General features: G+C 29.9%; 4 protein-coding genes across 5 annotated transcripts; 3 read left to right on the top strand and 1 right to left on the bottom strand.

Moving 5' to 3' along the window:
* The first annotated feature begins 25,587 nt into the window (after window positions 1-25,587).
* Window positions 25,588-29,964, top strand: LOC114191737 (Double Clp-N motif-containing P-loop nucleoside triphosphate hydrolases superfamily protein). Its single transcript, XM_028081104.2, has 3 exons — window positions 25,588-27,238; window positions 27,977-28,217; window positions 28,604-29,964. The coding sequence occupies exons 1-3, from the start codon at window positions 26,043-26,045 to the stop codon at window positions 29,759-29,761; spliced, it is 2,595 nt and encodes an 864-aa protein (XP_027936905.1). The 5' UTR covers window positions 25,588-26,042; the 3' UTR covers window positions 29,762-29,964.
* A 4,211-nt stretch (window positions 29,965-34,175) lies between these two features.
* On the bottom strand, window positions 34,176-48,875 carry LOC114192591 (protein TRANSPARENT TESTA 9-like). Its single transcript, XM_028082362.2, has 21 exons — window positions 48,247-48,875; window positions 47,984-48,035; window positions 47,828-47,904; window positions 47,611-47,744; window positions 47,311-47,407; window positions 46,114-46,171; window positions 45,612-45,720; window positions 45,397-45,517; window positions 45,103-45,292; window positions 43,832-44,166; window positions 43,092-43,180; window positions 42,939-42,994; window positions 42,208-42,267; window positions 41,932-42,072; window positions 40,090-40,195; window positions 39,685-39,759; window positions 39,526-39,575; window positions 37,232-37,388; window positions 36,980-37,146; window positions 36,558-36,825; window positions 34,176-34,475 (listed from the first exon to the last, which is right to left on the bottom strand). The coding sequence occupies exons 1-20, from the start codon at window positions 48,297-48,299 to the stop codon at window positions 36,559-36,561; spliced, it is 2,394 nt and encodes a 797-aa protein (XP_027938163.2). The 5' UTR covers window positions 48,300-48,875; the 3' UTR covers window positions 34,176-34,475; window position 36,558.
* Window positions 48,876-49,653: 778 nt separating this feature from the next.
* LOC114189921 (putative aspartyl protease At4g16563) lies at window positions 49,654-51,297 on the top strand. Its single transcript, XM_028078648.2, has one exon. The coding sequence runs from the start codon at window positions 49,776-49,778 to the stop codon at window positions 51,156-51,158; it is 1,383 nt and encodes a 460-aa protein (XP_027934449.1). The 5' UTR covers window positions 49,654-49,775; the 3' UTR covers window positions 51,159-51,297.
* A 16,878-nt stretch (window positions 51,298-68,175) lies between these two features.
* On the top strand, window positions 68,176-71,754 carry LOC114190686 (cytokinin riboside 5'-monophosphate phosphoribohydrolase LOG7-like). 2 transcript variants are annotated; one of them, XM_028079664.2, is made up of 7 exons: window positions 68,176-68,375; window positions 69,396-69,493; window positions 70,171-70,201; window positions 70,337-70,436; window positions 70,596-70,666; window positions 71,176-71,319; window positions 71,418-71,754. In XM_028079664.2, the coding sequence occupies exons 1-7, from the start codon at window positions 68,268-68,270 to the stop codon at window positions 71,505-71,507; spliced, it is 642 nt and encodes a 213-aa protein (XP_027935465.1). In that variant the 5' UTR covers window positions 68,176-68,267; the 3' UTR covers window positions 71,508-71,754. The 2 variants fall into 2 exon arrangements, with proteins under 2 accessions (XP_027935465.1, XP_027935466.1); XM_028079665.2 differs by lacking the exon at window positions 68,176-68,375 and adding an exon at window positions 68,486-69,183.
* Window positions 71,755-72,089: the final 335 nt, after the last annotated feature.

Genomic DNA, 72,089 nt, shown 5'->3' with positions numbered 1-72,089 from the left:
ATGCTTTACCCAAAAAAAAAAAAAAAAAAAAACTGAAGTTGGTGATTGATGATAATGACCCATAACAGTATCTCAAAGTTCTGCTTTTGGAGCATGCTCTGTGGTGAATCCTGGTGACCAATTATTCTATGCTTTGCTAAACATTTATGAAAAAGAAAAACAATTAACAGAGGTTCACTATTTTTCATAACTATGTTTTCTCTTTAATGATGATGAATACTCACTAAAAAAACTGCATACTTCTACAATTTTAAATTTGTCTGAATAAATATTTTTACAAGAATGTTGGAAGTCCATTAATAATTTTATAATATATAATTGAGGTACGAATTTAGACTTAACGAACTTTAAAAAAAAAAAAATAAAAGACACCGTGGATTATTCTCCACCAAATAGATTAGACATTAAATGAGTATAAAATGGTCTATTTGTCATATTTCCCATAAGAAAAGAAAGAAGGACGATTTGGTAAGAAAGTTAGTGGCTCAATATTCCCTATTTTTTTTTCCTTTGTTTAAAAATTATTAGGAAGTTTGTATAACTTAGTCATTTTGTTTCTATTTTTATTTTTTATTTTGTGTATCTTGTATCAGTGCTATTCACTGTAGTTATTAAACGTTCAAGAATACATAAATCATTTAGTTTTATCTCCCTTCTCTTTCTCTAATGTGTTCTGATTGGGTGAGTGTAAGAAAATTATGTGTGTTATTATGGCTACCTAATATTAAATTGATATCAATGCTATTGTCAGCCTAAGAAAGAATGTGTAGGAATAACAAAACAGAAAGAAATAAATATAATAAGTGAGGAACAAGATAATTATTATAGCTATATAAGAGTAAGACGTTGGGAAGAGTTGATAACTATCTATTTAAAATACTATATAGTATAATATAGAAGAGTTTCTTTAAGTTTTAAAGATATGATTTTTTATGGTAGATTATATTTCAATGTGAATGTGAGTAATGTAATTTATGTCGCACTTAAACTTGAATCTAATTTTTTTTTATTTACATTAGATAATAACGAATCGTGTGTAATATATGTAAAAGAAGGGAAAAACACATGCAAAATTTACAGTCATATAAATTGACATTATCACCAGTGCAGGAAGGACTTTTGGCCTCGGTTATTTTTGTCATTTTGCCTCGGTTTTAGACCCGAGGCATATTGAGATGAGACCAAAAGGAGGAACCTTTGGTCGGTTGCAAAGGACCAGAGCTATAGAGGGACTTTTTTGCTTCGGGTATATGAGAACCGAAGCCATCTTCACACATCAACTACGCCACCAGCCACCGCGCCACCAACCTGAAACAACGCACAGAACAACAGCGTCACCGGCGCGTAGTCCACCATGGAGAGTCTCAATGCCATCAGCGGAGGTCGCAGCGGGGGCACCCGCGGCTGAGAAGGCTTTACCCTCGATTTGGTGAGTGGCGGCGGAGGCTTCGTCAGATGAGAGAGTGTCGTAGCGTTTGGAGAGTATGGAGGGGAACCGGCAGCGACACATCCTTCTCTTCCTTCTTCGCCGCTTTCTCCTCCGTGTCAAAAGTTCCAAGCCAAACCCTAGCTCTGTTCTTCTTCGGATCCCTTATCTCCGTCGCGAACTTCCCCCATGGCCTGCGCCTCACACCTCGGTAATGCTTCCACGCCGGTGGTTGGTGGACATGACGCGCCACCGCAGCAGTTGCGTCCTCACTACGGAAAACAATGTTCTCGAGGAAGAGAAAGAGCACCCACACGTGAACCAGATGAGAAAAATTTGGGTTGGCAACAACAGAGAGAGAGAGGAAAGAGTTGCAGAGGCGCGAAGAAGAATAAGGGGGTTCGCGAAATTGAAACCCTAAATAAACCCTATGGCTTCGGTTCCTTTAACAACCGAAGCCATATACCCCTTTTTGGCTTCGGGTCTTCTTGGACCGAGGCATATAATTCTCTTTGGCACCAGTTTTGGGCGAACCAAGGCCTATAACTCTCTTTGGCTTCGAGTGTTAGCTGAACCGAGGCATAAAACTTGGCTGGAATTGCAAAAATGCCACCGCGCCGTTATATGCTTTGGTTCCTGGCCAACCGAGGCATATAAGGCGAGGTAAAAAGAAAAGTATGCACTAGTGTATGTTCGACTTGGTCAGATAAGTGATCGAGGTCTCCGAAATCAACTGCGATATCAATTTGAAAAATAAAAATGAAAATTTAGAGTACTCACCTCAATAAAGACCATTAACACACAATGCAACTGGATAGAGATGTCAACCACACCAAACTACTTAGAGATAGAAGAAAAACTCACTTTGGGTCACTGATGTATTCAGGAATGCACTAGTCGCAACCATCGTTGAAGAAGAGAACAAAAAATGTCAATATTTTTTAGAATAAGTAAGAAAGAAGAACATTTTTTAGTAGAGATACAAGAAGATCTACATCAAACACCGAATGATCTTACATAAATTTCAAAATTTACATCGGATGGCATTATTCTCTCTGATGCAAAATTTGAAATTTGGATCCCATGTAGAAAATATGTTCATGAGTTACTTGTTGTAAATATTCTTAATAACATGTGTTCGACTTGCTAATCGGGAAACAAACACAAAGACTAATTTTCTATAGAAAATATTTCATTATCTTTATTGATGATTTTGGTAGAAAATCATAGATGTATTTCTTATAGTAGAAAATCATAAGTTTGTGATGCCTTTCAAATATTCAAAGTGTTTGCCGAAAAATAAAGTGGTTATAAAATTACGACTTCAATAATAGATAGATGACAATAATACATAAGTTCTACAAACTTCTTTGAGCAACATGAAATCTATCATCATTTAACAATTAGATATACTCCTCCACAAAATGGGTTAGAAAAAAAAAAATCAAACAACCATGGACATGGTGAGATGTATCTTGAAAGTTAAATAAATGTTAGATAATTCTGGATATAAGTTGTTGCTACTATTTTGTATATACATTGAAAATGTGTCCAACTAAAGTGTTCAAGATAAGATGCTTGAAGAATCTTCGAGTGAAAGGAGACCATCAGTTCGACATCTCAAAGCTTTTGGGTGCATATCTTATGCCTATTTTCCAAATTTACTGAAAAAAAAACTTGGTGAAGGAGATGAGTATATGTTCATTGGATCATACAAAAGTTTCAAAAGAGACTACTAGCCATAGCCAAAGTGGAGGATTAGTGGTGTTATTCAATTTCTTGCTCATTCAATTTTTCATAAGTTATATACACTGATTTTTCAATAAACTACTTTATGCTTCTTTTCCTTTCCTTTTAAATCTTTTTGGAATTTTTGACAGTATGCTTCATGTATGAGTTTATATCTCTTTTTCTGATCTATGTAGAGCTATGAATGTGTGACAAAGGTTATGACCTAACAACCAAAAACTTAATATTATTAACACCATTACAACAAAATTAAATAAGTTCAATCCCAATCACCATTGTGAGAGAGGAAAAAACACCACACACCAACGTGAAAGTGACAACAATGACAACAACAGGAAATGAAAGAAGACATACCAAAGTCAATAATACGATGAGAAGAAGAAAGTTTTGTTCGCAAAATTACTAGTTTCGCGAGGATAGAAAGTTTAAAGGAATTATACGTTTATTGTACTATATATTTAATGTAGAAAATAAAAATATTTGTCGATTTTAATGTGAAATGACATTCATAACTTTTAAAAAGTTAAAAGTTATTATTATCTTTATTTCTATATTAGCTTTCAAACCGACAATGAAGATTATGTCAAATTTTTTTTTTGATAAGGTTAACTTTCTCATTTTCATAGATCACAAAAAATAAACTAGTTTAATGAGTCAAAATTTTATTTATTGTAAATAATGCTTTTAATATAAATGTCTCTCGTACTTGAAAGGACCTAATCACATTGATAATATCCTCTTTATCAAATAAAGTAAAATACTATTGCAAGTAATAATAATTTTGTTCTCTCTAAGATATATTGAAAAAAAAAAATTAATTAAAAGATAAAATGATAATAATGGTAACTAAATTAAACAATGTTTATATTTGCCCCTTTGATTCATTTTATTCTTTGTAGTTATTTTTGACTTGTTTGAGTCCTAATATTTATTCGAGTCAATATTATCTTTTTCATTGTTTAGGTTTTTATGTTTATTTATCTTCACGACATAGTAAAATTGTGTCACCGAAGAAGAAGAAGTTGAAGATGAAAAAGAGAGTTTGAAATCGTGTAATAAACTCTTAACAATATTAACATTGATTTCATCAAAAGATCCATTAAGTTTAAAGAATATAAAAACTTAATTATGCTAAAAATGTTACAGAAACAAAAATGAAAAGTTAAATATAAAGAGTAAATTATTAATTAAACATTTTATTACAGATGTAATATTTTTCAAATAATGTTAATATCAATTTGATGAAAATATCATCTTAATTTTATTTAATATTGATAATTGAATAAAAACTACATAAATACCAAAACAAATAAAAAATCTAAATATAAAAATTAAATTACTAATTAAACCTAAAAAAATAATAACAGTAAGATAAAAATTTCAGATAAAAGTTATTAGGAAACATCTGAATTGAATCACTCAAACCGTACCGTGGACAAATAAAATCTCAACAACACTAGTAGAAATAGGCTATACATGTTCTTTCCCAAAACATAGTAAGAATGGTTAGAAAATGATTACTTAAATAATACTAATAATAATATAAATATGAAATAATATAATAATATAATAATAATTATTAAATCAATAATAATACTAAGACAATATATAAAATAATTAATATTAATCAGAGATCAACAATTATAATAACAATAATAAATAAAAGATAAATGTAAGGAGTAGAAATATTTTGGGTTGAGACACGCATAGCGCTATCCTTAGAGAGAAAACGCTCCTATTGCACAGGGCTAAACAAATACACACTCATATGTGTTTCAAATCATATTCGTTTCTCTCCCAAGATACAACAACCCGTCAGATCGATCGAGTGTAGCGAAGGATCTTCGAACCTTATGAACACCATTGTCTTAAAGATAATATAGAGAAGAAAAGAAAAACATTTCAGAGAAAAACTCTAGTGTTTGTTGTCTTTGTTATTGTTGTTGTGTTGTGTCTTTCCTCATGCACCTAGGTGGTATTTATAGATAGAAAATGGAGACAAAGAAGTAAATAGTAATAAGAATATAGTCGTTAGCCATAAAAACCATTAACCCATAAATTAAAGGTCTATAAAAACATGAGTCGGTCCTAACCTAAATTTGGCCAAATTCAGTCGAGTTGGTCATGACCAAAATTTGGTCGAGTTAGCACTAGTCCAAATTTAGCCGTATTCGGTCAAGTAAGTCCCGAATGAAATTTGACTATATTCAACTTAGTCGGCTGTGATCAAAAATTGGTCATGTTCAGTCAAGTCAGTCCCGACCGACGAATTTAGTGGAGTCAACCTGACTGATCAGGCCCTGGCCCAAATGTGGCCATATTTGGCCAAGTCGACTCTGGCCAAAATTAGGTCGTATTAGGCAAAATCGGTCCTGGCCGAAATTCATTCGAATCCAGTCAAGTCGATCTCGACTGAAATTTTGTCGAGTCGACCTTAGCCCAAATTTGGTCACGTCGTCCCCGACCGAAATTTGTTCGAAAGTCATCCAAGTTCATCTCATGTTGAAATTTGGCCTCAACAAAAAATCTGCCAAATTTTATGGTGTTATCCTTATCAAAAATCTAATCCACATCCATTTTGGATCCAAATAATGGATGTGGATCCAAATTTATGTCCATAGGGTTGATACCAAAGAATTTGACAGATTTGTCCGAATACTTCCAAATTTTGTCCAGGACTAACTGGGTCAAATCTCGATCGGGATCGACTTGACATAATTTGGCATAATTCGGCCAAATTTTGTATAGGGTCACGCCAACTCAATCAAATACGACTAAATTTGGGCTAGTCCGTCTCAACCTTTAGCCTAACCTAACAAAAAATATAAAGTGAAAATTTGGAATGGATATTTTGGATTATCCATTTTGAAAATCTAGATTTCGAGAATGAATATCCAATCCATAAAATGTAGACTAGATTGATATTTAGATCCAATAAAATTGATTTTAAATGAACTGTATTTTTAATAGAATGGATATTAAATGGATTGGATCATAGGAAAAATGGATTGGATCATACAAATTAGATTTTTTGCCCATCCTTTGTACCACCTACAAGAACAAATAATATCTAACCTAAATAGGAAAATGATTTTTAACAATTAAATTTGAACACTTTTTTTATAACCTAATGTCACATTTTTTAAGTGGTTTCCAATTTTTTATTTTTTTATTTTTTATATTCTAAAATTATTTAAAAAATAATCGCTCATATTGAAAAAAAATGTTGTTAAAATTTAATTATCAAAATAAAATTGCCCATATAAATATTACCTTCCAAGATGTTAAATCCAGTCACGTAACAATTAGAAAGAAAAGATCTTTCAAGTTATATAATTTAAAGTAAAAAAAAAATCCAAATTGTACAATTTAGAAGTAAAAAAAGTTCCCAGATCACACAATTTGAACATTCGTTTTTTTCATGCACAAAACAAAGTGATAACTTTTATATTTATGGAAATACAAAAAAAAAAATTACAAAAATGCAAAAATAAATTCACCTAAAAATACCAAAATATTGAAAACACCCAATTTCTATTTTTTCTTAATTAATTTTGGGCCAGGAACTGTAAGTAATGTTGTATGGGCTGTTTCTTCCTAAATCCTGTCTAAGGGAATTTCCTCCAACACCTCCTTCTGCACCTCCAAATTTTTTTAAAACCCAAATATACCCTTTAGCCATTTGAGAAAGAAAAAAGAACACAAATCATACACCAAATTTACTAGCGTAAGTCGACTTTTCATAAAAGTTGTTTTCGAAAGTCGATATGTGATAAAGAATTTGGACTCAAAAAATATATAATGGAAGTTAACTTCCAAAAAAGTAAAACATTTATATATATATATATATATATATATATATATATATATATAATTTTTTTTATTTTTTTAAATTGAAATTTATTTTTTTAATTATGTTTAATTTTTACTTTTATTAAGTTTTTAAAAAATTATATTATAGTAAATTTAAATTTAAAAATATATAATAAAAAAATAAAGAAAATATAATTAAAACTAAAAATTTAAATTTTAAATATAATTAAAAAAATAAAATAAAATAAAAAATAATATATATACATATATTAATTATATAAATAAAATAATTATAAAAATACTTATAAAATAAATAAAATTAAAAAATAATTTAAATTAAAATAATAACTTTAAATTTAAAAAAAAGTATATATATATATATATATATATATATATATTTTTTTTTTTTTTTTCATTTCTTTGAAATTTAAAATTTGCTTTTTTTTAATTATATTTAATTTTTATTTTTATTAATTTTTTAAAAGATTTTATTAAAATAAACTTGAATTTAAAAATATAAGAAATATATATTAATAAAGAAAATATAATTAAAATTAAATATTTAAATTTCAAAAAAAATTAAAAAATTCAAGTAAAGTAAAAAATAATATACACATTAATTATATAAATAAAATAATTATAAAAATATTTACAAAATAAATCAAATTAAAAATTAAATTCAAAAATAATTTAAATTAAAATTATAAAACTTTAAATTAAGAAAATGAATATATATATATATATATATATATATATATATATATATATATATATATCGTTTTACAATGTTTGCGTGGTAGATTTTTTATATTTGTACAGTTAAAGAATTATTTTCATATACCGAAACTTCTATGCTGTTAACTAAGGAAAATTATTTTCATAAGTTAGTTTAAAAGCAGTTATTATAAAAATTATTAATTTTTCATATATGAATGATTACATAATATTGTAAAAACATTATTACTCATTTAATACTTTAATCAGATTCCAATTACCCATGCAAAACTATGGCTTTTAAGTGACCATTTAGCAATCATTTTTCTATGGACTTCGGGAATCTCGTGTGATGGAGCTTGAATAAAAATAAGTTTAGTTAATTAAATTTCTCATTGTTTTTAAATTGTAAACATATTATAGGCCAGAATATTTAGAACATTTCTATTACATATTGCATATTATCCTATCTTTATTTTTCTTTTCAGATTCTACCATCACCTCATTTTTAAGATTTTTTACAGTTTATACTCGAATGCAAAAGTTTTATCAAACTCACACTTTGCTAATGTTTTACTTTATTATTGTAAAATTATATATATATTTAAGACAGAAAAATATTTTTTCTTATTTTTATGATCCAGAATTTTATATTTTATACATCTTTAAATTTTTCTATATCTTTCTAACATCTAATAAAATATATTTTTTTTTGTTGATTCATCTCAGAATTTTTTATTTTAAAATAAAAATACCTTTTATTAGTATTGAATGGGTGTAAACTAAAAAACATAATGTTTGTTTATCATCACTATGTTTTATACTATATATGTCAACATATTTCAACTTGAAGGTTTTAAAGCAATCACAATTAAGGCACGATCTCGAGGGGAAATGAATGTGGACACAACTTTGGAACCTTTTGTGAATTTCAAACCAAAGCATGGCATGGCAGAGCATAACTATATTCTGTTCAAAGTTAATTTCGTCAATTATTATTTACGTTAGAGAGTTGAATAACACAGGATGTTCCAAAACATGTTACGAGGGAAATGTTTTTTCTCCGTCCTCAACACACAACACACACATATGCGATAGCTTTTAGACAGTGACCTAACGACACACATCAAAAGCCGAATTATTCGTCCGTTTGAGATCTATTCCTCAGACACACACAAAAACATTCTTGGTTTAAGAATCGCGTGTGCTAGTTCCACCATCACATGCATTCTCTTTTGACCAACTCTTTCAGAGGCCACTTGCACACACCCACCATACCCAGCCACCAAAAGCTATATATATGCATGCATGAATGGTGGTACCTCCATGATCTTCATCATCATCATCATCATCACTGACACTGTTAACCAAGTTTCTGAAATAGCAGCACATGAAAGTGCCTTGGATCCCTCAATCTCATCACTTTCAAATGATAAGTCCATGAAAAGCATATCCCAAAGAAGACAAAGGCGCAGAATATGTGCGTTACTAGGAAAATCTACACATCCATATATAGATTTTTTTTCTTTTTTTTGTGAGGGAATTTTGGATCCACGACTTTCCCTTACTTTCATGCATCAAGTCATGCACCCGCAAAGACAAAAAGGAAAGAGAGGAAAAAAAAAAAAGTAAAGAGAGGACGGTGTAATGAATTGGTTTGGATAGTGACCTCAGGCAAAAGAACCAAATGTTTATCCCCCTTTCTTAAAGTCTGCGAAAGCCTCGAATGTGTGTGGAAACTTTGTCTCCATCCTAAATCCTTGTCTTTTGTAGATGCCAATACCCTTTTCTTTTGGTGGGACTTAAGCAACACTGTCTTTAGAGGGGCCTCTTTTCTTCAAAACCAACAACATTTGGTATACGATGCCCTCTCTTCTTCGATTCACGTCGTATCATTCATTCTTCTTTCTTCAATCAAAAACATTCTAATTACTACTGTCTTATACCTTAATTAGCGTTGCTCATCAAGAGGCTTTCACTCCACCCACATACACCAAACACAAAATTTTTACCTGTTTTTGAATTTGTCATAATATTTCTAGATTTGGGTCTGAATCGTGTGTTACAAGAAAAAACCAAGCCCTACACGTTAATTTTTTCGAAACACATATATACTGAGTTTTCTAATTCCTAGGATAGGTTTATGAGATGTTTACGTAAGTGTCACCCTTCATAAAAAGCATCTATCCTTATAAATATTGCAGTCGATAGATCGATCAACCGAAGTTCGGCTCCACTTTTTCATGATATACGAATAAAGTTCACCTTGTTGGAAGTCCACGTCAATTAAAAATAAGACAATTTTATAATATATTTACCTTATAAGACAATTTTATAATATATTTACCTTACAAGCCGGTTTATGGGGCTTGAGTTAGGTTTAAATCCCGTCCTTTAATATATTAGAATACTTAAACTCTAGTATATATGTGTGGTTGCAAATCTCACCTTTTAAACCGGTTTTTTAGACTTAAAACCCACTTCTACCACACCTATTTATCTTCCAACTCCGACAAGATACCCGTAGAAAAACATTAACATGATTTATATATAAAACATGCAGTCGGGTTTTGAAGGTTATTATTATTATTAATTAGAATCTTTGTACATATTGTGGTATGGTTTACTTGGGTGAACTGTAACAAAACTGTATTTTATTATGATATGTTTAAGCTGTAACTTGGTTCTGTCATTGTTAACTGATATGCTAGAGTACCAATTAAAAGTTTGCTCATAATAAAAAAACATCATATTGGAAGCTGTTTGTTAATCAGATTAGCAACGTTAGAGCATGGTCAAATCCAATCAATCTTAATCACCTGCTGCCACTTAATAAAGTTATATATGCCTATATGTCAGAAAGATCAAAAAGAATATTTAAGGGAACTTTATGATAAATAAGTGGCAGCAGAAGATGGAGAATTTGAAGAGGCAGCCACCATTATTTGAACAAGAAAAAAAGCCAGTTAGATAAAACCCATATTTCCAAAAAGTGGTTTAGGTATTTGAATTTATGGTGGTTAGAAAGAAAGGTTTGGAAAGTAAAGTGAAGAGCAAGATAGGTCTTAAAGGTAGAGAAAGAAAAGAGATAAAGAAGGGAGTGATTGGGTGGAACAAAGTTTGGAGGGTTCTTGCTTACCCTAATGAGTGTGTCTCATAAACCAAGAAGGGTTATGTTATGTTTGAAGGTCTTAAAGATATGGATTTTAGACATATTCATATATAGAATGCCAGATTAAACATAAATGGATGATACAACAACGGTTCAATAACAGATGGAAAATAATAAATTTAACAAACAACAAATTTTATGATAGATGATGACATAATAGACTTCATAAATAATAAATTTTTTTATAATAAATTTTAATACGTAATTCTATTATGATGTTAAAAAGTAAACTTTAAGTCTAACTCGACTTTAACCTTGGTGACGCATCCCTTTTCTTTCTTAGCATCCTCCGTTAAGACAATTTTGGGTTGTGTAGTTGTCCTCATGCGAGAAGCAAGTTGGTAGGGCTCCACCATGAAATGAATTTAGTGGAACCATTGGGATCCATTAACCCTTTTTAAAACCCACCTCTCTCTTTGCATCACCAACATGCCCTACAAACACACAAACATTTCTACTGTCCATGTCTCAAATCAGACCCACACACATTAAAGAACCAACGAGTTTTCCCGTGATTTTCTTTTTTTGATTCTTCTTTCTTTTAGGCTAAGCCAAACCTTCTACTGTTCATATATTGACAAATCTCAGATAAAGAGAAGAAGGACGTCACTTTACCCAAAAACCACTTTATTAGTTATCTCATTATCTAATCTTCAAATAATTACCATCCCTTCCTTTTTCTAATAAATATTGTAAATGAATAACGCTGAAAACAGGGCCCACTTATGAAAAATATGGGTCGATTTCGTTCAAGCCCAAATACCTTTCGCTGCCTCTCACGTGGATTTCTATGTCGTCTATGTCACGTCTCTTAATTTTGATTCTCCCTTTCTCAATTTTTAACAAAAATACATAGAATTGATCAATAAAAAATTAAGATTATTTAACTATTAAAATATTTAATTTGTATTATAAAATTAAATCATAACTTATGTGAAAATAATTAATATAATCGATTGTGGGTACCTAAGTTTGATTTATTGTGCTCTAACCCTTTTTTTTTATTTACTTTTCTTTACCATCACATAATGAAGCCTATATACAATAGTAATAAACAGCTGAATTCGAATTTTATAGATAAAAGTAAGAGATAAAGAACCAAGTTTTCTGACAAGCATTATTATTTAAATATAACAAGCAAATCCTCCATATCAATGACATAATATAAAACCGTAGTAAAACCTACTATGAGTTTTTCTCACTCGGAAGTTAAGAAGTATAATAAAAGACAGTTACAAAAATTCAAATATATATATATATATATATATATATATATATATATATTTTATAATATAAAACTCATTATTAAACAAAGTAGTTTAACTCATTCAATAAGTCTACAAAGTTATACATAACAAGAACTATATAGTTGAAACTTATTTAAAAATATAAATAATTGTGAATCTTACAACTTATTTAATGAATGTCTCTCTCTTTTAATTTTATAATTTTAAATAAATTTGAACAAATAATACAATACATGTGAGTAAGAATATGTTTCTATAACTCCTCCAAGTTTACTTAAAAAAGAACTCAATAATTCTCTTTTGAAAGGAACAAACTTCCACTAAAAAGAAAAAAAAAATCCAAAACATTTAATAGATCTACTAACAACTCTTGTTTTTTTTTTTTTTACATCAATTAGTAATATCAATTCATGAATTTCAAGTTTAATTTACAAAAATATTGTAAGATAATAATATTTGCACCCTGCATTCACTTATTTGTTATATATTCACCTTATTTTTAGTTAATGTGAGATTTTTAACACACCCCTGACAGTGACGGATCTTGATCAAAATTTATGGAGAAACCAAAATAATATACTTAAAATTTATATATTTAACATTATTATCACTCATTCAATGAAAATGAATAATACTTTAGTATAATTATAACTATAAAACAAACTATACTATTTAACGGATTGTCCATCGTATGTATGCGATGAGTAATCATATTGTCATGTTTTAATCTTCACTCATTTTTTATCAATTTTAAAAAATGAATTTATTCTTTTGTTTTTCATTAATATAGCTATTTAAAAAACAAGTTTAAGACTAAAAAATAATTTATCATAATATAACCAATAATTGAGAAACATAATTACTAAAAGGGTCATGAGATAGAAAGATAGTAATAAATGTTAAACGCATTTCATTACCAAGTGAGACCAGAGAAAATTACTTTTTTTCTTTTTTAAGAATGGAAGGAGAAGATATAAAAAAGGTATAAATACACATTTGGTACCCAAACTTTTTCGGAAAGTTCAATGTGGTACCCGAACTTTAGGAATGTTCAATTTGGTACCCCAATTTTCTAAAAAGGTTCAATTTGGTCCTCTCCGTTAAGTTGGAGTTAACACCGTGTCCGTACAGGACACGTGTAAAGCCATGAAATTTTTATTTTTTTTTTATTTTTTTTTTAAATTAATTTTTTTTTCCAAAAAATTAATTTTTTTTTTCGAAAAATTTAAAAAAACTGCCACGTGTCAGTTTATTATCGTGCCACGTGGTAGCTTACAAGCATGACACGTGGCAGTGTAATAGTTATTTTCAATTTAGTACCCCAGTTTAAATTTTTGGTTCAATTTAGTACCCAAATTTTTTAAAATGATCCAATTTCGTCCTTTCCTATTTGAGACCAAATTAGTAAATAAGCTTAATTATAATTTATATAAACATGTTAAAATAATTGTTTTGAATTTATACATCAAATCACTACACCTAAATACTTAAATTATTTTATTTTCTTCATTTTAACCTTTGTAATTTTTTATACATGAAATTTTTTACACTTGTAAAAAATAAAATAATTTGAATATTTAGGTGTAGTGATTTGATGTATAAATTCAAAACAATTATTTTAACATGTTTATATAAATTATAATTAAGCTTATTTACTAATTTGGTCTCAAATAGGAAAGGACGAAATTGGATCATTTTAAAAAATTTGGGTACTAAATTGAACCAAAAATTTAAACTGGGGTACTAAATTGAAAATAACTATTACACTGCCACGTGTCATGCTTGTAAGCTGCCACGTGGCACGATAATAAACTGACACGTGGCAGTTTTTTTAAATTTTTCGAAAAAAAAAATTAATTTTTTGAAAAAAAAATTAATTTTTTTTTTCAAAAAAAAAAATAAAAAAAAATAAAAATTTCATGGCTTGACACGTGTCCTGTACGGACACGGTGTTAACTCCAACTTAACGGAGAGGACCAAATTGAACCTCTTTAGAAAATTGGGGTACCAAATTGAACATTCCTAAAGTTCGGGTACCACATTGAACTTTCTGAAAAAGTTTGGGTACCAAATGTGTATTTATACCTATAAAAAATGAGGACATAGATAATAAATTTTTTCTTAACTTTTTTTTTTTCTTCGTAACATCACAAAATGAAATTAGGTAAAAATGAGAGATAAATACAACATGTGAAAAATTAAAAATACAATTAGAATAAAAAATAAAAATTATCTTAATAATTTATTTTCTTTATTATATTTGATTTTATATTTTATAATTTATTAACATTAAATGTTATATTCCATAATAGAAATAAAAAATACCTAATTTTATTTTTATTAACTTTTCAATATACTATTATCTAATTTGAAAAGATATACATTTAAAAATAAATAATTAACAAATTTTAAACATATATAATTTTTAAAAAAATAAAAAAATTAAAAGAATGAAAAAGTTTGGGGGACCGTGGCCCCTCCCTACCTCAACTATGCTTCGCCCCTGCTCCCTGATGTTGATATATATATATATATATATATATATATATATATATATATAGTATGTGACTAGATATTAATGGATTGTTCCATAACAACCAGATAGCAGATGGTATGATAAGGGCAACAAACAACAAATTTTACTATAATGGACTTCAAATTACTCTATATTATCATAAGAAGCAAATTTTAAGTTTAACTCAACCTTATAAAATTAATATGTAAGGTAAGGTTTGTATCCATTTATATATTATAAATTCATCATGTCTCTAGTTGATATGAGGGTCTCCAACCATTCACTCAACATGAGAATTAAAGCCAACAATTATAAAATGAAAAGTTGGTGACATGAAATTGAAAATGAATCTTTGAATTTATTTAATTCATAATTGAAACTTAAAAATAAAGATCGATTCAACCTGGTCTAATTTTTGAACTTTTCCAAACTTTTCCTTTAAAAAAAAATAAAAATTCTCAGAGCCTTCTTGATTGGTCATTTGCTTTAAAAAATTTAATTACGTACGTACTTTTAGTATAAAGTGAAAAAAAAAAAAAAAACTAAAGATTTATATGTCGGTAGATCTGAAATAGCTGAACGCAAATTCGAATTTTGTACATTTGTTCTTCACTATTGTAACATACATAAAAGGTGTAACTAAAAAACACACATAAAAAGTAAAAGGTGACATAGTGAAGCAAAGAATTGGCCCTATGTAAGATCTAAAGCATGTAGATGTATTCAAAAGTTTGGCCTAATTACTGTTTATGATAAAGAGAACAAAAGAAAAAACAAACATTACGCCCTAAGGAAACTCAAATCACCATTTGTTTCTCTAAAAAGGTATATGCCAAAAAGGAGGAAACTTCTGCACATGTATCACTACAAACAATAATTACCATTTACTATAAAATATTATGTCTTTTAATATTGTTTTTATTAATATTTTTTGTACAAAAAATATTAATTATTTGCATATATTTTTGAATATCGCATATATAATTACTTGATGTTTCAATTAGCTCACAGAAGTCGAAACTATATGTATTTTTAATTTTTTTAATTTTTAAGAAATCTTTTAAAAATAAAATCGTGATAATAATTTTCTATTTCAAAACAAATTTTTACGACTCAAAGATCGAAACAATAACATATAAATAAGATACTATAATAAATTATTTGATAGTAAGATACGTAGAACCCATAAGTGTATGTATTTGAATAAATACCTCTACAAAAGAAGATTTAAAAAAAAAAAAAACATATACATATATTTGATTTTATTTTATCAAAAAGTATGAATAATAACTATATTCCAAATTGTTTTTATTCTTTATCAAATCTCAATTTGTATACGTTGTTTTATACTTTAGTACCATAATTATTAAGTCTTAATATTCCACATAATATTGTATATATATATAGCTTTTGATTATAATATAGTTATATTCTGATTACAAGTTGAGAAAAAGGAACAATCGAAAACCACTACATAAAGAAATAAATGATCCCAAAATAGTGGAGAGATAATTGAATTAGCAAAATTAGGCATATTTTTGAAAGTGTGAAGCTTTTTCCACTATATTATTTGGTTGGCACTAAGCTAACTTAGCACCTTTGGTTTGATTTGATTTGATTATGTTAATTATGAATAGATCTAAGTGTAGAAAAAGTGAAGAAAGCTTAGTAACCATCCAAATTGTGGAAAAAGTTGGATGTATGAAAGAAAATAAGCAATGTAAGGAAGGGTTGAAGAAAAAGAGAAAGCTTTGTTGTAAAAGGGGGAAGCACTTTCCACATTTATTCCCTCACTTTTATTTTTAATTTTGTATACTCAAGTATATAACAACCAGGTGCCAACTTTATCTTCCTGCTTTTCAGGAAAAAAAATGGATTCCATTTCATCCCACCCTTCTATTTAATATATAACTATAACAAAAGTATATCCACCAAACATAAAACATACCCATTTCAAACAACTAATAAATTCATTAATTGCTTTCATAACCAATTCAAATATAAGACATTTTATGTTTAGAGAATCAATTTTATCTCTTTTTTTTTTCATATTTGAACATATTACTTCTCAAAATAAGTAAATAATGAGAAGGAAACATCGTAGAGAAATTGAAATTAAATTTTAAATGAGCTAATATGCTTGATTAGAAAAAAAAAATTTGAATACTAAGATGATAATGATGAGTCAGTTTAAATTATAAAAAGATTTGGTAAGGGTAGACCAAAGAAAGTTAATACTAAATCTTTCAAAGTAACGAATGAGTTTTAAAGTATATAAAATTCAAATTATGAAAGAATTTTCTTGAAGGGAATAATTTTTTTTACTTATTTATTCATAACAAGTTTTTTCTATGTACATGATGTTTTTTTTATTAGTTGTTAGTTTTTGTTAGTGAAAGAGTTGAACCCACAATCTCTATGAGCTTTTCTTCTAAACTCATCAAATCAATCTTATTCCTCTAAAGTATTAGTAGAGGAAGATTGAACCCACGATCTTTCTCTCTCTTCTTTTATGTGTATGTGATGAAATCTTATCATGAATTTGATGTGATATCTCTAAAGTCAATTTTTTTATCAATTGAATTATGGTAATTTTTAAGTGCTAGATCATAAATGATATTATAACTATTGTTACGATTTTTTTTTGAAAGTGGAAATTTACCTTAAATTTCAAAGGGGACAACTTTTCTGATAGAAAATATTTTTCTTTAGCTAAGAATGAGTAGAAGTGGCGACAAATAGTTAATTCAGAAGCTTAGGAAAAGAACAGGGAATTGTTTTAGCGTAAGATGATGTAGATTAAGGATGAAAAGAAACTAAAGTAACGCAGATTAAAGTAACAACATTAACTTTTGTCTGTTAAGATTTCTTTAATTAAGTGAAAGCATATTAACACATTCACGTCTTATATTCCCTAACCTAGATCTATTTCAAGTTATTCATATGAAGAATGGTCTTCCACTAATTTATTTTTCTCTGTTTGTGCAAACATTGAAATAAGAGAGAATAGTCAACTTCTATTCTTTCCCTCTTTCTTGCAAAATTTCTTTTTGTTTTCTTTTACTTGAAGATGGTTGTTATACATTTTTAGAGGTTAAATATGTTTTTGATCCATTAACTTTCGGTGAAAATTGGAAATCGTTCCTCCTCAAAACTTTAAATTAATTTAATCCCTTAACTTTGAAAATGTGTGTATTTAGTCCTTTTAACCAAATTTTGTTAAGTTTATTTGACGTTTTAAACGCATTTCATGATAGTACTTGGGTTGTTTATATCGTTTAGCTCATTTTTGCTTCAATGTTTACTTAGAAACGCGTTTAAAACGTCAAATAAACTTAATAAAATTTGGTTAAAATGACTAAATTCACCCATTGAGGGACTAAATTGGTCTAAAATTTCGAAGAGTGATTAATTCCAATTTTCACTAAAAATTAAGGGATAAAAAACATAATTAACCTTACATTTAGTTCAATCTCGTTGTCGTGATTTATAATCTGTAAATACCAAGTATATATATGTTTATTTTTAAAAACCTTATCATATTGTAAATATTAATCCCTAATTTATTTTAGTATTTGTTAATTTTGATGTATGAAAGGAGGATTAATGTGAGAAACCTAATTATATATTAACATTTTTGTTAATTTTTGAAATTGCTGCAAATTCATATCCGTACATGGAGAAATAATTACACATGTCATGTTGAAGAGAACTAATGATGTATTGTGATCTAATCACACAAGTGTTCGTCACAAAAGTTGAAAAAAAAAAAAAGAAGAAGAAAGAGATTAAAGAAAAATGAACTAAAGAGAAAAAAAAAAGAAAGTGAAGAAACGAAGGAAGTAAAAGGTATAAGACATATAATACGTTAAGCTGGATTTTGTGTGAGGTTAAGAGAGAAAAGGTTTATGAAAAACCCCACTTTTGTCCACCAAAACTACATTAATGGTTAAAGACCCTATCTTTTAAAAAAGCCATATAAGCGACAAATTCTATACTTATGCTTAAGGGTTTTAATTAAAGTAGAGAAGATAATGATCTTTTAGTGATTCTAAAGTAGCAACATCTTTAAGGTTTTAAAGAAGAGATGCTTATCTATCTTTTTCTTAATACTGTTTTCTAAATACTTAAATATTTTATTATATTATATTATATTATAAATATAATTGAACCCATATACCGCAACCTTTTCTTGCTTTGCTTTCCAAAGATGAGAATGTTGGGTTACGAAAATCAAAGAAAGGAAAGTTATTCTTTTACAAAATGCTTCACACAAAGCATAAAAAGTAGTGCTCTTTTGATATATCTAAGTGAAGATTTTACTTTTTCCTTCCGAAATAAAAAAGTTGCTTCTACTTTGCACAATCCTTACGCTATGGATCATGCTTTAGTCAATATATCAACTCACCCCAATATTTCATTCAATTATGCATAGTAAGATGCATTATCATATTTAATTATTAATCTTTTTTGCCACTGGACACAACCATTTGTTGAATCAGATATGTTTTCTTTTTTTATAGGTTTAAAATATTCACATAGTTAAGAAATTAACGATACTTATATATATATATATCATCTCTTAAATCAATGAAATGTCTTTCAAAGATCAAATTGTAATAAAATCATCAAACTTTAAAATAATTAATACCTTATAGGTTAATTGACTTTAATAATGCTATCTTAATAAGTTGAAAACATTAAGTCTCATAAAGAGAAAAAAATAATAGATTAAGATATCTTTTACCTAAGCCTTCCGTAATTTACAAAAAAAAATCGATAATAATTTATAAAACATTATTGTTATTTAATTAACTTATATGTCTTTTTAAAGAAATTTATAATAGAAGCATTGAACATCAAAATAAACAACAAAACCAATGGATTTACCGACAGAAAAAATGTCCCACGTTACCAAAGAAGACTTTAGTGGTAGGAGTCAATAAATTTAAAATTAATGTTTCATATTTTTCTTGCATTGTTGATCTTCTTAGTTTACATACGAAGATTTATATATATATATATATATATATATATATATATATATATATATATATATATATATATATATATATATATATATATATATTTCGTGTCCCTTTAGCATAAAAAATTTTATTTCTTATACTTAAAAAGCGTTATCTATTAACAAAAACAAGTTGTCTATTGACAATTTTGACGTAGTGACACAAGCATGTTTCAGTGTAGTCAAGAACGTTTTCGAATGGTGGCACATCTGATGATGAGGACCCAAGAGGACCCTGACGCAACTTGCACTACACCGTTTTTTACTTTAGACCACTTTGAACTAACTTACATGTATAAATTTGTTGCCTAAGCATAGAAAAGGTCAAAAATATATAAATGTGACTTAAAACTACTAAAGGCCACATTTTATAAACCGTTGATTATTTAGACAACATTTTTTTAAATGTTGCCCATAGAAAATGTGGGCAAAACAATAAAATCGTTGTCTTTTTATTGTGTTGTTTCCTTCTCAGTTATGCTATACACTATGAATCTTCTTCATACCTATAGATTAGGTAATGTTGACATGACAACAACTGAAAAACTATTGCCTTAAATCTATAGAGCATACAAAAAATGTTGCCTATATTTTAAATACGGTAGATAATGTTGATAATTATAGCAACATTTGTTGAAATGTGAATAGTTTATACCATATTTTTAAAATTGTGGTACTTTAACTTTAAATATTTTTAAATTATCATTATGTGACCCAATAATAATTAAATTGTTGTAAGGTGCATCAATTATCTCATGGTGGATGGTAGGTCAAATCACAATAAAATAATCAAATCATGACATTCTGTAATCTTAAGTAAAAAGAGTTGCACTTTAAACTATTTGTTACAAATTTTGACTTAGTGGTAAGGGTTCAATCTTACAATTGGTATAAGAAATGACTCCTATTTGAAGCCATAAGAAATGTTAGGGAGGTATACTATGGCCTTAATCTGTATGTGGATTACAATGTTGGTATACATTGGGACCAATTATTTTGGTTGGGTTTTGGTTGTTGAAGCCTTGATGCTAAGCTAATGAATCAACACTTATAGGTTTTGTTTTTTGTATTAGGGTTAGAACATCCCTTAAGTGCTCTCTTTAATTCAATTCTATTATTTGCTAAAAAAAAATTAACAATTAGTATAAGAGTCAAGGTCACTTGTTCAATTCTCAATTAGGCATAATTATACATAATTGTACACAATGTTTTGCATAAAACTACAAACATTTTGAAGAAAAAGAAAAAGTTTGGTCCGACTCTTCTCTTATGTTAAAACATTGTTAGATTGGTCCACGTTAAAAAAAAAAACTATTTTATTTAAAAAATTAATTATTATCACTCGAACAACATGTGTAGAGGTACGTGTAAATAATACATATGTTACCGTTGATCGCTATTTACAATAAATTTAACTCTGTAAAGTGGAGGAACTATCTCCATTGCTTTCTAAAGTTCAAAAATCAAACATAATTAAAATTTTGAGTACATACCAACTCTAATTTTGTGGTATAGTTAAAGGACAAAAATATATTCGATCTAAAAGATAAAATAAAGAATTAAACGCTTAATTTGAAATTCCTCTTGTTTGAATGAAAATGAAAATAATTTAAAATTGTTACCCTTCGTATAATTCAAAATTGAGATTATCAATGCATTCAAAATTAATTATTATGATATATCACGTTACTAAGCTAAACGTTTGAAGTCTATATTATTAGTCTATTTAAAAAAAAGTTATAATAATGAAAATGTATACTCCTTCCAAAAACCGAAAAACTTAAATTCAATATTTCTTTATTGTAAATACAGAATCATTCGATCACAAATTATATCTTCTAAATTTAGTTTATTTTTATAATAACTATTGTGAAAGTCATACACTAAAAATTTTGAACCTAACAATTTTTTTTTCATAAGTAAATAAATAGTGTTCTTTTTTTAAAAGCGTAGATGTCACGTAGGATGTGAAACTATTATTGTTTTCAAATGTCAAAAATTGGTTTCCTTTTTCTCTTTTTCCAAACCAATTTTGTTTCAAAAACATCAACTAATTAATTAAAAAAAAAAAAAAAAGAGGGAGAGAGAAAAGAAGTGGCTGATAGCACTTGGTTGAGCTAAGCTGAAAACAATAAAGCAGAAATTTTGTGCACGTGTGGGCGAGTGTTCACATCTCTATATCCAAACTTAATCTAATGATTTATTTATTGACTTCAATTTTCTGAGCTGCATTACCCAACACAAGTTTATTATATTTATTATGCAGACTTTTGACTGCATCATCATTGATATTATTTTGGAATAGAAGGACCACTAAAACTACACTACACAAAGCTCTTCATTTTTCCTTCTTTGCATACATAACACATATGGAAATATTTCATAACTACCTACCAAGACTTAAGAGAGAGCAAACTGAAAAACAAAAAATTAATTACTGTTTTAATTTTTCTTTAATTGATTCTATTCAATCTGTTTATTGATAAAAAAAACAACTAATTTAATCTCTTAATTTTAAAATCACTTTCGTCTGATTGCACTATAAGAAATTCATCAAATATAAACTCATTTAAGATTAAAAAAAGCATTTAGTTATTGTATAAACTGATTTAGAACTTATTTTAGAAATTAATTTGTTAGTTTTTAAACAATTCTCTATTTTGTCATTGAATAAGTTTCCGAGTTGGTAAATCAATTTCCAAATTTGAACACCAAAGTTTTGGTTACTTTTTTGTTTAGAGTTTAATTTAACTTTTAGTGAGTATTAATTTAATTTTTATAAATAATTTTCTCGTAAATGAAATTGGACTCACATAAATTTTTACACATTATTGGCTATTTTAAAGTTAAAAATAATGACATCAACCTATATTTCTTTTTGGATATATAATGAAATTCTCAAGACTTTTTTTTTAATTTTTACTTTTTTTATTAGAGTCATTACAACAATTAAAATATCAATTTAAGTTTCACGTATGAGAAGATGGAGGGTATACATAAGGTAAAAGTTCAAAAATCAATCTAAATTTCACATTTAATAAAAATGTAAATCATTGAGCAGTAGTATAAAAAAAAAGTATTTAAAATTTATTATTTTAAGATTTTGAATTGAATATAACGTGAATACACTATAAGAAAACAAATTCTAAATAGTGATAAATTTTAGTGACCAATAATGATTAGTAACTATAATAACCAATTAGATATTAATTTACAAAATTAAAAATTGTTGATTACTAAAATAGTCAATATTATGAATAAAAAATTATAATTGATCACTAAATTGGTATTTAAAATTAATTATCATTGTTTTGGCTACCAAAGAAAATTGGTCGCTTAAAATTAACTATCTAAGTTTTTGTTACCAAAATCACTTAAGTTTTTAAATTGGTCTCTAAATAATTAGTCACAAATTATAATATTTTATTTATAATAGTGACAATTTTTAGTAATTAATAATTTTTAATTTTGTAGAGTGATATTTAAATTGACCACTATAGTGATTAACTATTTTTTGTTTCTACAATTGGTTTTTAATTAAGGATTTTCTTATAGTGTTCTCATAAAAGATCTTACTCTTTTCAAAACAAAAAGAAATTTATGTGTAATTTGAGAAAATCTCAATGAATAATATCTCTTTTTATTGTGCTATGAATCTCATTTGATAAAAAAAATTAATTTCATCAATGAAATTGCGATAACCAAACAAAAAAAAGATACTAAAATGGTAATTTAAGCATAAATGAAATGCAAATAGAAGACAATAGCTATTTTGTGTGTGTGTCTATGTATGTTACAAGAATGTAACGAGCAATTATAGGTTGAATTGTTGAGGGTTGATGTTGTGTTTAGTGTGTAGGTTAATTTGTTAGATAGGGTTGTCGATTTTAGGTTATAGGGTGATAGATTTTGAAGTGTTGAAGGTTGCGTTTGCATAGAAAGCAGAGAAGGCACATATACTGAAAAATGCTCTCACTTCCATCTATCTAGGTATTCAGGAAAAAGAGTAAGATAAAGAAATGGGAAGAATATTTTTGAACGTAGATATCTCCCTTTCACTCTTCAATCAACTGCTCCACTTTTACTTGTTTTGTGCAATGACCCATGACGTATCATTAGTGTGTGTGAATCACCCAATTATAATTTCAGTGCGTGTCATCTTGAAAGAAAGAAGTTAAATAAAACATGCTAAGGAAACATTACAACAAAGAAAAAAAAGGGAGAAATGATCTTACAATCATACAAGAAAGTGAGTGATATAATGGATAACTAGTTGATGAGCAATCAATGAAAGAAACAGTGCAAACCCACTCAAATAACCATGGACTTGTCTCTTTTGATACCAAACTAGAAGGCACATACACACATGACCATTCACACCACATTTTGACAACACCAAAATTCATAACGTCATCTTCGTCGATCCCTAACACCATTGTCTCATATTCATCAAATTTTTCTTTTTCTATCAAGATGGTTTTTCTTACATTAGAAAAATAAGATTGTATCTTTAGTAACATCTGCTTTGTTGACGGTCGTACGCCAACTAGAAATAAGATCAATTTAGAGTATATAAGTGAATGCAAATCTTAAAGTTAATTTTGTAAGATTCAGATAGACTTCCAGTTTAGGTCTTAACATTTTAAAAAATGGTTAAATATGTTTTTGGTCCTTTAACTTTTAGTGAATTTTGGAATTAGTCCATTTCGAAACTTTGAACCAATTTAGTCCTTCATCTTTTGATTTATTAAGTTTTATTGAGTTTATTTGACATTTCAAACACGTTTCATAATAGTATTTGACTTAACATTAAAGTATAAACAACTCAAATACAATCGTGAAATACGTACGAAACATCAAATAAACCTAACAAAATTTGATTAAAATGACTAAATTCACGTATTTCGAAATGGACTAATTCTAAAATTTGTTGAAAGTTGAGGGACCAAAAACATATTTAACCCTTAAAAAAAAATGGTGTTTTGTTATGATGTTTAGGGCATGACTTTGTACTACACATGAGAAGTGCACGCCCCAGAAGATGGTTAAGTATGTGGTTAGAATTAGTGAGTATAAGGATCGAAAATGAATGTGATAAGATGTAATCCAAATCTAGAAACTGTTTGTGAATTACTTTTATGGTTTTGGTTTGGTGAATATGAATGAGTGTAGAGAGCTAGCTAGCTGAGGCTTCCAGTCAAAAAGTCTCTTCTATCTATCTTTGTTGGCCTAAAAAGACTTACAAAGGGCACCAAAATTATTTGAACACAAAGCACTCTGCAATGCTACCAAGAAAAGGAGTGTCTGAACGAAAGAGGGGAATATATACACTTGCTTACAACACAGCCCATCATTTCTGATTTCTGAATTCTCTCCCACCAATAACGGTTTAACTTTTTGATTTTTTAAACACAAAGGATAATGGTTATTGTATTAATGTGTATGAAAAAGGTCATTCCAAGAGTTGATCACTAAACTAATGTGTTTGGAGAAACAGCATGAGATTTGAGGGCAAAGTGAAAGGTACATGACTATTATCTTTTCTCTTCTTTCACCATCAAACACCATCAAACACCTTCAAACACATTTTATTAGAGCTCCGATTTTAATATACCCTCCATCTTTTGCTTAAAGTAAAGCGCTGTATCATAAAGCAATATTAAAAGTAAAATATGGCATTATCTACTCAAAAGGGACGCTCATTTTATGCTTTTGAGCTTCAAATGAGAGCATCTTCTACCTCTACGTGGCCATGTGGCTGAAAGCAATATCCAAGGGAAAAAAAGAAAGATTATTAGTTAATAGTATCTGCCACAAATTTACCTCACCCACAAGAAAAGCACACTCCTTCTTCCTCCATAAATTCTCTTGCTCTTTCTCTTCTTCCTTCTCTCTTTGTCTTTTAGACCAACCCACCCTCCACAAAAAAGATTAGTTAATAGTATTGGGCAGAATGGGCAGCTTTAAAGGCTACAACGGGGTCGAAAAAGTTGCTCTAATTTTGACATGACAGCCTTGTTAATGTAAAGGTGATGGAATTACGTACCATACACTCCCTCTTTTTCCCCAAAAGTTTCTCACTATTTTATGCTTAATATCTCATATGCACCAAACCACTTATATTTTCATCACGTTACCCTCCCAAAACAACACCTTACTTCCCCACCCTACCCTACAAATTAACACCATCACACCCTCTTACACTTACCCAAGATGCCAACGTTTTCAGACACTCTATTCTACTCACAACGTTAATCTTTAATTTTCTCACTACTCCAAACCATTGTCTGCAACAACAACAACAACAACAACATCCAAGATTGCGACGAAAAACTGCAATTTTTCACCTTGCTTTCAGTGCTGTTACATCATCCTCGGAGATGAGAACAGGAAGCTGCGCCGTGCAACAGGGTCTAACCCCGGAAGCTGCAAGCATAGTGAAGCAAGCGGTGACACTCGCGAAGCGTCGCGGGCACGCGCAGGTGACGCCGCTCCACGTTGCGAACACGATGCTCTCGATCACCAACGGCCTTCTACGAACCGCGTGTCTCCAATCCCACTCTCACCCTCTTCAGTGCAAGGCCCTGGAGCTTTGCTTCAACGTTGCGCTCAATCGCTTACCGGCTTCAACCTCTTCCAGCCCCATGTTGCAAGGCTCTCACCACCACCACTCTCACGCCTGCCCCTCCATCTCCAACGCTTTGGTTGCCGCCTTCAAACGCGCTCAGGCGCACCAACGACGTGGATCCATCGAGAATCAACAACAGCCTCTTCTGGCAGTGAAAATAGAACTGGAGCAACTCATTATCTCGATCTTGGATGACCCTAGCGTTAGCCGAGTCATGAGGGAGGCTGGGTTCTCCAGCACCCAAGTGAAAAGCAACGTTGAACAAGCGGTTTCTCTGGAAATATGCTCTCAGAACAATGGTAGTGGCAATAACAGTAACAGTAACGGTAATAGTAATACTAAGACAAAGGAAAACAGTGGCAGTGGAGAGAAAGGGTTGGTGTTGGATCCCATTAGGGGTGAGGATGTTGCTAGTGTTATTGAGAATTTGGCGAGTCAGAGAAAGAGAAGTGTTGTGATTGTAGGAGAGTGTGTTACGAGTATGGAGAGTGTGGTTAGAGGAGTGATGGAAAAGGTTGATAGAGGGGATGCTGGTGAGTGTCTCAGGGGTGTGAAGTTTATCCCTCTTTCTCTTTCTTCTTTTGGGAATGTTTCGAGAGTGGAAGTTGAGCAAAAGATTGAAGAGTTGAGAAATCTTGTGAAGAGAAGTGAAGAACACAACAAAGGGTATGTTTTGTATCTGGGAGATCTCAAATGGGTGTTTGATTACAGAAGTCGTGGATCACAAGGGAGAGCGTGTTATTGTCCCGTGGATCACATGGTGATGGAGATTGGGAAGCTTGTGAATGGGTTTGAAGAAAATGGTGGAAGGTTTCGGTTGATGGGTGTTGCCACTTTTCAAGCTTACATGAGATGCAAAAATGGCCAACCATCGTTGGAGACTCTTTGGGATCTTCATCCCATTACTATCCCTGCCGGAACCTTGCGCTTGAGTCTCATCACTGACAGGTAAATCAGTTTTGGTAAAGTTCCATATATAATTACAAGGCCTTTCATATTATACGTTACAGATATTATATTATATATACATATAATATATATAATTTGAACACATTTTCTGGTAAGTTAGTAGTTCTGAGATTTTCATGTTTTCATCCTACTCAACGGTTTCCAAACATGTTTTTGATTTAGTTGTGCAATCTTCTCTATCCCATTTCTCAAACTGTTTTTTTTTTTTTTTCCTTTGGATGAATAGTTGATTAGCTGAAAACAGGCATCGGAAAAGGGAAAAAATGGAATTAGCTTTTGCTTTTTAAAGATTAAAACTGGAAAAGAAAAGTGGGAGTGGAAGAAATGCACAGTGAACAAAATTGGGAAAACTTTTTTTTTTCTTCTGTGTGAATATTTGCTTCTTTTTCACTTCTTTTTCTGAAGTGGGTACTGTGTATAAGAAGAAAAAACCAATGGCAAAAAACTTTGGTTAAAAGTGTATGCACTGAAACGAGTAAGACGTCAGTCGTTGGAGTGTGACTTCCCTTTTAGTTGATTAGAACCAACTAAGGAAATAGGTTTTTCTTCTTTTTGTGTATTTTTATTGGTTTTCCTTGGATTAACATCGATAATAAGGATCTTTTTGAGAGCCTTTTTTCCGTTTTTTGTTACTGTTCTCTGCATAAGTTTGAAAGTGGAATATGACCCGAAATAAATGAAGGCAGTAACTGATAAATGTTATCTCTTTTTGCACAGTGGTGTAGAAAATGAGGCCATAAACAAGAAAGCTGACAAGAGAAGTAGCTGGCTCTTACTCGAAGGAGTGGAGGATGAACACAAACAACAACCTTGTTTCGCGGAAGCTTCCACCAAGAATGAGACCGAAATTCGAAGCTTTCAAAGCAGTACTTGTAATAGTGACTCCTCAACTTCAACCCTCCCTGCATGGCTCCAACAGTACAAAAATGAGAATAAAGGAATCACCTACAATGATCAGGTCTTCATTATCCCAATCAAACACACCTTCAAAGGATTCCACTCCTATTACTATATTATATTAAGACATCATTTGCATTCAAATTAAACAAATTCTTAGGTATCCTAAAAAAATTAAGGATTTTCATACTGTTATTACTCACAATTTCTCTCTCCTTGTTTTTTCTCTTTTCATGTCTCCACACTCATTCAACTTCTCTCACTCAAACTTTTCCAATTACTATTCCAACTCTCTTAACATCAACTGTTTAACACTTTCTGGTTTATCACATGTTTCATTAAACACACTCATCATGTTTTACTTTTGTATTTGTATGCAGTGTGTAATAGTTACAGTATAATCGTATACGATGAAAATTAACTTTTTTTTTTCGTATATTCCAACAGAATTGTGTCCCAGTGGGAGAGCTTTGCAAAAAGTGGAACTCTATGTGCAGTTCAATCCAAAAGCAACCTTATCCTTCGGACAAAACACTCACATTATCCTCAGTGTCACCCACTTCCTCAACCTCAGGTTTCTCATACGAACAACAACATTCGAATTTGCACCAAACCCATCACGAGTGGCAAGTGGGTTCACCCAAAGACTCATTGAACAACCACCATTTCTGGGTCTCAAACAATGGATGCAACAACCCCAAGGAACCAACTTTGCGAGTGTACATTCCAGAGAACAAGGACAACAACACAAAGCAACCATTCTCATCTCCCAACCCTAACTCCGCTTCTTCCAGTGACGTCATGGAAGTGGAGCACGTGAGCAGGTTCAAAGAGTTGAACTCGGAGAACTTGAAAACACTGTGCAATGCTTTGGAGAAAAAGGTGTCGTGGCAGAAGGATATAATACCGGAAATTGCGAGCACCATTTTGCAGTGTCGTTCTGGCATGGTGAGAAGAAAAGGAAAAGTGAGAAACAGTGAAGAAGTGAAAGAAGAAACGTGGTTGGTGTTCCAAGGTGTTGATGTGGAAGCTAAAGAGAAAATAACAAGAGAATTGGCTCGGCTTGTTTTTGGATCCCACAACCACGTCGTTTCCATAGCATTGAGTAGTTTCGCGTCGACAAGAGCAGATTCAACTGAGGATTATAGCAGGAACAAGAGATCGAGAGAAGAAACAAGTTGCAGTTACATAGAGAGGTTCGCAGAAGCAATGATGAACAACCCTCATAGAGTGTTTCTTGTTGAAGATATAGAACAAGCGGATTATTGTTCTCAACTTGGTTTCAAAAGGGCCATGGAGAGAGGAAGAGTTGCGGATTCAAACGGTGAAGAGATTGCACTTTGTGACGCAATCATCATTCTGAGCTGTGAAAGTTTCAGTTCAAGATCAAGGACTTGTTCTCCTTCGATCAAACAAAAATCGATGTCTGAGGAAGAAAAGATCAATGGTGACATTGGAACTTTGGAGGAGACAAGCCCTTGTGTTTCTTTGGATTTGAATATTTCCATTGATGACGAGAACGAGGTTGAGGATCGATCGGTGGATGAAATTGGGCTTCTTGAATCCGTGGACAGAAAGATTATATTCAACTTTCAGGAATTGTGAGGAGAAGAATTTCAAAAATAGCTAATTTTTTTTTCTTTCTCTTTTGTAGTTTAGGCTTCTTTGAATTCTCTTTATTCATCATGTCTTTGTGTTCTTAGGCATTTTCTAGGGCTAGGGGTGAAACAAATTGCACGCCCTTTAATATTATTATGTAACTAGATATGTACATTATTATTACCAAGCATATCCAACTATCTTTCTTACATTATTTTAAGAAGATAGAGAAAGTAAAGACTTTTTGCATTGACCGTATAAAATTCATGTAAAAGGGTCAGTTTTTACCATATTCATTTAGCAATCAATGTAAAAAAAATATTAATCTTGTCGTACTTGTATTTAATAGCTATTGTAAAATGTTAATGTAAGAAAAACATTTTTATTTTGCTAATTTTCGTCTTAGAAAAACAAGTACAACAATAAGATCAACAAGTTCAAGATAAGACATAAGTAATAAAATTAAAGTTCAAAATAATAAAAAATTAAAATTAATGTTCAAAATATGATGTGTTATAATGTCAAGGATTAGAGTAGATGTCTAGTAAGAAGCACTTACACACAATATTTATGTTGGCTTATTCAAACTCATGCGCAAGTCTAGTTGTCCCTAAGCATTCACCTTAGAAGGTTCCATTAATCAAACATAAGTTACAACAAGTTTGAAAATCTCTTTAGGTTATAACAAGTACATAAGTCTCTCTGGTTACCATTCTCAATACATAGGTTAGTCATATTTGCACTCTTCAACTCGTTTCTCTATGTGTAACTTCAAAAATTTGATTGTTTGCTTTTTATACGGTAGACTTTGATATGGTAATATCTTCACATAGAGATCTTGATCTTTGTTTTTCATCTTGATGATAGAGGACACTTGTTTTAGAAATATTTGATGATATTTTTTCCAATGTTCATGAATAACTCTACTAAAGGAAACTTTTAAAATAAATTGTGCAAATATAGCAATTTAAGTATAATCAAGTAGAGTTTTTTTTTTTTCTTTATCAGCAATAACTAAGATATAAATAAAAGAATAAGACATTAGAGATGTCTCAACCCATATACAATACCAATAAAAACAAAGGAGATGAGAAAATGAAACCTATGAATACTAAGTCTCCTTTCCAATATACAAAACCATTAGACAACACCAAAACCCCGCATAAGACGAAACATAAATGAGATGCATTTTTTTATCTTTATAAATCTAAAATATTACATATAATCTATAGGCTTAAATACCTTTTTGTTCCTCATTCTCGTAGTGTTTGTTGTGGATGGTCCTCATTTTGACAGAATGTTTAAAATGGTCATCATTTTTACTGAATGTTTAAAATGGTCCTCATTTTCGCAATTCGTGTTTTATTTGGTCCTTTTCTGTAACGCCGTTTAAATCATTAACGGAGCATTGTACATGTGGCACAATTTGTATTAGGGTGTGTTACGTGTACTGTACAGGTGTGGTAATTAGATATTTGGGGATAAATAAGTGAGCTAGGGTTTTGATAAGGAATGTTTAGGCAATTGGTGAGTTTTGTCAATCTTGTTCCTCCATTCCCAATTGGTGTTGCTGTAATCTTCTTCTTCTTGCAATCCCATTATATAGGTATATTACAGTCTCAATCTTCTTCTTCCTTGCAACACCACTACCAACACCAGAAGAACCATCTCAGCAGTTAAGGATGAAATTACAGATTAGGAGAAGGCCATGATAGCAGCTACAAACGTCTTAGTTATTTTTTGGAATTTCTGATGTAGAATTCATTATTGATGTACTGCATTTTGATTTTCCTTAAACTTTGTTCAATTTCACTTTTGTCAAACATTGATGTAGTGCATTTTGATGAGGATGAATTAATGTTATGAATTTAACTTCTTCCAGACTTAGATCAATTTAATTTTTCCCAAACTTATATCAATATCACTTACTTCAATGCTCAGATTAAGATGTCATTTTGAACATGTTGGGACTAATATCAACATAATCAAACTAATTCATTTCTTCATTTAACAATAGTACAAAACACATTGGACTTTAAAATATTACACACAATAACAGTACGAATAATACAATAACAACACAAGTAACCCTATTACTAATTGCAGTCTCTTCTCAGCAACCTTCCTTCAATGACTTCTCCAAATCATTAATCTGTCTCATTTGTGTCATGATGATGACATCCTTTTCATCAACACCACCATTTGAAAAAGTTGCAGCCCACATGATTGGAACCACCACTCTGTAAATCAATAAACCAAAAATTAAAACCAATTTATTATTAACACAAAAATAAAAATAGATTGTACCCAAAATTTTCTACCAATATTCTTTGGAGTTCTTGCCATCCTCACAGCTACCATCTCTTCGCAGCTACAAATCGGGGTTAATCTATTTCTCGTTGAACCACCAACAGTGCACGAAGTGATACAACACGGTTGCCTCCAACGATTACAACTAGAGGTAAAGGAAGAAAATTGGGACCGTAACATACCTATATAATGAGATTGCAGGAAGAAGAAGATTGCAGCAACACCAATTGGGAATAGAGGAACAAGATTGCCAAAACTCACCAACTGCCTAAACATTCCTTACCAAAACCCTAGCTCACTTATTTATCCCCAAATATCTAATTACCACACTTGTACAATACACGTAACACACTCTAATATAAACTGTGCCACATGTACAATGCTCCGTTAATGATTTAAACGGCGTTACAGAAAAAGACCAAATAAAACACGAATTGCGAAAATGAGAACCATTTTAAACATTCGATACAAATGAGGACCATTTTAAACATTCTGTCAAAATGAGGATCATCCGCAACAAACACTACGAAAATGAGGACTAAAAATGTATTTAAGCCTAATCTATATATACAATTGTAGCGTAGGATCATCTCCCACCAAAATAGAGATAACAATCTATATATAACATACAATAAATTTGCAAAAAACTGAGGTCCAACAAACTCTCGTAAATCATCATTTCCATAGAGTCAACAAGAGATAATTTCTTTTTCAGAGTAGCTTGTTTCTGATAATTCCAAGATATGACTATCTCCTTTACAAAAAGTTTGCATAAAAACCTTAACAACAACATATAGCATAGGTGATGACAACAAAAGATTAGAGTGAAAGATAATAACATTATAACATAGAAGACTCTTATTTTTATTTTACTTTTGGACTAATTTCTGAACTAATATAGGACAGATTAAATACATGATTTTGAACATAGATATCAATCAGAATAAAAAAAAAATTGCATTCAATATTTTATTTTTCATATTAACGAATAATCAAGTAGAGTTGTATGGAATTATTAATCAAGTATAGTTAACCTTCAGAGACATTTCTTGACTTAAATTTAAAGATAAAATATTTGTTAAGAATAATTTTAATAACTTGGTTCCTAATCCACTTATCATGATGGATTTAATAATTTTATCGACAATCATAATTAGAGTATTAGACGATATCTAAAGAGATGTTAGACGAGGTCCAGTGATCAAATCTTGAATAAGAATTCATTCATATTGATGACCTTTATCTATACGTAACTACACATGTCAAACAAATAATACCATTTATTTTCATTACTCAATACTAGTTTGTTATCATCAAAATTCTTATCAAACTCTCTTATGAGTTTTACTATATCGTCTTATCCTAACACTTATTTATTCATGTATAATGATATTATGACCTCCTAAAGTTTTTGACTTTCATCATTGATTAATGTACCACTATATTTTTCTTTGAAAGAATCAATGACCCACATTAAGTCATGTCAAAGAGTAAAAGATGAGAGTAAAAAAATAGAAGTCAAAATATAATTTTCTCTTATTCATTATATAAAAAATAATAATACACTATATACTAGGATGAATTTACTTTAAGACTATTTAGTTTAAGTGTTTCTTGTATGTTGCAATTATAGGTACAAACATCATTTCAAGTTAAGCAATACAAATATGTAAGTCCATAAAGTACAAATAAGGTAACTCTATAGCATCACGTTACTATACTCATATGAAAACTATTTATTTATTTATATATATCCTACAATTCTTATATGTACTTGTTCTTCTCCCTGTAATTGTGATTTAATCATGAAAATTCAAAAAGAGAGAGATTGTGTTATAAAGTTTGTGATCTTAATGGTGATTTTTCTCAAGCTCGTACTCAAGTCATACTTATGGACCTATATCAAGTTCTACAAAATCATTTAGTTCTTCAATAAGATCATGAATTTAGTGGTTCTTTCTTCCATATAATTCTCATAATCAATTGAAATTTTAACTTTCTAGATAATTCCAACAAAAGTTCTTTCACGTTGTAGAAGACTATAATAAATATGTTGGACATAATAACAAATACTGCGATCATTATCAAAGGACAAATCACAGCTCTGAAAATGGTTGGAGTAAACATGGTCTTCCACCAAGCTATAATCAAAACAATAAGAACATCTACTCCTTCCAATTCTTCAGCTAATGTAATTGAAATTGAACCTTCTATTCCTACTGATCTTCTTGCTGTATATATATGATAAATCAACTGCTCAATTTAGTTCTTCTAAAGACCAATATGAATTCATTCTTATCTTACTGTACAAGAGTAAAAAAATTCTTCTTCCATAATAGTGTTCATAACAATATGTATATCCTAAACATTGTAGACGTCTCAGGAATCTTGTCCGTTCTTGTACTACGAGCTATAGAAAATGAACGAACCAAATTACATTCAAGAAAGTAACGATCAAAATTACACGCATCTACTAAAAGAATTGTTCAAATAGAAAACAGCATAGTTCTTCCGTAATGGAAAGAATGATATTTCTGACAAGTCAAGCGGGTTTTTAAAGATTGATCATCAAATTACTGATAGAAATTCAGGAAATATTTATCTACAGAAAAAAAAATTATTACAACAAATATATAAATATTGATGGAGAGAATTTAGTGAGTAAAACATATGAATCAAAAAAAAAAAAAAAATATATATATATATATATATATATATATATATATATATATTTATAGGTTTTTGAATATGTGTAAGATTTTAACTAAAAAAAATAGTTAATTATTATTTAAGAGTTGTGCAAGCCAATCCTGACTCCTCAAATTTAATTATGGAATTAAATATACATATATCTTCGCATTTCTTAGAGACGGATAGACACAGTCCACATCCAGAAATCCTACATGATCTTATATGTAAAAGGAAAGTTTATTTAAGACAAAAAAAAAAAAAAAATAGATGCGTTAATTCTACTATGTTATTAGCATGTCACCTTAAGACATATCGCTTCTATAGAGACCAAAACGATCGAGAAACAAAAACTAAGCAAAAATCCACAATTTCATTTTTTTCATTTTTAACTCACCATCTTAAATAATCCTCAATTCTAACTCAGCAGAGGCTTATTTTCTCTTGGTGCTTCATTTCCAACTATAATTAACCCATTAACTACATCAATAAATCAGTGAAAGTAGAGAAGTTTTTATTTGTTGCTTATGCTAATTTTGTTCCTTTTGATACAAAAGGCAAAGACACCCAAACTATGAGGAAGTCAATAAGAGATGCAAAATCAAAACCTATGTTAACATTCACATTAACTTGGTAAAGTAAAAAGAAAGTTTGTAAAAGGGCTACCAATAATCCATATGCAAAAATAAATAATAGTTGTTGTGTCACCAAGTCCATAAAAGTAAGCATGGGTAGTAACAATTACTACATTTGAGATTTAGAATATAAAACTTTCGTGAGGGTTGCTTTGAGAAGGAAAACTTGTTTCTTAAAATTTGGAATTATTGAGTATAACGAAACAAGTCTAATAGTTGAAATCTAAGAAAGTTTTCCTTCCCAAAGATGATATTAATATTTTATCCCCAGATCCATTAAGATAGCATCACTAGAATTAATTATTACATTCAAATTATTATGTGTTTTGAAACTGGAAACTTCGATAATAATTTTGTTATTAAAAGACATTTCAAATGATTGGAAAAAAATATGTATTTAAATTATCCTAATTAAATATATCAAAATAAAATGAATAAGTAAAAATAAGAAATTACAAAAAATATATAATAACTGACCACATTCACACATGATCGGAAAAATATGCGATATAGAAACCTAGTATATACTGCCAAATGCCAAGACAAACATACTTTGTAGAATAAAATATGTCGTTTAAAATAATATATAAAAGTGTAACTTTGTGTTTTGAAGAGAAATTTGAATAACTTAAAAAATTAAAATACGTGATATTTAAATTATTTATAATTAAATTCTTGTTATTTTTGTAAATATTTTATTCAGCAATTAAAATATTTTACATTTCAAATTTTTATTTGGATAAAAGATTGTATTTTTTTAAGATAACATTTCATTTTGCAAATATGTATTTTAAAATTCAATTTTATCAAAAATATATATAATTCAAATTTAAATATTTATATAATATTTAATAATTTAATTTTTTAATATGTTTGTGTGTATAATGTGTATAAGGAGGGAGTGATTAGATGTTGAATTTCAATTTATTTCATTCTTTTAATGAATTTAAAATTTTATTATTTAAAATAAGTATTTCCATAAATATTTTAAATTTCAACTGTTTTTTTAATTTTCCTTTCTAACAACTCATTTTAACTCAAAAAGATTTAATTCATTAAATAATAAATTGTTATGTTAAATTCTAAGTAGTATAAATAAAAGAGAGACAATGATTAAAAGAGCAAAGAATATAAGTAACCATGACAAGTGATTCTAACAACTTAAGTACCTCAGTTTTGAGGTAATCCAAAATCATCCTCAAGTAATGGAGCAAGCATATACTGGAGGGCTGATCTCTGCTTCCCCATTTCATTGAGAATCGCTAATTGAGCTTCCTCACAAGCTCTTGCGTTTGGGAAACCAAGGGTCCATCTCCCATCTGCCCAATCATCACCCATGCTCGCATGCTTTTCTCTACCTTTCATTGAATAAAACTGTGGGTCAAACTCTCTGATTCCAACATGCAACCATGACGAGTGCTTCTCATCTATCTTAGGCTGCATCAAACTCAACCAAGAAATCAAAACATGATTAACTGATGAAAAATTATCAAACCCCTCCCCCCTAACACCTAAAAATGTATGGATTATTTTAGACTAATATCACCAAAGACGCTAAGCTCAGAAAAAGGTCACAGCAATGTAGACGTACACATAACCCTGCCAACGGAGCAATTGCAATCACAACACCATGTCGACTGCGGAATGGGTGTTTCTCTGCTAGAAGCAATTTTCCAGTTATTCCACTTGCTACTGGAATTACATATATATCTCTAATTTCAGAATTTGAAAATGCAATTCCACAAGGTAGTCCGGACTCTGCAACCGTTACAAATGGTTAGAATTTACACAAGAAGAAAAAAATGCCGTAGGCAGAACCAAGAATAAATATACCGGTGCCTACCCAACGAGACATTGGACCCAAAGCTAGCAGATGAAATTTTTGAAGTACGAATTACTCCAGAATCATTGGTAGAACTGGAAATCATGTTCAATAATGGCTTCTCTAGCAATACTCCTTCGAAAATTAATGTCCTCAACTGGATGTGGAGAACAAAAGCCTGAATAAACAACTGGTATTAGAAGTATGGAACAATGTAATGTTTTGGTCAAACAAGGAAATTCATGAACTGATTAAATCCCCGCCAAAAGTGCTAGAAATCTTTGTAACAAATGTCCAGTTAACAATTAACAATTTTCTTTGCTATTGACCATTTGCCCTTTATCATTCTTGCCGATGGTTGACAAATAAAATCTTCCAGCCTTAGCATTACCTAACCCCTTCCACCCATTATTGTAAAATTTGCTCTTTATATCTCTCATTATCCTTTGCTTCCGGGACTGATGCAGTCTGTTTTCCACGCAGATTTGTAAGATATACACATTGTCTTTTTGCTCCAGTCTGCTCATAACTAGCCAGTGCCGAGGCTTGCTTTAAAGTAAGAACATGGAAAGATGCAATGGGGCTGCATTGGTGCAGAGAAGATGCCTAAATACCAGTTGATGCAGGGAAGCTGCTTTCTAACATGGTATACGGTATGTGGTTTTTGAGAAGCAGCATAGCTCTATTAGTATAGCTACGAGTGAAGCAATTCTTTCAACATCAGGGACTGCTATGCACACCCAGTTTGGCTAATAAGAAAAGGCCGTTTGCAAATCTCCAACACATATATCGATAATAAATGTGAGGATGGTCTGCATAATTATTTGACAAATTGGAGAGTAAGGAGGTTCCAGGATTATAGGTCTTTGTAATCTTTTAAGTCAAGTTGTTTTGAAAGTACAAAAATGAATTTGAGTAGGTTTGTTTTGGTTTGTAATATAAAAATCTCATGAGAAACCATAAGTATATCTAGGAGAGGGGAACTATGTAAATTTTTTTTGGACAAGGGTTAGAACACCCCATGTGCTGTTGATATATTTTTCGCCTATCAATAAAAGAAAAAAAAAAAAAAAAAAAACCTCGATTGACCCAAACATATGATATCAGGTAGAGTACTTTGGTGTTGAATGTGAGTCACATGCCTTTACTATCTCTTTTCTTCACCATCGGTATGTGCATTTGCAGTCTTTCCAATGATAATTCATGCACAATTAGGACATCTTGGGTTGACAATTGAAGAAGATGGTGTGGACTTTAAAACATTTGTCTAGTTTGAATTGTTAATCATGTTAGTTACAGAACACTTTTTCTGTCTTTTCCTGATAGTTTTAATAAACAAGCTTCATCTCCATTTCGGGACATTGTATTCTTGTTGGAGGTAACTTCATATAAAAAAAAAATTAAGAAACAAAATGTTATGGCAAGTTCAAGTGTAGGAGTAGAAAACAAGGCAACAACATTAGTCACTACTTTTGAGCTCATATTGCTAAAGCAATCCCTCATAAAGCTTAAATTTGAAGAAAATTCTCAAATGTACTTTATATGTGACAACTAGGCAGCTTTACACATCGTCTCTAATCTTGTCTCTCAAAATGAGAGAACCAAATATATTCAGGTAGATTGTCATTTCATAGGAGAAAAGTTGGAGTGTAGAGACATTACTAGATTTGTCAAGTCTAGTGAAAAATCTACTGGCATATTCACCAAGTTGCTAAGAGGACCAAGGATCAATCATAATTGCAAAAGTTAAGCACATACAACTTATATGCTCAAGCTTGAGGAGAAGTGCTATAATTATAGAAATAAGGCGTAAATCCTTTATGTGTTATTAGGAACTTTTTGATTTTTTTCTTGTATCAAATCACTATTATTAGAAAGGATATCAAATATCCTCCATTTATTATATTGGTGCCATTTTCTCAATATAAACAGAGCACTGTTGTCAAAAAAACCCAGAGTTTCAACTCAATATCTTTCTCTTTCCTATTGTTTAATAAGATCCTTGTGATGTTGAAATATAGATCCAAAGATGCATAAACTATATGTAACTGGTGTGTAATCCCCAATTTTCACCTCTAAATCACACCTAATTCATGTCTTGTTGAACTTACATTTCATACCCATACACATACTTAAGAAATTTCAAGCTTTTTTCTACAACCCAAGTTTAGAGTTCAATCGTCTTAGCTAATCAAATATAACATGTACTTGTAAATATGTCAAATACCGTATGAAACAGTGAAATCTAACTTAAACTTCTTATCCTTGTAATCCAAACTAATATGAATCACAAATGGAAAAACATATGACATCACCTTCACTACATCAACCATTCTTTGCCATGCAAAATATGAAGCTCTTTGACCTGTCACAGACATATATTTTATGAAATCATAAATATAAATAGTACTTGGTTCTACCCAACATTAAAGTGAAATATCATGGAGGAGGTGTTTGTGCAGTAATGACAATACCATTGGTCGGTTGTTGGTGAAGAACAAGCTCCAACAAGAATAATGGATCTTTATATTGAGAAGGTTGTTCAAGAACTGCATGCAATAAGTGGGATGAGCATTAGAAAAATTATAAACCATTATAACTTATAAGCTAATTTCATATTAGTACAAGGAAATTTATATTAGTAGTACAATCTTAATCCCATCAGATGGACTGTTCTACCTGTATCAAACATAGCCATCGGAATCTATCAAAAACCAAAATTTCAACGATCTTCCTTTTTTTTCCATTCAACAACAAAAATATGTATGCACCATGGTGGTCTATTTTAAGCATCTACTAGACTTGTTTTAACTGTTCAAATACCAAGTTACTCAAAAAGAGAGTAGGCTCAATCTCTATGTGAACAAATTAATAAATACCTCTTTTACAGCTTGCCAATTCTGTAATTAGTGTATCTGGAATATGATCTAACCAAACTCCTTCAAGTTCTTTCATAAACTTTACACGGGACTGATCATAGGAAGTCTGCCGACGGAAACTAGAAACTATAAAACTTTAGAAATTTTGAACATAAACGCAATTTTGTAATTGGTACTCATGAACTTATAATAACATGGATAAATCAATCTTAAATCCCATAACATGTATACCTTATCCAAAATTAAAGATGAAATAAATTGACTGCATGTATACCCAAAATAATTAGTTAACATGCCAAGCATAGTTCATGAATACATTTATCTATATTTATTGCATATGTAACTAAGAGGCATTTAAACTACATTAGAGAATAACAAGCTAAATAAAAGATAGAGAAGAGGTTATGCAGAAACGGAGATGAAAAAAAAAAGAAAAAGGAAAGATCTTATACAATGGCAGTTGCCTAAGTTCAGGTTTTCAATGGGGAATGCTGGTACAGAATCGATGGGGTCATAACTTAGGAATCAAAATTCAAAATTTTATGCTGTATGATTGTTGTTTACAATTTTGCAGGAGGCGATATGCAGAAATTTCAAACTGAAAATTGGAAATGATATTTTGAAAGTTTGGAGAACCAAAATCATATATGATTAAGAACACAATATAATACAATCAGTAACATACTCATTAGTATGCGATGCTTGAGTGTAACAGAACATGACAATTCAATGTGTCAGTATATGTAGTTGAATGCGGAAACTATGTTTAGAAATCAAACTGTACATTTGGACAAGAGAACAATATTGATCCAGTGGTCAATATGCACACAGGAAAGGAGACATCTTCATGTTTAAATTGCTTTCGAGAATTGTTAGTATGTAATTTACAACCTTTATGCCAATAGATCCTTATTGTTATATTACATTCAACCCTCTAGTCTCTTGTAATATGATTTTTTCTCACCTGAAATGTTTTCTGTATGCATTAAAGTCCATATCTCTACAACGCATTCTTCTACAAAAAGTTCTTTTTCGCCACAAGATATGAGGTGTGTCTGTGCATTACTGACATTTCAAACCCAAAGGATTTTTGCGTGTGGTCGATCAACAAGATTTGTAATATAAAACAATTCACACCTTTACATTTGATCACTATATTTCTACCAACAGTTGATTCATAAGAATAACATCAATAATTTTTCCGGAATTTATAAACAAAATTCTAGATTGAATATATATATATATATATATATATATATATATATATATATATATATATATATATATGCACGTAAGTTGGCATATTTCTGTTATCAAAATACCTATATATTTTGTGACATTTGTCATCTATCATACATGATAAAAAACCTATCGCTAAATATGCTTCTGAGCAATGATATGGCCGTTGTTTTAACCCACACAACATGACATGATGACAATAACATGCACAAAATCGATCATCTTCAGATTTGAAGACAAACTTGTAGGTAGACCCTATAGTCCTAGAACATTAGGAGAAACGGTTTTTGGTCTGCCAGCTTACATAATTTCATAACTAATCGTGAGACTAATGATACACTTCTTCTGCATAATAACTAAAATATTGTACCTAATTAGTATCTAGGTAATCTTCTAGACTTGACAACTGATGGTAAAATTATTACTGAACCGAAACACCAGAAAGAAAAATAATCAAAAGCTATGGAAGTTACCAAAATTGATACATCTTTAAATTTACTTTACCTAGCCAAACTTGTAATAGTAAAATATTAGTATTTCTCCACGCAAGGAGACATCCAGTTGCAAATGTTAAGAAATTAGATTAAGTTGTTGAGTACTTACAGTGAATAGGAGAAGATTATCACTGTCAAGCTCCATTTTATGGAAGACCAGTAGCTTTTGCAGGCACCACCCCGCATGCCATAGCATCATTGTTGAGAGGGGTTGCTGGAAGGCTAAAACGTTCAGCAGTGCTTTTAAAATCTGTTAAATTTAAAACGAGATGGTAATTTTGTTATTCTGCATGTTGAACAGAACCCAATTCTACTGAACCAACATAACGATAGTAAATAAAAAGGACAATTTGATCTAACATATAAAAAGTAATGATAGATATACCTCAGGCATAAACTTAATGAAGATACTTCCATCCACAGTCTTAGATGTTGTGCCATTAGTCTGAAAAATGTACAAGCAAAGAATAAAATATAAAACATAAAACATAATGGATCTGAAAAAGACAGGTATCAGCTATTGACAAGATATAAGGGTGATCATGTATTAGATTTTTTAAAATCCAATCTAGATTTAATTGAGATCCACTACTAACAAGACAGGTTTTAGCAACTTCAAATGCTAAATATTCCAAAATTTATAATATTTTTACAAAGAAACAATTTTTCGTTGTGATTTTCTAATTATAAATGCATGGAGTCCCATAATCGGTGTTGACCAGAGGCATCAATTTGTGATTATGGAGGCTAGATGATGATTATATATGACTGGAGGGTAGCCATATTGCAAGAGATAGAGGAAGACCAAAACAACGGGCAAAATCATTAAAAAAGATTTAAAGGACAATTGTTTGTCTAAAGGCATGATGGACTCACTATAGAACATTATGAAATCATTTGGCCAATGTAGCCAATCCAACATAGTAGGGGGAAACTGACTTGGTGTTGTATTTTAGCACCGATAAAAAGCTCTGAAATTGTTTGAGAAAAATATACTGTTTTTAGAATAAATGATCCTTAACAGTTTACAGTGTCAGTAATAGATGTGCCACATTATGACATTCTGAAAACTGATGGTCCTCTTCCATTTAAACGAATATGTCCATCAAGGCTTACCATCTCATCCCCCATCTCAGGTAGCTTACTCATCAGTGACAAGTCACAATCAAGATCTGCAAAACTTGCATGAAATTGATATAAACAACAAATAACTCGGTTGTTTACTAAAAGATAACTGTAAGGCAACATAAATGAACAAAATTACACTACCTTTACTCTCAATCAGGATAAGCAAGAGAAATATTGAAGCTAACAATAGGCTTTGATCCTTACAGAAAAGAAAAGCAAATATTCCACTCCTGCAAAAGTAGCAATTTCATTATATGTATATTTAGATACACTGGATAATGACCACTCCTAAATACATTAATGATCTGTCTCAGTAAATGCTTCCTCCTGATGTCAGGAGCTGCATAACAATGCTGAAGAACAGGTTCTTGATGAAGATATAGAAGCATTAATTGCATCACAAGAAAAAGAGAAAATTAAAGTCGAATTGGAAAAAAGAAAATACAATCTTCAACAATTTTTGGATCTAACCTTCTCATGCATCACTATTGTATCAAAGCTCAAACAAAATCATGAAACTAAGAAATTAAGGAAAAACAGAATACATTCCAAGGCTCAGGTAAATAATAATAATATATTAAGATGAAGATGATGATCAGCTTATGCAAAGCTTCAATAAATCAATGGAAACCAATAATATCCAACGAGGACAAAATATGACATCAAGCACCAACACATTTTCTATTATTTCTAATCTGGAAAAGTCATTTATCAGAAATCACTATGCATATACTAGTAAGGTTTGTCCTCTGATTTCCCCCGCAGGTCTTCCTACTGGTGCAAATGCTCGGAAACAAAAAAGTATGTGACAAAGTACAGGGAAAGTGTCTTAACACTATAAAAGTCTACAATGAAATTTACACATCAAAATAATCACCAACCTTTCGGAACAAATTTCACCATTTGGACTACAAATAGTGATACTAGACATGAAACCTTCCCAATGAGCACCTAAATAGGTCCCGTTGATACTCTGAGATCCATTTGACTCAGGAGCACTAGATATAACATTTTCCACTTCATTCAAGCGCTTTGAAAAGGTTACAATATCATAGTGGAAATCAAAAGTATTCCCTTCACTCGGACTTTTCACATTGAAGTTCAATATATGATACAGAAGAACACAAGCCACATTGTTAATCGTGCTTCTTCCACCAACAACCTGGAGAAGGCGGGATATGATATATAGCGAAGTGATAGCAGATAAGTCAGATCCCTGGGGCAAAGATATAATTTTAATGAGTAACCATGTGAAAAAATAAATTAGAATAAAATGCAAGATGACAAGCCTAAACTACTGGAGTTTCCACCGAGCCTTTTTTTCATATTTCTTTCCTTTCATAACAGATCTGTGTTGAACCTTTCAATTGGCACACTTTAAGAAGCATGGAAAATACAAGACATGGGAGAGAAAATTATTTTAATATGACGGTGTGACAGATCTCTTCGAAATAATCAAATCTAAAAAATGAATGAACTACTGAGAAGTATGAACTAGGACATTGTGGTTAGTTTAAATGATGATTTTCTCCTCTCATTCAATTGCATAGAAAACAAAATTTCCATTTTACCATAATATAGATTAAATATTGGATTAAGTCCTCTAAAGAAAAAAGTGGAATAAAGTCAGAAAGTAAGGATGTGTTCACCATGATTATAATTCAAGTTCTAGTATGCTTAACTCATTTAAAATCAAGCATGGATACTGTTTGGAACCAAAAACTGAAAAGAGAAAGGAAAGAAAGAATTTGATTAAATAGAATGAAAAGAACAAGAAATAGGAGAGCACTCTCTCCTCCAAGGATTTCCCCCTTCACCAAGAGTTAATAGCTCAATCTACAAAATTAACATCCTTTTTCTCTCCTCTCCTCCTTCCCATTGTTTATGTCTAACTAGCACCTTGAGTTACTAACTCAGTAATATTCTAACTATTTTAAATAATTTCTCTTCTTATATATTAAAAGATACACTCTTACTTTCTCACTTTATACACTTCACTTCAGAGGAGTCAAATTCCCAAGCATTCACAAATTGGAGAGCCTCACCCTATCATAACATACCTGAACCCTAAGTTAACATATGGATGGCACAAATGCAGAGAGAAACTAAAACTAAAAGATAGACTAGTTTGCAGGAAATTTTCTCATCTCACATTTATATTCTTTGAAGCCATAAATGAACGTAGTAGAGGAAACACAAGTCCATTCAAAAGATTTTCCATAACCAGTCTAGTCAAACGAGGCTCGCCAACATTAAGAATGTCTTTGAAGTAGTACAGTTCATCTGCAATTTTTTCAGATTCAAGAATAATCCCATTTCTTCTTTTCTGAGTGTCCATTTTCCTGCGTCGGTATAAGGCAGTTAGTTCCATAAGATAAAACTCTTCCTGAGTGCCTATAAAGTACCAACAATTATTTGATGAAAAAAAATATTCAAGTTAACATACTCTTTATCATAGACAACAGCATCTAACCGAAAGCATAGATCTTTTAATCTACAAATCAGGTCAGAGAAATATTTTGAAACTGGTGGAGTTGATATAAATTGATAGACCTTGTCATCACTCACTGTAGAATCAAGATAAAAATGATGCGAAGTTCAGAAATATATTACACTAAGGCATGCTTATAACCTGCTAGCTATTCAAATAGAGAAGTATACCGTTGTAGATGTTAAGAACCAATGCACGTATAGCTGTCTGAATCATCTTTTCTTCATGCTGAGCAAATCTTAGAGCTCCAGTATACAAGGGAAAGGAGACTATAGCATCCTGCAGTCGAACATTTTAACAAAAATAATTTTAAAATAATTTTGCTGAATTTTGCTGGACAAAAATTCCGTCTTGGATGTACAGTAGAAATCAACCGAAGATGATTATTCCCCTTTCATATTGCATTCACAAGGGGTAAAAGTTTTCTCAAAACACTAATTCATGCTAGAGTCAAGTATGTAACTTCATCCAATATGTTTCTCAACTTCAATAGCATTGCATTATATTTATTGATGAGGTTGTTGATTGACTGAAATAAGTTAAACAACTGAGACCTCATAAGTGCAACCAAAAAATAAGTCAAGCCTTATGTTCTTATCCTAAGTGGGGAAGTGATGACCTTTGATTTAACAGATAGCAGCTAACTGTTGCACTTGTATGTTTTTCACTTACCCCCTGAATATCCACAAGAAGGCAAAGTGTGTGCCTATTTATTTTGCAGCTAATAGCCCTGAATGAAGAAACAAACAAAAAGTTAATTTATTCTATAAATTACTGTAACACAACAAAGAAAAAATTATGTGAAACGAATATCAGAAATTAAAAAATCGACCCACTTCCCAATACTATTTAAAATAAGGCTTAAATACCTTTTTGATCCTCATTTTCGTAGTGTTTGTTGCGGATGGTCCTCATTTGGACAGAATGTTTAAAACGGTCCTCATTTTTACCGAATATTTAAAATGATCCTCATTTTCGCAATTTGTGTTTTATCTGGTCATTTTCTGTAACGCCGTTTAAATCATTAACGGAACATTGTACAGGTGGCACAATTTGTATTAGAGTGTGTTACGTGTATTGTATATATGGCTAATTAACGTTAATTTTTTCCATTTAGGAGAAATTTTGCAATTAGGGAAATTTCGTCGTCTTCGTCTTTCTTGAGCTCGGATTTGCAGGAAAAGCAGCTAATACTTGTCATTTCATCATTGGATTGCATAGGTATAGCAATAAGGTATCTGTAAGCATAATATTTAACTCTTTAATCGTTAACATCACTTTTTCCCAAAGTGTTGGGTGTGTGCTCCTAGCAGCCTTCCACAGTATCTTTAATTTTTTGCCAGAGGATCTTTTATTTGCATACAGATGCTTCATGCAAAATATTAGCTGCAACTGCAATCCAATTATGGAATGACAAGTATTAGTTGCTTCCTCTGCAAATCCGAGTTCAAGAAAGACAAAGATGAAGAGACGAAGATGAAGAGATTTCCCTAATTGCAAAATTTCCCCTAAATTAAAAAAATTAAAGTTAATTAACCATATGTACAGTACACATAACACACCCTAATACAAACTGTGCCACATGTACAATGTTCTGTTAATGATTTAAACGGTGTTACAGTAAAGGACCAAATAAAACATGAATTGCGAAAATAAGGACCATTTTAAACATTCGGTGAAAATGAGGATCATTTTTAAACATTCTGTCAAAATAAAGACCATCTGCAACAAACACTACGAGAACGAGGACCAAAAAGGTATTTAAGTCTTAAAATAAAGAAAGGAAAAAATGTAGAACACATAACTGCTTGCAATAAATTTTGAAGTGAAAAAGTGAGATGCAAAGGAGAGGAGAAAAAAGGACCATACCTTAGGAAAGAAACATAGTATGAAGCTAGGTCTCCTCCATCAAATTTGAAGGGGTGTGAAATAATGTTGTTGATATAACCATTACTGAAGCAATAGTCTGCACCATGCAAATAAGAGACACCAATTTATACTAAATACCAGTGACAGTACTAAGCCAAAGAGCAAAGGACTGAAGAGGAACACTGTATTTTGTAAAGTGAATGCATCAGGCAGATATCAACTAAGTATGCATAAACAAGTAAAACTCAGGAGTCAATGAACTTAACCTGAGACATCAAAATACTAAAATAGCCATCTTACAAATTGCATGTTCACTGTCCATGTTTTGAATCATTATGCTAAGATACTGAAGCAGTGGTGCCTCAATTTTCGAATCTTCACTGATCTTAAGAATGTGAACAAAATCCGCCAGCACTTGGCGCTCCATGAAACATCTAACCAAAATTTTCAATCCGTCACAATTATTAAAACCTTGTCCAGAAAACAAGAACGACATAAGAACGAAACAGATCCATACTCGAAAATTTGCGGATCTTGTCTGTCGCCATACATCACAATCTCCACAACGGACTGCAATAAATCCATCACAAGCTCCTGCAATAAAAGGCACACATCAATATATAACAGTTTTCTCATGCAAAAGAAAACGCTCACAGAAATTGACGCTTGTTACCCTGTTACTTTTGTCCACAACGTTGATCTTCCGCAGTTCGTTTATTACATATCTGTAACCACATCAACAAGTAAAACTCCACGAGAATCGAAAACAATTCACAATATTATTCATAAGAAACAAGTCCGCACTCTGAAAACAATAAAAACCTTAAAATGCATCGTATCGTAGACATTCAATTTGTCACCGAAATTTACGAACAATGAAGTAAACGATGAAAATAGCAACGAAACCTAACGAGGCGAATTCGGTGAATCACTTACTGGAAGTTTTGAACGGAGAAGCGATCGATGGATCGCCAGAGAGCGCGCAACATGGCGACGGAGATGGAATGAATGAGAGTGAAGAGAGTGATGAGGTGTGGCTGTGCAACGTGAAGGTTGAAGAGCGTTTGGAAGAAGCGGTGATCGTATCTCGCATTGTAGAGCGAAAACAAATGGTGCAATGCGAATTGCTATTGACAGTGATTTTGTTGCGTGTTTGGTAGCGAGTTGCAATTCCACCCAACTAACTACCTTTCAACTTATGAAACTTTCAACTCAGTCTTCACATAACCAAACGAAGCCTTCGCTTTTGCGACGCTGGAAATGGCCATGCAGTATTGCAAGGAACATTCTCACTTCTTCTGTACTTCCACACTCTGAAAAATTAAATTAAATTCTCTTCAATATCTTATATTTTATATGTATTTTTTTTTAATACATGTTTTCCTCCTCTTCTTCATTATTAGTCAAAAACATAATAATTATACTTTTATAACAACAAATGTCACACTTTTTGCTGTCCCTATTTCAAATCTTAGAGAAGGTTCCCATTTTTCTGCATTTTTAATTAACTCAATAGTTTAGAACAACGACAACCCCATTATCTAGTAAGTTTTTGTGTATATCTTTCTTCGTGTTTGTTGTATAAAAGTTTGCCCTTTTTTATCCCAATAAAGAATGTCTTTTTATATCAATTTGTTTATAACTTTTTTCGTCTTTGTTGTATTAAACTTCTCCTTTTTTTTTATCCTAATAAAGAATGTCTTTTTATATGAATAATGTCGATGAAAAAGTAAGCACTAGCAATGCAACAGTGGCTTTTTATCTCAACCTGCGTTTCAGTAGCTCTAATCCAAGAAATAAATAAATTCTCATTGTCATTTGGTTCTTGTTGGGTCCTCAAAATTCTGCAAATAAACGACATCAAAGTAAAATCTACCAAAAATCATATGTTACTCTTGATGTCGCAAACATAATAGAAAACTGTCAGCAGACACAATAGATTACTCCACAGACATGGCTCCATATATGCTACAACAGAATACTTTAAGAAAACAAAAAATTACTAATTCAAATAAAGTTTGCATCTAAATTCAAATTAAACATGGATTAAAGTTAAACAAGCCGCAAAAGGTAAACATACGCAGTTCACGTTCACACGTAAATTTGATATAATTGAAACAGAAGAAAGGGATTTTTCTGTAGCAGTAATACTTAGTTTACGTAAGAACGATAATGCATAGAAATTTCACCATTTCTAATAGTCAATTAACATTCTCTCTTTACAAGTGCTACTACTGCCACGTCAGAACCACCGTTTTCTTTGGTTTCAAGTTTCGTGAAATTCAGATTCTCTGCTTCTCACTGTGAATATATATATATACATATACAACAACCCATGAATGGAGCACGATTCTCTCGAGCATCGCACTCTTCCATTGTTATATATATACATACGTTATGCATAAACGACCAAAACGGCAAAACTGAAACATCCTGTGAAATCTATCTAACCTTCACATTCTGAAATGCCTCCTCCAACTTCTCATGTTTTCTCTATACTCTGTTTTCTCTCTGTCTTCATCTTCACTTCATCATCCACACCCAACACCATCACCCTCCCTCTCTCCCATTTATTCACCAACCACCCTTCTTCGCAGCCATTCCAGACCCTCAAACTCGCTGTTTCAACTTCCATCACAAGAGCCCACCACCTCAAAAATCGCCAACCCAACCCAATCAAAACCCAAATCCACCCGAAAAGATACGGCGGATACTCCATCGACCTCGATTTCGGAACCCCGCCGCAAACCTTCACCTTTATTCTCGACACCGGAAGCACCCTCGTCTGGTTCCCGTGCTCCTCCCACTACCTCTGCTCAAATTGCAACTCCTTCCACAATGCACCCAAATCTTTCATCCCCAAGAACTCTTCTTCCTCCAAGTTAGTGGGCTGCACCAACCCCAAATGCTCCTGGCTCTTCGGCGACAATGTTCAATCGCGCTGCTGCAAAAATAACACTGCCGCCGGCGCCGCCAACTGCTCACTGACATGTCCTGCTTACACTGTCCAATACGGGCTGGGCTCAACCGCGGGCTTTCTCCTCTCGGAAAACCTCAACTTTCCCGGGAAAATCCTTCCCGATTTTCTCGTCGGCTGCTCCATCGTCTCCGTCTACCAGCCCGCCGGAATCGCGGGCTTCGGCCGCGGTCCGGAGTCCCTGCCGTCGCAGATGAACCTCACCGGATTCTCTTACTGCTTACTCTCTCACCAGTTCGACGAATCGCCGGAAACCAGCGACCTCGTCTTGCACACTTTCTCCTCCGACAACAAAAGAACAAACGGCGTCAGCTACACGCCGTTCCGGAAAAACCCGTCGAGCAAAAACCCCGCGTTCGGTGCGTACTATTACCTCACTCTCAGGAGAATCGTCGTTGGGGAGAAGCGCGTGCGCGTTCCGAAGAGGCTTCTGGAGCCTGACGCTGACGGTAACGGTGGGTCTATCGTGGACTCCGGGTCCACCTTCACGTTCATGGAGAGGCCAATTTTTGATCTGGTGGCGCAGGAGTTTGCGAAGCAGGTGAACTACACGCGCGCGAGGGAGGTGGAGAAAAAATCCGGGCTGAGTCCGTGTTTTGTGGTGTCTGGAACGGCGTCGTTTCCGGAGCTCCGGTTTGAGTTCAGGGGTGGCGCGAAGATGAGTCTGCCGCTGACGAATTATTTCTCGTTGGTCGGGAAATCCGACGTGGCGTGTTTGACTATTGTGTCTGATGACGTGGCGGGTCCTGGCGTGGCGGGTGGGCCCGCTGTGATATTGGGGAACTATCAGCAGCAGAATTTCTACGTTGAGTATGACTTGAAAAACGAGAGGTTCGGGTTTCGGAGTCAGAGTTGCAAAACGCGCGTTTAAGTTAGGTTAGTTAGTTTTTCACAATGAAGTGTTCGAATTAGTTGCATGGTGCTGCTACTTTTCTTCTATTTTTTCTTAATCTATTGTTATTCAATTTCTCAATATATATATATATGGAATGTTTACGTGCTTCGACCAAGATCATCATAAAAATGACAATTGTATTTAACAAAACATGTCTCATGTCTAATTTAATCTTATAATTTTTATTTATTTTGATACTGTCAAAACGAAATTACACTGATTTGGTAAAAATAACTGATTCTTTTTTCATGAAAGATTTGAATATGAATCGAAATGCTTTATTTACTTTGTTCGCAAAATTATATTCCTTTCTCGTGCTAGTTTAAAAAAGGGAACTTCTTTCCAAAGGGATCGATTCCTATTCAATGTTCTTTGGGAAAGTTTTCTTTGGAGGATGGGAGGTAAAGTGTTTGGGTTATCTTTATTCCTTCTTCACTTTTGCATTATTTTTTCCTTTTTCTCTGTCCTTTGCACTCAAAGAACCAACCCCACTTATTTACATTCCAAAAGTAACATCATTTCGTGCCTTTGCATCATCACCAACACTATTATGATGTAAGTAAAATTGTAGTTTAGTTTTGGTGTTCGATCATTAGTATGTGGTTACGTTGAAAGTGAACAGTGTAAAGAGATGATTTTTGTGACAAAAGGAGTGATAATTAAGGTTTAATCGAACGTGGTATTGAATACGACCAAAAGTGTTAATCGGTTCCAAAAGGTTCTTTTGTGAAGTGAACTTGTGATTTTTAACTTCATAGTGCACTGAAACTAATGGTGCATGGGTCCTAAATGTATCATCACTTATATTTCACTTTTCATGGCTTTGTTCATGTTGGATTGCTTAATATGTAAGTCTTCAACATTTTTTTTCTTCTTCTTTATGCTCTTCAATTAAGACAAATCGCTTTTGTAAAGCAATTTTTTTACAATTGTGAGAGAGATGAAGAGAAGGAAAAAAAAAACTTAAAACCAATTAATTTACTATTTATTACAAGGCATGACCCACTATGCACTTTCTAAACTCCTTTTGTTACGAAAACTTTTGAGTTAGATCCAAGAAACTCATCAAAAGTATACTAGAACCTTGAGATTGAAACACTCTTAACCAAAGTGCTTGTAAATTAATCATCACTGATATTCTCACATAAACAGAAAAAATCTAATTTATTTCCTGTAGAATCTAAACAGCTGAAATCAAAAAAAATCTTTGTTTATTTAGAGAGTATTTGGATCTCAAGATAAGGTTTTTGAAATTTCGACTATTAAAAAATATTATCAATAAAAGAAACTCTTGAAAACATTTTTATATATTTCTAATACCAGGGCTAATTCAAATGGGGACCCCAATGAATATGGCCCATTAATTAAAATTTGGGCTTCTAAGTTTCCTCTTCCAAGGGTTTAGGCCCAACATCAATTTGAAAACCAGCAAGTAAAATACAACACGCCATGTTTAAGATATAAGAAAGAATGGGATGCACATATAACATCATAACTCTGATTTTAATATAAATATTGTAAAAAATAGCGTTAAGTGATTGTAAATACTCCTCGAAGTTTTTTTTTTTTTTTCTTTCCCTATACAATTTCATTTTCATTTTCGTTAATAATTAATTGTAAGAAAGAGTTGCAAGCCCACTTATGGCGTTCACTGTTATATAAAGCCTAAAAATATATTTTTTTCGGCGTTAAAAAAAAAAATACTTAGATGATAAAATTCAAGCAACAGTGGTGGTTGAGTGATAAAATTTGCAACTCAACTTAAAATTTATCAAAATTTATATTACCAGTTATATCTTATTATGTATATATTAAACATGTCCTCAGATATATATGGATATGATATATATATATATATATATATATATATATATATATATATATATATATATATATATATATATATATATATATATATATATATATATAGAGAGAGAGAGAGAGAGAGAGTTAACTTAAAAATGTATATATAGTTATTTTAATATTATGTAGAAGTGATGTTGTGCAAGTGATAAGTGATTTTGATTAATTTGTGATAATGTTGAAAAAGAGAATTGACGGTGGTACACAGAATATAATATGTTGTTTAGCAGTGACATTGAAAACTGAATTCCAACGTGGCAAAGTAAAAGTGCGTGAACAAAATCTAAGTTCATGGTAGGAGATTCATTGAACATGTCTCTCTATTCTTGGATTTGATGCTTCTTATTTTTCCTTGTCTTGTCTTTTTTTCAATCCCATCTTCAAACACTTCAAACCATACATTGCTTTCACTTCTATCTCATTTCTCTCACCTTAGTCGGTAAGGCGTCAAAATTTCTTATTTTTTTCAATCTTAAAATAATTATTATTATTTTCTTCGATATAGGTTTTCAAACATGCCATTAAATTTATTAAAAAAAATAAATTTAATTTAACTTTAAAAATTAATTATTAATTTAAAATGTAAAATTTACATCAATTTATAAAATTCGTTATGTTAGATTTCATATAGTTCTAATATGATTTTAAAGAATAGAGTATAAATTAAATTTAACTTTAAAAAATTTATTTATAAAATAAAGTTTTTATTTATTTATATATCATAAATTCATTATTTCTAAGCAATGTCAAATTTTTAATACAAGTCTAAGTTGAAGATTTCAAAATGTATTATTTTGTGCTATGAGCCTATTTATATCTTTAAAATATTTTTGTCCTAAAATCTATAATCATACGACAATTGATATTTTCTTTCTATAGTTTGATTAGTTGAATAGTGCACAAAAATTTCGGAAAAAAGATTGTAGACATATTGAAGATCTTAGACCAGTCAAAATATATATGTAATCGATCAGAAGGTAGTATACAATATATATATATATATATATATATATATATATATATATATATATATATATATATATATATATATATATATATATATATATATATATATATATATATATATATATATATATCTTGATCCACCGTATGAGACATATTCACATGATGTTGAGATGAGTTGAAAAAATATACTTCACTTTGTTTAAATAAAACAGGTTCAGTCGTCAAAACTTTCTTAAAAAGTTTAAAATAAAATAGAAATATCAAGTTAAGTTTTTTTTTTTTAATCCATCACTCATTTTTTTACCTACGTATAAATATATAAACATGTAAATTTATTTATATAAACTTAAATTTCGATGGATTAAAGTTAGATTGACCAACTTTCATTTAGTCAAGTTGACTATTTCGACATATTGAATTACTTGGCATGTGATAACATTTTTAATAAGTTAAAGGTTGGTTCACATGATAAATTTTAGATGTTTTATCATTCCTTCTTTAAAAAAATAAAAATAAAAAACAGTTAACATGTATGATTTAAGATAAGGGTCCAATATATTGAGAAATTGATAATAAATCCAAAATTCATTTTAATTTATTGGGAAGATTTTCACTGAGATCCCAAAGAATGGTACTTATTTTTGAAACGAAGATGTTTAAGATGTTTTAACGTAAAGGCCGCACTTTTATTTACTAAAGTTCACCCAAAGACACTTATGTTTGACTAAAGCTTCTGAATTTTTTTGCAGACATTTGAAGGAAAAGGATGAGAGAATTTGAGGGTCGACAATGTGCAATCTGAGAATAATTTATAAAATTATTTGTCGGCAATTTTTTTTTTAAGAATTACATCTTAATTATCAATAAGCTAACAGAAAATTATGTGAATAATGCATCTTTATTATTAGGAGACCAAAAGTAAGTAGAATTGAGCATGCCTTTAATATTCGTTTGTGTACTTATTAATGCGTGTTTGCATTAAAATTTTGTTGATTATATTAAACGAACTTTATTTTGTAAACATGGTTTACATAAGCAAGTTTTCTTCTTTTTCATTTCAAAGTAAAACTCAGTTCAAAAAATCAACATGTGAAAGAAAAAATAATAGTGAAGAATTAATATCCAAAGACATTTTCAACATTCTTATAAACATATAAACCGTTGGATGCTATTTTCAATTGAAAGGAACTTGCATTTTGCTTACTTTGTTCATCTTCTTCAAGTTTAACAAATTCAAAAGTTGCTCACTTTCATAACTATTATTGTTTTAATTTAACTTCTCAATTATCACAATTACATCACCGTTCTTGCCGCTTAAGGGAAAGATTGTTATGAATCTAAGTGTGAGTCTAAGTCTCACATTGACTAGAAATAAGAAAGTATAACACTATATAAAGATAAAGACATTAATTTGTTGTCTTAAGATTTTGAGTTGAGAGTTGTATTAATGTCTTATCTGGTTTGACTCATATCTCATTAAAGTTGTATTTCTCCTGTAAATCTTTCCTTCCATAGTCCTAACATGCACATTTCAATACATGTGTTGATGAATTTATTAGACTATGAGTATATTTAGAATATTTTTTTATGAAGAAAGCGTGTTATTCTTCTTGGTATGACACCGTCTACATGTGGAGGATTTTATTTGTCAAAATTTACATTTTTCTTGTATTCACATGTTAAGCTATGGAGATTTCATTGATTTGATAATCATTGTTTTATTTTATTTTATTTTCTTATTATGAAGTTTGGAGAATATTTGACGAGTGAAATAAGGAAGAATGCAGAGATCATAAAAACTATATGTTACTATCGTGAAATGAAGATGCATGTGAAGGGAGAGAGACACGTAAAGTGACAAGTGATTGAATTGTAGAATTGTTGAACTATTAAGCACTAAGTTTGAAAAAAACCTAAAAATGAAGCGATTGTGACTATATTTTAATGATATAATATTGGACATTAATATGGAGGAATAAATCATGGAGGATGAGTAATGAAACATGGACCACTGTTACTATTGGTTCATAGTAAAAGCTAAACTTTGACTAAATGTAGTAAGGGGACAATTTTTTTCTTATGACAAGATAGTTGCTATTGTTGTAAGTAAGAATTTTCTATAGGATGATGAGCCTAAAAGACCCAAAAGAAAAAAAAAAAATAAGTGACTTAAAGATTTTAGGTGGTCTTAAAATAAATTTATAATACTATTTACATTATTTTTTTTAATTCTTTAAATTATATGATGATATTTGTGGAGTCACTTTTACATAGTTGGTTTATAAAGGTGTACATTATTAATTTAAAATTTTAATATTTTTTAATTTCAATGGGATAATTTTAAAATATTTTTCTATATATCCAATCTCATAACTTACGTTGAACCAATAATTTCTCATTTTTTTTAACTTTACTACTAAATTACTTTATAACACGGTTTTATCAATAAATGTGTTAAATATTGTCAAGTAAAAATAATGCTTCTCACAATTTTGTCATGTGTGTGTGCGCTAAATTTATTAGATTGAGAAAAGCTCAAGACATGGAATGAGATTGTGACTAATTATGGTCACGGTATTAAGCACATAAACCTATTAAAAATAAATAAATATTTTAGCTTGGTTGATATTCTAAATTACATGTAATATTAAATAACAAGAAGTTGGACAAAATTCCAATAATAAACTTGTTGAGTACATGCAAAACATCAACCTAATATAGAAATAGCGAAATTTGCTATGTACTCACTTTTTATGTGTTTATATGAATATATATATATATATATATATATATATATATATATATATATATATATATATATATATATATATATATATTTTGTTAAATATTACTTTCAATCATACGAATTATATTTATTCATTAGCATCTTATTTTTACTGTCTGATGATATATTTGAGAGTGATTATAAAAATTAGGGTTAAATATGTTTTTATCTCTCAAGTTTTAGTAAAATTTAGAATTAGTCTTTTTTTGAAAATTTTGACCAATTTGGTTCTTTATTCATTTTTAAAAATATGTGAATTTAGTCCTTTTAACCAATTTTTGTTAAGTCTATCTGTTCATGATATTATTTGAATTGTTTATATTGTTTGACACATTTTCGCTTCAATGTTAACTCAAATATTATCATAAAACGTGTTTGAAACGTTAAATAAACTTAACAAAATTTGATTAAAATTACTAAATTCACGCATTTCAAAAGATAAATCACTAAATTAGTTAAAAATTTCAAAGATGAACTAATTTTAAATTTCACTCAAATTACTTAAGGGACAAAAACATATTTAACCCTAAAAATTATTCTAAAATATGAAAATGTTAAACTTTATTATTCTTTGGGTCGATCACCCTCTTTGATTGATCACTCTCTGGACTAATCACATATATATTATAACATTTAATATTCTTTTGATCGTTTATCTACTAATTTTAACATCAAAGTATCTTCTACGTATACCCATCAAATGATATGCACAACTGACAAGTTATTAGAAACTTTATAATAGCTTGTTTTCACCAAATAAATTTGTATAAAAGTCGTCACATGTAGGAATTCAATATAGCAATTTTTTTACTAAAATCTTCATTCTCGACCACAATTTCAAACTATATTAAGAAAATCGTGCTCTGCTTCTACGATTTTATTGAAAATGTACATTCCTTTAAGATAAAGTCGTATATACAAAACACGATTTAACCTATCCGTAATTTTTTTAAACAGAATCCGTAATATAAAAATAAATTAAACCATATTTGTAAAAGTACCTAGAAAGTTACGAGAACTAAATAGAAAAAAAATATATTATTTAGAATTATGAAAATAATTTGAGAATGTAAAAGTTACAGGTCTGGATTGTGTCGAATGTCTAATCACACTTCATTGCATTACATTTCTTCATCATTCTTCTTTTCATCGACACGACTACTCACAATAAATGTTTTTTTATTGACATAGACGTCTTCTGCACTTCACCTTTTTCTTTATTACGCTACTCTAAACATAGCTCACAAAAATGGAAAACAAATATCCAAAATACATCAAATAAGAAAAATACCATTTACACGGATAAAATAAAAGTATATATTCTGCTTTTGGGGTTTTTTTCCAAAGTGGGGCAATTTTTTTTCCAATTTTTCAAAATGGTGCAGATTTTTTTTTAATTCCCGGCAGAGATAAGTCGTAAGAAGATGGAGCGACTTCATCTTAAAGAAGTCGTGCCAATTAAGGCGACTTTGGTTGATTTGAGCTGAAGTCGTCTCAAATTGAAGAGACTTCAATATTTTTCATGAAGTCGTGCCATTCGGAGACGACTTCACTTAAAATAATTACGAGAATAATCAAAGTCGTCCTATAATGGGACGACTTCATAATAAGGAAAGTCTTGCCATATTGGCACGACTTCAGTAATGGGTTTTAAGAAAGTCTTCCCATAATGGCACGACTTCAGTATTAGGGTTTTAAGAAAGTCTTGCCATATTGGCACGACTTCAGTATTAGGTTTCAAGAAAGTCTTGCCATTATGACACGACTTTAGTGTTTTCAGTATAAAGGAAGTTTGGTCATAATAGCACGACTATAGTTGTAAGTGAATAACAAAGAAAAATTGAAAAGAGAAAAAATATTGAATTATGATAAAATTAAATTGAATAAAAAAGTTAAAATTTGTATTGTACCGAGATATAAAAAAGTAAAGAAAAAAAAAAAAGAATTACTTATATGCATATCCCACATCCTTCCACCAATATTATCGACCTACAATGCCGCCACAAATGGTGGAAGATATAAACCAAAGACAACAACATGAAGATAATGATGATGACGATCCAGTTTAGAGCCCTCAATTAAGACCTAGACGACACCGAAGAAGACCTCCTTGTGGCACAGGCTCTCATAGATAACTTTGATGCCCTATTATAACAAACCAAAACATCATAAAATTTTTAATTACTTATATGCATTATTATTTAATTAATTAATATGACTAAAAAATATTTAATTTTTATTCGAGGTAAAGTCGTCCCAATATGGTACGACTTCTTCACTATCAACACAACACTGAAGTCTCTCCAATATGGGACGACTTATTCATTAACAATTTAATACTGAAGTCTTCCCATATTGGCACGACTTTGCTTTAAATTTAATTAAAGTCGTCTCAATCAACATGGCACGACTTCTTCATAACACAAAAGTCTCCCCATGTTGGCACGACTTCAACTCATTTTAATTAAAAACGTCTCATTTTGGCACGACTTCTTCATATTTAAATCACGACTTACCCTTCGCTGGAATTTTAAAAAAATTTACACCATTTCAGGAAATACATAATTAAATTACACCAGTTTGAAAAAAAAAAACCCTGCTTTTGTTATACATAAGATAAGATGAAACTTAAATTTATTTCTCAATTAAAACTTTTTTTTCAATGAAAATTACTCCAATAAACTCCTTTTTACTATAATCAAATTTATATTTTTTCTAAGAAAAAACAAGAAGATAATATAAAAATGTTAAAAATAAATTTTAAATTTAATTCAATCTTATAAAATTGACTTATAAGATAAGGTTTATATCTTAATTATATATTATAAAATTATTTTATTTCAACATAAGACTTCCAAAAAAAATAATAAAATTTTTAATATAATTTGAATGTTAAGTTTCTAAATAATAAAATATTGAAAATAAAATAAATGATAAATGTCTCTCGATCTTTAAAGAAATATCTAAAAAATACTTTTCAAGTCGTTCGTTCTAAATTTCATAAGCTAAAATGATAATTTGAAACGAACTTTAGTCTTGAAATAATAAATTCAAGGACACTAAAACTATATTTTTTAAAAGTTAGATTAAATAATTAAAGTAAGTTTTGAAGTTTGAGGGCAGGGGTGAATTCACTCCATATTTTAGAATCTACAAATATAATTAAACTTTGCAATAATACCTTATTCTTTCGATAATAATTAAAACTTTATCAAACATTAAAAGGAAAAAGTTGTGAATAAAAAAAAGACTCTGGCCCATTTTTATGAATGTACAATTTTTGGTAATGTCAAATTTTTAATTATATTTGTGGTCCTTTAATTTTTGTTTGAAGGTAAACGCTTTTGATTAACTCAATATTATATTTTGCATGATAAAAATATAAGATAGCTTATAGTAGTAGTGACAATGTTAATCACCTATTTACATAAGATATTAAGAGAAAAATTTGGTGATGAACTTTCACATCTATTAAAACTTAAAACTTGCTAGTATTTTTGTTAAAAATCAGATTATATGTTAAAATCAAATGAAAATGATTTAACTTTCGAGATTTAAAAGATTAAACATCTTATTAAATATTTATAAGAACTAAAATTACACGTTGAGAGACATGAAAGTGAATTTAAGTAAAAGAAAAAAATTTAAAAAAGCAATACAAAGTTGAAATATTACTAGCATAACGAACGTCACCTCAATTGTTAATTATAACTCTCAAACGATTAGCACTTAAGACCTATATGAAGCTACAAAGATTGCATTTCCCTCAAATGTATCATTGGATCTGTTTTTATCTTATAAATGATAATGAGATTACTTAATGTAATATTATAATAGGGTTAAATATATTTTTTTCTGTTAATTTTTAGTGAATTTTAGATTTAGTCACTTTTTAAATTTTAGATTAATTTAATTATTTATTTTGTAAAATATATAAATTTAGTTATTTTAATCAAATTTTGTTAGACTTATTTAAAATTTCGTACTTATTTTAGGATTATATTTAAATTGTTAATACTATTTAACATATTTTTTATTTTAATATCGAATAAATTTAATAAAATTTAATTAAAAAATTAAATTTATGTATTTTAAAAAATAAAAAGTTAAATTGATCAAAATTTTCAAAATGTCTAAATACAAAATTGATTAGTAAAACATATTTAACCTTGTTATTATATTACTTAATGCGGTTATGCATACAATTTGGAGGTATGATCTATTAAGGTAAAATTGAATTATATATGTTCTCAAACCAAAGCATAAAAACACGATCGTACTGCAAATTCATCCATTCCAACTCGAATTAGAATGTTAATTATTTACTTCCATGCGGTACGCTATCTCCGACACTGAAATCCCAAAAGCCTGAAGACATTTGCATTTTCCAAACAAACGTCTCTGTCTTCGTCTTCGTTGAAAAAACAGGTTGGTCCACAAATCACCGAAATTATTGTTTTGAAACACATATGTTCAGAAATACAAACACAGGGTTAATGGCCGTAGCTTTCATCCTCAGAATCGTGTTAAATCCACACTGAATATCAGAAAACCTACTTCATTTCTTGAACTCTGTTCATATCGAAATTCATTAACAATAATTTTATAACATTAAATAATGTTTTAATTTTTTTACCCAAAATATTTGATTTACCCAAGTCTTTAGTCTCTGAAGATGAAAAGATGATGATGATGAGAAGTGAAAGGAGTCGGTGAGGTTGCCGGCGCGTTGTTGCACGTGCACATTATAACCGTAGCTTCCAACATCAACGTCTGATAGGTCCCACGATGTTCCTTTTGATGTCTGAGTCCGAAGACAGTTTTGATCCATCAACGGCTACAACTCCTCCGCTGCACCAATCATTCTTCTTTCTTCTCAACACAAACCCTTCTTTGTCATCAACGTAGCCTACACCTTCGTGGTGTCGGCAAACACATCCTAACCAATTCATTCATATCATTTTCTTTTTATTAATCAACAATCAATATTTTAACCTAATTATGTTTTTTTTAGTCTCACTTTCTACGACCATATAATGCTTTATTTATCATTACCATTCCTCCCGCTTTTTACTTTTATATATCTATAATATTTCGCTTACATAAGTTTTTTTTTTTTTCAAAACCATTTTCTCTATATATAACTGCTGTAACTATTCCATTTAATTTGAGTTTTCATCATCTTTTACATGAAATAAAAATATAAGACCATTCAAAATATATTTTAAAAAACTCGATGTTTTGTAGTTTTTTAATTCTAATATTTAATAATAATTTATATTATTTTTATGTTTTTCGAAAATTCGAACAGGCGCTTATATTTTTCGCTAATTACTATTATATAAAAAGTACATTCTATATTCATTTTAATCATTCTTTAATTAGATAATTTCATAATCTTTATACCTAAAAATAATTATATACATTTTTCTCCTAAAATAATTGTTGTGTGTGTATATATATATATATATATATATATATATATATATATATATATATATATATATATTTGAAACTTTTATAATTATAATATTTTAGTATGATAAAAAATATGGATTGTATATAAGAATGCATTTATATTCGCTAGGATATATATATAAAAAGATTAAATATTATTAAACCTGAAAATGTTCTGATTCTAAAGATAATACTTTACGCGCTTTCAATTCAGTCTGAAACATTTTTATGTGTTATATTTATTATTTATATTGATTAGTATAAGTATTATTGTGTTTTGATTGTAAAGGGAAATACTTTCATATAGTTGTTGCTGTAATTATTGTACTAAAAACTATTATTTAATGGAACATACATTATTTATAACATCAATAGTCACTGTAATAGAAAAACAAAATTCATCGTGTCTCGTGGAATTAGCCATGTAATTATATTATATGATAAGAAGTTTTATATTATGTTGTACGCAAAATAACTCACAAAATTATGTTTCTACACGTGATAAAGTTAATCATAATATAATGTTGGATGAAGAAATATGTGTTTAAATTAAGTTATTTTAAAATTAACATTCTATTTTCTTCCAACTTTAGAGAATAAATTAAAAATGAATTTATCAAATATAAATTTATGAACGATTATTTTATATGCCGCTTTTTATCAAATATAATATTAGATGAGATTAAAATCAAGAAAATGATTTATAATTTGTAGCTTTATTTCCTTTATTGTGAAAATATTATATTTGTATATGGTTTAATTAATTATGAAAAATAAAACTTTTGGAAAAAATTTGTAAATATATGTGTGTGAGATCAGTGGCAGGGAGGGAGGGGTCCCGGCCCCCCAATTTTTTTTTAATTTATATAATATATATATATATATATATACATATTTAAAATTTATTAAATTGTAGATAGTATATTTTAAAAATTGATGAAAATTAAATTGTGTGTTTTTTCATTTATTTTATAAAGCACAACATTTAGTGTTAATAAATAATAAAAATTAAATTAAAAATATAATAAAGAATAAAAATATTTAGGCTTAATTTCCTTTTGGTCCATCTTTTTGTCAAAAATTGATCTTATAATGTTAATTACACCAACAAAACAAACAATTCATATTAAGAGTTTCAATTTTAGTAAAAAAGTCATTGATCTGTTTTAAAAAATTTAACGAAATTAATCGTAAAATATCAACTTGTATCAATTTTTCAATAATTGGGACCAAATTAAAACTAAAAAATTGGAAGACCAATTTAACATTTTAAACCAAAACATGAATCAAAAGAGTAATTAAACCTAATATTTTTTAAGATAATTTTTATTTTCTTTCTCATTATCTTTTTAGTTCTTCACAAATTGTAATAATTTCTCACTCTAATATTGTAATCATTTCTTACTCTTATATGTTTTCTTTCTATTCTTGAAGAAAAAAAAAGTTAGAAATAAACTCATTATTTTTGCTCTTATTTTTCATTTATCGCATCCATTTATTGTCTCTCGTCTCAATAATGAAAAACATTATTTCTTTATCTCATGAGTTTTTTGTATATTCATTTTTTATGAATATAGAAGAAAAATAAATGATGTATTATGTGTTTTTTCATAATCGATTTTTAATTATGACTTGATTATAATATATTTTTCTTTTAATAATTATGTGTCTCAATTATAAAAATAATACTATGATAAATTATTTTTTAATGTTATTTACAAAAGAAAAGTATATTGATAAAGAATAAAAGAATAAATTCATTTTTTAAAAGTGATAAAAAAGAAACTATTGATGAAAAGAAGATAAATTCTATTTCTTCATATATTTTAAACCATTAGACTAATTATCAATTCAGTTAGAGAATTCATTTTCTAAAGCATTATACTAATAATCAAATCTAATCATCTTAAAATTATATTATTTTTGCCCTTCCAACATTTTTTGTCAAGATCTGTCATTGTGTGAGATGATCGTTTGGCGATTGAGAAAAAATATATAGGGTAAATATTTTTGTAAAAATTAATTACATATACAATATAGGTTTAATTATACATATGATTTTTATAGTTTAAAAATGTTTTGGTCCTCCAATTTTTTCGGTCCCTATTTGATTTTAATTTGTAAAAATTAATGGAATATGATTTTGGGTTTTGAAAAATTAATGTAAATTGGTCTTTTTTATTAAATTCTTGAAATGTGTCATGGATTTTTCATAAAAAATTAATAAGGATGATTTGTTGTGTTAGTATAATTAATTTTATTTAATTTTATTTTCAAAAATATCAAATTGGTTTTGCAAATTTTTTAGTCTCAATTTGTAAAAATTGATACAATTTAGTTTTGATTTTTTGAAAAATTGAAGATCAACTTAATATTTTTAGACAAAAACATAGACATAATGTGTAATTAAACATAAAATATATTTATAATTATCAAAACATGACAGTGAATCTATATCGATCGTAATTTCTATTCTCAAAATATATAATATATTTATAAATACGAAAAGAATATGAAATATCAAACATGTAAACAAAATAATTTATAACATATTTCTTTATTTGATAGAACAATGCAAAGTACATGTCAACACAAAAGAAAAAAAATTGTTTAAACTAGATAAAATACAGAGAAAAGTTCGTAGCTAATATATATATATATATATATATATATAATAAAAAATTTGTAGAATAATTTAATGTAAAATTATATTTTAAAATATTAAATAGTTTTAAAATTAAAATAAAAAATCTATAATAGAGCTTTAGTGAAAAAAGCTATATTTGAAAGTAAGAATACATAAATATAAATTACTTTATAAAATATAAAAGTTTAAATTAGTTAAATTTATTATTCTAATATTTGTACATTAAGTGTATATTTTATATTTTTATTGGAAAATGATTTAGTTAGAATGATAAATAAATTTGACTCATGGTTATTGCATGAACTCGTATTAGTTTTGTTAAATGATTCTCACATCGATCGAATATAAATATGAATATAAATATAAATAATATTCAACTTTATTAATTAAGTTCGAAGATAAGAACGTACTGAATAAATTTTTCCTTATGATAGTTACCGGATAATGATTGTATTCTTTGTCGTCAATAAATTTAGTATATAACATTATAATATAATATGTTAATAAAATAGTAACGATGTAATTACTAAAATAACGAAATTTTTATAATATAACTAATGTATATATTTCTTCACAAATCAGTGTTAGATATTGAAGAAAATTTATTGCGTAATATTTTTCGTTTTCATTTTCTTAGTTCTATTTTTCAATCTTTCATCTCTCTCAAAGTTCCGTGATGAATAAACTACTATAAATAAACAATTTTAGTTGCTGATAAATTGAGATCCGAAATTATTTTATATTTCAAATTTTAATTGAACAACAATAATTTATTACTTTTTCTCCATTTAAAATAGATTGTTATACCTTTTTTTTATTGAAAAATCATTCACTTACTGAATATCAAACGGTTATTTAAGATATAAATTTTAGTTAAGTTTTACTTCCACCACGTGAAACACTGTTGTGGAGAGGAAAAAATAACCTCTCAATTAATTAAAGGTCGCGTCCAATTGATGTTGTTTGGAGAAAATATTTTAAAAACTTAAAGGATTATTGATATAGAAAAAAAAACTATTAACTATAATTATTAGTTTAAAGAAAGAATATTACATTAAAATGAAAGCAATGTAGTAAGTAAAAGAAAGGTTTGAAAGTAATAGTAAGAGAAAAAGTGATAAAAGAATTTATATTAATGAGAAAAATTCCAGTTTTGTTTGTAAAACGAAAACAGAGTTTTAAACCCTTTTGTTTTGGTGGTAATGATTTGAACTGACTTGTTCTGCGTTCGTTCTGAGTTTTGTTAATCTGAGAGAAAGAAAAAGAAAAATTTGGAAGATGAAGATGAGAAAATGTTGCATAAATCAAGCAAAAGTGTAATCATTACCCGCCAAACCGATTGATCCAATCTCTGCATTCTGCAATTTCTGCATTCTGCAATCTCTGATTTCTGCTATCTGCAAAGAGTATTCACGACTTCCAATGTCTTCTTTTTTCCTACTCTACTACTAATTTCATCTTTTCCCTCCATCCCATAACCTAGTACCTTCTATCCATTTTTTCTCTCTTTCCGATATCCAACGGTTAAACCAACTCTATATTTATAGCTTTTCACATATATTTTTTTGGGTCTAACTATTTTTGTTATTGAATTTTCATTAAAAATTAGAATTTAATTTTATTCGTGTGAGATTAAAAATTAATTCATAGTTCGTTAACAGTTCTAAATGGAGTGAAATAGAATATTTAAAAAAGTTTACCTAAATATATTATAACTTGATTTTAATATTATGTTAGAAGTGGATTTTAGACTTAACTCAATATTACAAAATCAACTTATAAAATAATGATCGCATCCACTATATATTTTGAATTGGTCTTATCTATGATCGATGTGGGACTTCTGACAATATTTGTTGAAAAATGTATTCGACACGTCATAACAAATTAACGTAATTGAATTAAAAGAACTATATTTATTCATTTTTAAAAATTTAGGGACCAAAATGTATCGAAGTTTGTTTCATATTTAACCCTATATTTTTTCACATTTAAAAGTTAAGAGACTAAAAACATATTTAACCCTATATTTTTTCACATTAATTTCTTTCCAAAGTTAAATATCCATAAAATGTAAATAATTGTTAAACATATCTAAAGTTTATATCTCATCTCATGCAGGTGTTCACTAATATTTTGAATTTCTTATAATATTGTATCAATTGAGTTTGGATTTGGTCATCCATTTGTTATGAACATATATTGTAAAGAAGAGATAATAAGTTTTGTTCGTGTAATTCAATTTGGATCTCTTATTTTTCTTTTTTCTTTTTTCAATTAAGTTCAAAATAAAATCCCATTACAAAAGTAGTTTAACCGGGTTTAAAATAATTAAACAATGAAAAATAATGACATAAAGAAAAAATGAAAACCTATATTTTATCCCGGACACACAACATTCAATTATGATGAACTTACACAAATCAAACCCATTTTTTAGTTTTTGACAATTTTGTGGTATGTTCCCTCTTCCTTCCACGAAGAACGTGCAACTTTGGCGTTTGAAGACAAAAATCCTTTTCCAGAAAATAATTTCATTAAATATTACATAATTTACATCTTCCTTTCAAATATTTAGCACAAGTAACACGTGCAATATGATGTGGATAACATAGGGTGTGATAGTGTAGGATGAGTAATATCCACAACAAAATTTCCCAAAATTTCACCGAAGTAGGCTTTGTTCTAGTTTTCTAAAAACAAAAAAGGAAATAAAAAGATTCATTTTCAATGAATCCTGAGTAAATTCTTCAAATAAATTACTACATACCTATGTTGTCCGAAAATAGATATGGATAAAAAATACGATTAAATTAAAAAAATATAAGACACGAAATACGACGTTTACATATATATTAAGTTTAAAATTATTAATTAATACGAAAATAAATTTAATCTATCAAATATCTAATATAAAAAAAATAATGATAATATAAGATTTATTTTTTATTTTAATTGTTAAAATTACATGAAAGATAAAAAAATATCTTTTAAATTCGACATAATATTGTACGAGTATATATAAAAAGAGAATTGATGTATTTGTGGCATTATTATTTCCATGTAATAAATAAACTCCAAAAAGGATAACATACACAATACACATAATCTCACGGTTTGGTTTCGCTTTTTCTTGTTGGGTCAATGACTCAACGCGAACAAAAACAAACCGAAAAAGAACAATAGAAAAAGCATTTTTGTCATTTAAAAAAAGCTCTAATTGACGAGCGTGAAGGGCCAAGCACTTATATTCTATATATATACACATTCTCACACAAGTGCTTCTGCATTATCAAGCACTCACTCTCTCTGTGTTATCTCATTCTCAACCCTTTTTTTCTTTCTTCCACAACTTCACACATCACAAATGGAAGAGACCAAATCCAAGTTCAAGAGGATTTGTGTGTACTGTGGAAGCAGTTCTGGTAACAAAGCCAGTTACCAAGAAGCTGCTGTGGAACTTGGCGAGGAGATGGTAATTTTACTTCAACACTTTTCAACACTTGTAGTTTAAAACTTTCACTTTTCTACCATTCTACACTCACTTTCACCACCTTCTTCTTCAGATCACAAGTCCTTTTCAGATGATAAAGACACCCAATTGTTGTTATCAAATTCTGCACTCTTTCTTTCCTCTATCTTCATACACTCTACACTTTAACTCAGTAAAAAAACAAAAGAAAAATAGTTTAGAAACTTAAATCTTCATCCACTTGATTTTGGGTACCCTATAGCATTATCATATTTTTGTCCTATTACCTATTACTTTTACCATGTTCAATGAACTTGCTTCATTTAAGGGTGTTTGAAGCCTCTTTTTTATTTTCTTCAAAGACTGCGGCAGTTTCTTTTCTCCTCTTTCTGAACTTTGTTTTCTCATTCTATAAGTTTTAGGTAAGAAACGTAATCTTTAAGGTCTCAACTCTTGGTTATGATCGATGAGGAATGAGAAAGGTTTAGGTTAAGAGTTTGTCATGAAAGAGAGAGAGATTGCAAGATTGCAAGCTGGAACCTGCTGTCAGTTGAGCAGCTTTCTTGCATGATCTATGTTATGCTTGTAACATGTTTGTTTTTTTTTTTTATCTCTTCTTCCGTTTCTTTTTTGTGTCAATAATTTTCCAACTGAACCATAAAAAAAACAAATAGAGAAAGAAATGTTCTGTGCGCGTTTCAAGGAGGACGAACGTGCAATTTTGGCATCATTGCACTATGAAGCGTGCTCTTAGCCTTTGGCATTCCCCACAAGCTTCATCAGCTCCATGATTTTTCCCTGTGGTCGAGGGGTAATTTTTATTTGCACCCTAAAATGATTTTTCCCTGTCACCAAACTTTACCATTGACCACTTGGTGAATAATATACTATAGTAAATTTATCAGTATTTTATTTTTGCTTGTGTCCAATAACTTAGCTTGTTTGTTTCTTCCATGATGATGATGATTAACTCAGTGACACGTGTCTAACTGGTTTGGTTTTCGATGTGATTTTTTTTTGTAGGTTAAGAGAAGGATTGATTTGGTCTATGGAGGTGGTAGCGTGGGGTTGATGGGTCTAGTTTCTCAGGCAGTTCATGATGGTGGACGCCATGTTCTGGGGTTTGTTTTTTTTTCTTCTCTCTCTCTCTCTCTCTCTCTTAATCTCACTCTATGTCTATGTTTTATGATATATAGACCACCTTAATCATTTTGTTGATTGATACAACAAAGTGGGTTATGATGTTTAATCCTTCTGTTTTGTCCCATGCGTGTTTCTCTGTTTCCTAAGAAATGTGTTATGTTAAGAGCATCATTGGATAAAAAAACTCCAACATGTGACATCAATTTTGGATTAAAGCTTCCAAATGTTGGATGAAAGGGAGCATTTTGGATATAAATAAAATATAAGTTTACTATGTTTGATGGTTAATGTAGCTTTATGTTGCATCGGGGGTGTTAAAAAAAAGAGGGGAAAAGGTCTTAACCTTTACCTATGGTTAGAAGCCTTTTGAACAGCTTTGCTCTGTTGGATAAAAGTTGAATACCTTTTAACGGTAGAAAGTTTTTGCTCAGGAATCGGAGTCACACCATTGGCTTCCATTTTTTTGTTTCTTTTACTTTGCATGCACTTTCAAAAGTTCATCATCATCATCATCATCCATGGTTGAGGGGAATTCAAATTGGTCTTTGTTTCTTTTGTTATTTGTTTATTGAGATAATCATTTTTTCCTCTTATAAAATAGTTCCACTTCTGTCTTTTTGACTGATGGTGTGCATCATTTGACTCGGTTTTGCAGTGTTATCCCGAGAAGTCTCATGCCAATTGAGGTAAATAAATAAACAACTCTTGTCTCTTTATACTATGCTGTCTCTTATGCAGTGATTACATGTTGTTGTGTGGTTATAAATTGTTATGTTACAGTAATTTAATAATGGTAATTATGTTGGAAATTAATAATACAGATAACTGGTGAACCTATTGGTGAAGTGAGAGCAGTATCTGATATGCATCAGAGGAAAGCTGAGATGGCTCGTCAAGCTGATGCATTCATTGCCCTTCCTGGTATGGATTATAACTGATAACTACATTGACACAAACACAAAAACTGAAAGTAACTAACGACATAGTCATGTGAAGTGGGGATTTTCTGTCTTTTGAATGGTGGAACCAAACATCAACACATGTTGCTGTTACTCATGTCTTGTTGTTTTCAAACACCAGGGGGATATGGAACACTCGAAGAATTGCTCGAAATCATTACATGGGCTCAGCTTGGAATCCACAGCAAACCGGTATGAATGAATCAATGAACTATTATTCCTCAGTTTTAGTACAAAGTTCTTTCTGATGTGTGAATGAATATAAAAACGAACAAGTCAAATCTCGTATTATTTGTATTGTTGTAGTTGTAGCACTTGTTGTTGCCTTAATCAAAAAAACTTTGGTTCCACATGACGCATGATATTACGCATTCATTCACTATCTCCTTATATTATAATGTCGTAATTCTGAGTTATACGGATTAGACAAGTTAAATAAATAGCCTGCTAAAGCTTGAGAATGGAACAAACACATGTGGGGTATTTAATTGAAGATTCACATGAGAGATTTTGTATAGTTAATCGTTGTCACGTTACATTATTTGATGGTTCTCCGTTTGAATGGGAGAAAGATATGCCACGATGAATAAACATAGAGAAAATGATTGAGGGAAACGACACAAATTTTAAAGTTAATGGTCAATGCTATGTATTATTATTATTAATATTATTATGATTAAGAATTTTATTGTGTGGTGCAGGTGGGTCTGTTGAATGTGGATGGATTTTACAATTCGTTGTTGTGTTTCATTGACAAGGCCGTTGATGAAGGCTTTATTTCTCCAAAGGCACGTCGCATTATCGTGTCAGCCCCCACAGCCAAAGAGTTGGTTAGGGAGCTTGAGGTGCGTAAAAAATCATGTTAATTAAGAATTAAGATGGTGATGATGGTGATTATGATTGTTAAGTGGGGACAATAATCATATGATGTTTTGTGAAACAGGAACATGTGCCTGAACGAGATGAAGTTGTGTCCAAGTTGGTGTGGGAAGAAAGACTGAGTTATGTGGCTGAATCCGAAGTTGCCATGTGACTGATGAAGATGAAGACTTAGTTTTTGGGATCTTTTCTATCATTTTGTTGTTCTTTTTTATGTATTTTGGGTACATAATATAGTCAATATATATATGGGCATAGGAACCGTAGGATCATACATCATCCTCTTGTTTTGGTTTTTTTCTTTTTCCAACTTATGTTGATGCCCCTACTACTATACAGAAAACGAGGGTAGGTCAAAAATATGAAAAAATCATCGATTAATGGAAGTTAATTATCTTATCGATCCTTGTTTTTTATGTTCTTTCTCTTTCGGACTTCATTAATTTTTTACTGTTATCAAAATTAGAATGCTATGCAAGAAAAATTGACCATTTAATCATGTAACTCAATTATTCTTGGATTCGAATTTTTGAAAACTTAAAAGCTTAATTTTATTATTTTAATGTCATCTTTTTTATTTTCAAGATAAAAGTTTTATATAAAATTCAAATCTTAACTTTAAGAACCACTCTATATCTTATGAACATATTTTAGTGAACCTTTTTCTATGAGATCTTAAACTTAAAATTATTGAGATATTATTAAGAATAAGAAAACTTAGATGTCCCATTGCTCA

Source organism: Vigna unguiculata, chromosome 7 (genome assembly GCF_037176805.1).
Source record: "Vigna unguiculata cultivar grain cowpea cultivar isolate G323 ecotype 2 chromosome 7, ASM3717680v1, whole genome shotgun sequence".
In the NCBI taxonomy this organism is placed as follows: Eukaryota; Viridiplantae; Streptophyta; class Magnoliopsida; order Fabales; family Fabaceae; genus Vigna; species Vigna unguiculata.
The sequence above is the reverse complement of the archived record's forward strand: the minus strand, read 5'-3'. Positions and strand labels throughout refer to the sequence as shown.

What these genes read in the sequence shown, in the direction of transcription:
- LOC114190686 (XM_028079664.2), top strand. Translation starts at nt 68,268, where the DNA reads ATGGAAGAGACCAAATCCAAGTTCAAGAGGATTTGTGTGTACTGTGGA. An exon ending in TGGAACTTGGCGAGGAGATG is followed by an intron (nt 68,376 to 69,395) that starts GTAATTTTACTT and finishes TTTTTTTTGTAG; the next exon opens with GTTAAGAGAAGGATTGATTT. An exon ending in GAAGTCTCATGCCAATTGAG is followed by an intron (nt 70,202 to 70,336) that starts GTAAATAAATAA and finishes TTAATAATACAG; the next exon opens with ATAACTGGTGAACCTATTGG.
- LOC114192591 (XM_028082362.2), bottom strand. Translation starts at nt 48,299, where the DNA reads ATGTTGCGCGCTCTCTGGCGATCCATCGATCGCTTCTCCGTTCAAAAC. An exon ending in TTCTCCGTTCAAAACTTCCA is followed by an intron (nt 48,036 to 48,246) that starts GTAAGTGATTCA and finishes ATGTGGTTACAG; the next exon opens with ATATGTAATAAACGAACTGC. An exon ending in GAATGGTTGATGTAGTGAAG is followed by an intron (nt 37,389 to 39,525) that starts GTGATGTCATAT and finishes TTGTTTATTCAG; the next exon opens with GCTTTTGTTCTCCACATCCA.
- LOC114189921 (XM_028078648.2), top strand. Translation starts at nt 49,776, where the DNA reads ATGCCTCCTCCAACTTCTCATGTTTTCTCTATACTCTGTTTTCTCTCT.
- LOC114191737 (XM_028081104.2), top strand. Translation starts at nt 26,043, where the DNA reads ATGAGAACAGGAAGCTGCGCCGTGCAACAGGGTCTAACCCCGGAAGCT. An exon ending in TTGAGTCTCATCACTGACAG is followed by an intron (nt 27,239 to 27,976) that starts GTAAATCAGTTT and finishes CTTTTTGCACAG; the next exon opens with TGGTGTAGAAAATGAGGCCA. An exon ending in GAATCACCTACAATGATCAG is followed by an intron (nt 28,218 to 28,603) that starts GTCTTCATTATC and finishes ATATTCCAACAG; the next exon opens with AATTGTGTCCCAGTGGGAGA.